This window comes from Clarias gariepinus, chromosome 2 (assembly GCF_024256425.1).
Source record: "Clarias gariepinus isolate MV-2021 ecotype Netherlands chromosome 2, CGAR_prim_01v2, whole genome shotgun sequence".
Classification (NCBI taxonomy): Eukaryota; Metazoa; Chordata; class Actinopteri; order Siluriformes; family Clariidae; genus Clarias; species Clarias gariepinus.
Window position 1 is genome coordinate 46,743,198 of NC_071101.1, and position 67,215 is coordinate 46,810,412.

The 67,215-nt window shown below is 39.2% G+C and overlaps 3 protein-coding genes, 2 long non-coding RNA genes and 1 pseudogene across 6 annotated transcripts; 4 read left to right on the top strand and 2 right to left on the bottom strand.

Moving 5' to 3' along the window:
- Positions 1-11,565: 11,565 nt before the first annotated feature.
- On the top strand, positions 11,566-17,622 carry LOC128507991 (tripartite motif-containing protein 16-like; annotated as a pseudogene).
- Positions 17,623-22,036: 4,414 nt separating this feature from the next.
- Positions 22,037-24,737, bottom strand: LOC128508029 (uncharacterized). The gene is made up of 3 exons (XR_008355854.1): positions 24,684-24,737; positions 24,332-24,412; positions 22,037-22,238 (listed from the first exon to the last, which is right to left on the bottom strand). It is a non-coding gene; the product is annotated as an uncharacterized LOC128508029 (long non-coding RNA).
- Positions 24,738-31,057: 6,320 nt separating this feature from the next.
- LOC128541193 (tripartite motif-containing protein 29-like) lies at positions 31,058-34,913 on the top strand. The gene is made up of 5 exons (XM_053511480.1): positions 31,058-31,583; positions 32,626-32,688; positions 32,838-32,994; positions 33,192-33,248; positions 34,828-34,913. Exons 1-5 carry the CDS (start codon positions 31,254-31,256, stop codon positions 34,911-34,913), a joined length of 693 nt encoding a protein of 230 aa, XP_053367455.1. The 5' UTR covers positions 31,058-31,253.
- A 381-nt stretch (positions 34,914-35,294) lies between these two features.
- On the bottom strand, positions 35,295-36,423 carry LOC128508014 (uncharacterized). The gene is made up of 3 exons (XR_008355850.1): positions 36,002-36,423; positions 35,527-35,619; positions 35,295-35,408 (listed from the first exon to the last, which is right to left on the bottom strand). It is a non-coding gene; the product is annotated as an uncharacterized LOC128508014 (long non-coding RNA).
- A 9,033-nt stretch (positions 36,424-45,456) lies between these two features.
- LOC128507918 (E3 ubiquitin/ISG15 ligase TRIM25-like) lies at positions 45,457-49,897 on the top strand. Of its 2 annotated transcripts, none has more exons than XM_053479078.1 (6): positions 45,457-46,113; positions 46,938-47,033; positions 47,180-47,413; positions 47,543-47,714; positions 47,935-47,994; positions 48,515-49,897. In XM_053479078.1, the coding sequence occupies exons 1-6, from the start codon at positions 45,523-45,525 to the stop codon at positions 49,051-49,053; spliced, it is 1,692 nt and encodes a 563-aa protein (XP_053335053.1). In that variant the 5' UTR covers positions 45,457-45,522; the 3' UTR covers positions 49,054-49,897. The 2 variants fall into 2 exon arrangements, with proteins under 2 accessions (XP_053335053.1, XP_053335045.1); XM_053479070.1 differs by having other exon boundaries at positions 45,491-46,113; positions 47,180-47,425.
- Positions 49,898-63,562: 13,665 nt separating this feature from the next.
- Positions 63,563-64,912, top strand: LOC128507872 (tripartite motif-containing protein 16-like protein). The gene has a single exon (XM_053479009.1). It carries the CDS (start codon positions 63,720-63,722, stop codon positions 64,308-64,310), a length of 591 nt encoding a protein of 196 aa, XP_053334984.1. The 5' UTR covers positions 63,563-63,719; the 3' UTR covers positions 64,311-64,912.
- The last annotated feature ends 2,303 nt before the right edge of the window (positions 64,913-67,215 follow it).

Consider the following 67,215-nt stretch of genomic DNA (forward strand, 5'->3'; position numbering starts at 1 on the left):
TATGCAGCGTCTGTTACAATCTTGACTTTTTAGGCATTTGCACTCAGTTTGTACATGCAAAATAAACATTTATCGATTGAAACTGGTCGATTCGTTTGTGCATGGTCTGTTCACCATTTGTGCATGCAAAATAAATGTGTTCATCTTTATTTCGCATGCACAAGCAATGCACAAACCAATTTCAGTGTTTTTTCTTCTGATCATATGCAGGGCAAATTCACCCTGGTCTAACACCACCGCGACCACGTTGTGTTAATAAATACAGGAAAGATATTACTACTGGAAGCATACACTGCGGAAACAAAAGCATTAAACGGTAGAAAACACTAAAATACACCGCTAATGTGTAACTGTAAAACTAAGTGGAGGCATGTCTGCTTAGAATACATTGACGTTAATACAGCATCAGCAACTTTACACTAACATTATATAATGCAAACCGATTAAATAAAGTCCATTTATCGCTGTAATGCTTTCTAACCAACAAACGTAACGTGCGGTCTTATTGTGCGTGTTATGTTGAAAGAATATCTCTGTCTATGGATGTATACACATATATCTACGAATAGCTTAAAAACTTGACAAAATCTGTCCGCATCAGCAAGGGGGGGGGGGGGTGTAAGGCGGGTGCATGGCGCGCATACTTGACGTTGGTTGGCTGTGAATTATGCAGATATTTTGGAAACGAGGGAAGCTGATTGGCTTTAAATTTTGGAAACGGAGGAAGCTGATTGGTTTAGAATTTTGGAAACGCAACGTGAATTTTGGAAACGCAAGGACGTGATTCGACAGAGAGACTCGACGCGGATTGGTCGAGCTGAATGTTGGAAGGAAGGAAAGGTGATTGGCTGTGAATTATGGAGAATTTTGGAAAAGGGCAAAGATGATTGGCTTTGAGTTTTGGAAGGCGAGAAATGTGATTCGCCGAAAGAAGCAGCCGCACGGTGTCCAGGTAGCAGTTAAGCAGTTCTGTCCGTTTAGACAGTTGGAGGTCAACACACAAAAAAGGGCAGATTTTTACTTTTTTACTAAAAAAGTTTTTTTTTCACCAGTACATATTTTTATATGTGATATTATATATAGTGTATTTAATATGAGGCGATGTATAGGGCTTAAATCAAACGTCACTCATGCACACACATATGAAACACTTGCAAACACACATATGAAACACTCACACATACATATTTACTACTAACTGATCAAACTGATGAAAAAGGTGCATAAGGAAAAGGGATAACCACATTCTTAAATGGATTGTGAAACTGAGCCTATTCAAGTACTTGGAGAAGATTCAACAGGAGTAAACAGCAGCTGGAGTCAGTGCTTTAAGAGCCACTATGCACGGACATATCCAGGACCTGGGCTACAACAATCGTATTCCTCGTGTCCAGCCACTTTAGAATCAGAGACAACATCAAAGGTGTCTTACCTGGGCTTAAGATGACAATGATTGTACTGTTGCTCAGTGGGCAGTGAGTCTGGAGGAAGAGAGTCTCAGAATCCAAGTTGCTTGAGGTCTAGTGTAAACTTTGCACAGTCAGTGGTGGTTTGGGGAGCCCTGTCATCTACCGGTGTTGGTTCACTGTGTTTTATCAGGTCCAAGGTCAGCGCAGCGTCGACCAGGACGTTTTAGAGCACTTATTGCTTCCCTCTGCTAACCAGCTTTATGGAGTTGCTGATTTAATTTTCCAACAGGACTTGTTGTCAGTAGTCCAACATTGCTGTGTTAAAAACCTCTTTTTATCCGTCTTAAGTAATTCAATTATACTGTATATATACAGAATTTTGGGTTTTCGTACTGTAAGCCATAATCACCAAAATCAAAGGAAATAAACACTTGAAATATATCCGTCTGTGTGTAGTGAATCTGTATAATATGAGTTTCACTTTTTGAATTGAATTACAGAAATAAATCAAGGTTTTGAGGATATTCTAATTTATTGAGTTGTACAGGATGAACCTCACCTGCTTTTGTATGCTGCTGGGATGTAGATGGTTCCACCCAAGTCTCTGAGCCAGTCTCTGAGAAACTATATAAAAAATGATAATAACAAAAAGAGAAGAATAAAACATGCATCACATGTACCCAGACCCTGGATTGGACTAAGCAGTACAGAGAATGGATGGATAAATGGAGAGATCTATGAAATCTGCTCTCAAAGATTACTCATTTTATACATCATTAAGACATCCATCCATTCTCCATACCACTTAGTCCAATCCAGGGTAAAGGTGGTAGCGGGAGAAGCAGAGATGCCCAGACATCCCTGTTTCCATCAACTTAGTGCAGGAAATGAATGTAATGTACAGTAGTATGGGCCTAGAATATTAATAACTATCTTGTTGCACTTACCTTGTAAGGTTTTGTTCGGTTTTGGGGATACAGGATCTTTGACTTTTAGAGAGATACAAATTACAAATAAGACAAAATCCTGAGAAAGATGACAACACATTTGTAACAAGTTTAGATTCTCTAACAAGATTTGACCATAGTAGGCTTTCCCAGTCTCCTACCCACAGCATGTGCTGACATTTAATATATATATATATATATATATATATATATATATATATATTTATATATATATATATATATATATATACAGTGGTGTGAAAAACTATTTGCCCCCTTCCTGATATCTTATTCTTTTGCATGTTTGTCACACTTAAATGTTTCTGCTCATCAAAAAAAAATCGTTAACTATTAGTCAAAGATAACATAATCGAACACAAAATGCAGTTTTTAAATTAAGGTTTACGTTATTAAGGGAGAAAAAAAACTCCGAATCTACATGGCCCTGTGTGAAAAAGTGATTGCCCCCCTTGTTAAAAAATAACTGGTTTATCACACCTGAGTTCAATTTCTGTAGTCACCCCCAGGCCTGATTACTGCCACACCTGTTTCAATCAAGAAACCACTTAAATAGGAGCTACCTGACACAGAGAAGTAGACCAAAAGCACCTCAAAAGCTAGACATCATGCCAAGATCCAAAGAAATTCAGGAACAAATGAGAACAAAAGTAATTGAGATCTATGAGTCTGGTAAAGGTTATAAAGCCATTTCTAAAGCTTTGGGACTCCAGCGAACCACAGTGAGAGCCATTATCCACAAATGGCAAAAACATGGAACAGTGGTGAACCTTCCCAGGAGTGGCCGGCCGACCAAAATTACCCCAAGAGCGCAGAGACAACTCATCCGAGAGGCCACAAAAGACCCCAGGACAACATCTAAAGAACTGCAGGCCTCACTTGCCTCAATTAAGGTCAGTGTTCACGACTCCACCATAAGAAAGAGACTGGGCAAAAACGGCCTGCATGGCAAATTTCCAAGGCGCAAACCACTTTTAAGCAAAAAGAACATTAAGGCTCGTCTCAATTTTGCTAAAAACATCTCAATGATTGCCAAGACTTTTGGAAAAATACCTTGTGGACCGACGAGACAAAAGTTGAACTTTTTGGAAGGTGCATGTCTCGTTACATTTGGCGTAAAAGTAACACAGCATTTCAGAAAAAGAACATCAGACCAACAGTAAAATATTGTGGTGGTAGTGTGATGGTCTGGGGTTGTTTTGCTGCTTCAGGACCTGGAAGGCTTGCTGTGATAGATGGAACCATGAATTCTACTGTCTACCAAAAAATCCTGAAGGAGAATGTCCAGCCATCTGTTCGTCAACTCAAGCTGAAGCGATCTTGGGTGCTGCAGCAGGACAATGACCCAAAACACACCAGCAAATCCACCTCTGAATGGCTGAAAAAAAACAAAATGAAGACTTTGGAGTGGCCTAGTCAAAGTCCTGACCTGAATCCTATTGAGATGACCTTAAAAAGGCGGTTCATGCTAGAAAACCCTCAAATAAAGCTGAATTACAACAATTCTGCAAAGATGAGTGGGCCAAAATTCCTCCAGAGCGCTGTAAAAGACTCGTTGCAAGTTATCGCAAACGCTTGATTGCAGTTATTGCTGCTAAGGGTGGCCCAACCAGTTATTAGGTTCAGGGGGCAATTACTTTTTCACACAGGGCCATGTAGGTTTGGATTTTTTTTCTCCCTAAATAATAAAAACCATCATTTAAAAACTGCATTTTGTGTTTACTTGTGTTATCTTTGACTAATAGTTAAATGTGTTTGATGATCAGAAACATTTTGTGTGACAAACATGCAAAAGAATAAGAAATCAGGAAGGGGGCAAATAGTTTTTCACGCCACTGTATATATATATATATCAGTTTAGTATGTCCTGCTTAGTTCCTGCTTTAAATTTCTATTTTGGAATAGTTTTCTGATATTTTTCCCCCCTGCGGTTTCAGCCAACCGCTACAAGCTATGCTGTTCCCAGCCGCACGACGTGGACTAATCAGACACTTACCATCAGCCCCTCCATCTCCTATTCACAGTTTAGATGGCGCTTTGTTCTCAAGAACACATTAACACACACATCAACGTATGACATGATACTAACAGTTCTGAAGTAAAGTTTGGAATCAGTGTGGGCCTGGCAGTGTTTTGACAAATTTAAAACAAATGTAAGAATACAAGGAGCAAGGGTCGTGACTAACAATATTATATATAATACAACTTGTACACTTCACACACTACAGGTCCTTCTCAAAAAAATAGCATATAGTGATAAAGTTCATTATTTTCTGTAATGTACTGATAAACATTAGACTTTCATATATTTTAGATTCATTACACACAACTGAAGTAGTTCAAGCCTTTTAAATATTTTAATATTGATGATTTTGGCATACAGCTCATGAAAACCCAAAATTCCTATCCCAAAAAATTAGCATATCATGAAAAGGTTCTCTAAACGAGCTATTAACCTAATGATCTGAATCAACTAATTAACTCTAAACACCTGCAAAAGAGTCCTGAGGCTTTTAAATACTCCGCAATTCGGCTCACACTTAATCATATTCATCTTCGCCATTCCCTTCTTTAAATGTATGCCTGAACTGTGGTATTGTATTAGTGCTGGGAGGATAAAGTGTGTGCTTGACGAGATCGGACTGTCTCATCGCGTTACAATCATTTGGATTATTGTTGGTATTTACGAGTTGGATTTGACTATGGATGGATTGCGCAATCAGGGAACTCGCTCAGTCTAAGGAAGGCAAGGAGTCTTCCTCGTTCAATTCAGCGAGGATTCTGTAGGCATTCATACACACATATTGACTGAACTGAGTCAAACACATTTGTTCAGCATTTATAACATATATTCAGCGTTCCTCTACAGTATATTTTATTTGACTGCTTGGACTATATATATTTTATTGTTATTTTCATCTTCAGTTGTAATTGTGAACTGACAACTTTTCATTTCAAGGGTTAAATTGTAATCATTTGAAAGGATTTTCTTTTGAATATCTGAAAAGGGTACTGCAATATAATTGTAGTTGAAAAAGAAAAAGAAAGAAAAACAAGACTGCTGAGGATAAATTATTCCTTAAAACCTGATTTCTGTGAATGTGTATTTATTCAAGCAGTTAGTGACTAAATTGAACAAGTGCAGACACGATTCATAAACATAGATTTATCTGTAATTCTGTGTTTGGTGTGAGACCCCGAACCCGAGCCTCTAAATACTATAAATTTATATGTGTGTTTGGTGAGCTCAGACCCTGTAGGTATTTTTCCTCCGTTTGATAGAAATGAATCCAAGGAACGGGTTACATTAATATTTCTAATGTGTATGTGTGTATAATAGGCCACAGATGCTGGAAAATAAGCATCACACTATGATGTTCCTCAATGCGATGTCACTGAACATGATGTCACTGAACGTGTCACTCAATATGAGGCCACACAGAAAGTTATTAATCACTTTTCGGCGTAAGTTTAAGGCATCGTCACGGCTGACCCGTTTGAGATATCAAAAATCCCTCTAGAATTTTACATCCTCAATGTCTTTAGATCACAGCGCTGCCAGTTTCTCTAAACAAACTGTGAATCTGTGAAGAAAACAACATTTAGAAGACAAAAGATGGTCACGGGTGTGAATTCTGCTTTTATTGGGAAAGTGGTGGTTTGTGTGTGTGTGTGTGTGTGTGAGAGAGAGAGAGATCATGTCTATGTCATGTCTATGACACGATTAGCCTACAATAAATGATGTGTGCGTTATGTGATATGAAAAAAAATAAACTGCCATTCTCAAGACACGACCCGGGGATCACCTGCCTTCAGTGTAGATGCTTTAACCATTTCACCACATGGAAAGATGAGGGAACTATTGGCTGAAACCTTCTTTTCACCCCATCAATGTACATGAAGAATACAACATTTACAAGACAAAAGACAGCCACAAGTGTGAATGTGCGTCTCTTTGTCCACAGGTGTGACTTTACATAGTGTTAATATACGTCTCTATACACAGTAACACACTATGTTAAAGAAAAAAAAAACACTCTTAATTACTCATGACTCATTAGCCATACTTAGCTGAATTATGTATTTATGTAAAACATGCTGGTGCAGCATTATTAACTACTACATAAAAATACATTTTCTGCTGACATTATTACATTTCTTATATTATTATTATTTTGAAAGTGTATGAGAGTGACAGAGCGAGATGACATCCTTGATGAAATGATGAAAAGTATGTAGACAATGCAGTAAATTCCAGTGGCCCGGTGTGGGTCTATTAAAGCATAGTTAGTGACGGTACTCAGACACTGACACTGTATATATCTCCAAGATGACAAGCTGGATTTAATCAGGAAAATATGTTGACAAGGCAAGAACTGCAGCTGACTAAAGCAGTCACTGCTCCACCTGCTGGGACTATACAGCATTGCAACCAGGTTATTAGAACAGCACAAAGGTGTGTTTATGGGGCGGGGCTTCGTTCACTACGTCATCGTGGGGATCAGGGTCCGGGCAGGTTCCTTTACTCTTTACCTATTAATTTCCTTTCCATAAAGTGTATTTAATTAAATGATGTTTAAGAATCAGAATGTCAGAGAGAATTGTTAGTCTAATACAGTTACACTGTAAAGTGAACTTCAGTTTCATTTGTTCAACTTAAATATTTATACATTTTGTCAGATCAGAAATGTAGTGTCAGTAACCTGGAGAAAGTCCTGTAACCTTGTGCAGTTTTGGAGAATATGTACCAGTTATTTAATAGTCCATCTTTTATTATAAACATCTTCTTCTTTGTCTTTCGGCTGTTCCCTTTCAGGGGTCGCCACAGCGAATCATCTGCCTCCATCTAACCCTATCCTCTGCATCCTCTTCTCTCACACCAACTAACTTCATGTCCTCTCTCACTGCATCCATAAATCTCCTCTTTGGTCTTCCTCTAGACCTCCTGCCTGGCAGGTCCAACCTCAGCAACCTTCTACCGATATATTCACAATCTCTCCTCTGAACATGTCCAAACCACCTCAATCTGGCCTCTCTGACTTTATCTCCAAAACATCTAACGTGGGTTGTTCCTCTGATAAACTCATTCTTAATCCTATCCATCCTTGTCACTCCCAAGGAGAACCTCAACATCTTCAGCTCTGCTACCTCCAACTCTGCCTCCTGTCTTTTCTTCAGCGCCACTGTCTCTAAGCCGTAGAGCATCGCTGGTCTCACCACTGTCCTGTACACCTTTCCTTTCATTCTCGCTGATACTCTTTTATCGCACAACACACCTGACACTTTTCTCCACCCATTCCAACCTGCCTGTACCCGCCTCTTCACCTCCTTTCCACACTCTCCGTTGCTCTGGACCGTTGACCCCAAGTACTTAAAATCCTGCACCTTCTTTACCTCTGCTCCCTGTAGCCTCACCAATCCTCCTGGGTCCCTCTCATTTACACACATGTATTCCGTCTTGCTGCGGCTAACCTTCATTCCTCTGCTTTCCAGAGCATACCTCCACCTCTCCAAATTTTCCTCCACCTGTTCCCTGCTCTCGCTACAAAGCACAATGTCATCTGCAAACATCATAGTCCATGGTGACTCCTGTCTTACCTCATCTGTCATCCTGTCCATCACCAGAGCAAACAAAAAGGGGCTTAGAGCCGATCCTTGATGCAGACCCACCTCCACCTTAAACTCTTCTGTCACACCTACAGCACATCTTACCACTGTCTTACAGCTCTCATACATGTCCTGCACCACTCTAACATACTTCTCTGCCACTCCAGACTTCCTTATACAATACCACAGCTCCTCTCTTGGCACCCTGTCATACGCTTTCTCTAAATCTAAAAAGACACAATGCAACTCCCTGTTACCTTCTCTGTACTTCTCCGCCAGCATCCTCAAAGCAAATACTGCATCTGATGTACTCTTTCTAGGCATAAAACCATATTGCTGCTCACAAATGCTCACCTCTGCCCTTAACCTAGCTTCCACTACTCTTTTCCACAGCTTCATTGTCTGGCTCATTAGCTTTATACCTCTATAATTGCCACAGCTTTGCACATCTCCCTTGTTCCTAAAAATTGGCACCAATACACTTCTCCTCCATTCCTCTGGAATCCTCTCACTCTCCAAGATCTTGTTAAACAAACTTGTCAAAAACTCTACTGCCATCTCTCCTAAGCACTTCCATACCTCCACAGGTATGTCATCAGGACCAACAGCCTTTCCACTCTTCATCCTCTTCAACGCCCTTCTCACCTCACTTCTACCAATATTTGCTACTTCCTGTTCCACAACAGTCACCTCTTCTACTCTTTGTTCTCTTTCGTTTTCCTCATTCATCAACTCCTTAAAGTACCCCTTCCATCTTCCCATCACCCTCCTGGCATCTGTCAGTACATTTCCATCTCTATCTTTAATCACTCTAACCTGCTGCACATCCTTCCCATCTCTATCTCTCTGCCTTGCCAACCTGTACAGATCCACCTCTCCCTCCTTACTGTCTAGCCTAGCATACAAGTCCTCATATGCTCTTTGTTTGGCCTTTGCCACCTCTACCTTCACCTTACTCTGCATCTCCCTGTACTCCTGTCTACTCTCTTCAGTCCTCTCAGTGTCCCACTTCTTCTTAGCTAGCCTCTTTCCCTGTATACACTCCTGGACTTCCTCATTCCACCACCAAGTCTCCTTGTCCACTTTCCCCTTACCTGATGATACACCAAGTACCCTCCTACCTGTCTCCCTGATCACATTGGCTGTAGTTGTCCAGTCAACCGAAAGCACCTCCTGACCACCCATAGCCTGTCTCAACTCCTCCCTAAAGACTTTACAACATTCTTCCTTTCTCAGCTTTCACCACTTTGTCCTCTGCTCTGCCTTTGTCCTCTTTGCCTTCCTCACCACCAGGGTTATTTTACACACCACCATTCTGTGTTGTCTGGCTACACTCTCCCCTACCAACACTTTGCAGTCACTGATCTCGGTCACTGATCACTGGTTACAACGTCGACACAAGATGTAGTCGACCTGAGTGCTTCTGCCTCCACTCTTATATGTCACCCCATGTTCCTGCCTCTTCTGGAAGAAAGTATTTACTACTGCCATTTCCATACTCTTTGCAAAGTCCACCACCATCTGTCCTTTTACATTCCTGTCCTGAAGACCAAACCTGCCCATCACATTTTCATCACCTCTGTTCCCTTCCCCAACATGTCCATTGAAGTCTGCACCAATCACCACTCTTTCACCTCTGGGGATGCTCTGCATCACTTCATCTACTCACTCCAGAATTTCTCCTTCTCTTTTAACTCACATCCTACCTGTGGGGCATAACCACTAACAACATTGAACATTATCCCTTCAATTTCCAGCTTCAGACTCATCACCCTATCTGATACTCTCTTCACCTCTAGAACATTCCTTACAAACTCCTATTTCAGAATAACTCCTACTCCATTTCTTTTCCTATTCACACCATGGTAAAACAATTTGAACCCTGATCCTAAGCTTCTAGCCTTGCTACCTTTTCACCTGGTCTCCTGTACACACAGTATATCCACCTTTCTTCTCTGCATCATATCAACTAGCTCTCTTCCCTTCCCTGTCATGGTCCCAACATTCAAAGTCCCTACTATCACTCCTAAACTCTTGCCTTTCCTCTTCTCTCTCTGCTTACGAACACGCCTTCCTCCTCTCCTTCTTCGACCAACAGTAGCCCAATTTCCACCAGCACCCTGTAGGTCAACAGCACCAGTGGCGGTCGTTGTTAACCCGGGCCACGACCAATCCGGTATGGGAATTATATTCTTGATTCACATCATTGATTTGGCAAATGTTTTACGTCGGATGCCCTTCCTGACACAACCCTCTGCATTTATCCAGACTTGGGACTGGCACAAGAAGACACTGGATTGCGCCCCCCCGTGGTTGCATTCTTTTATTATAAACATAAGGTATGTTTTATGAATAAAAAGTTACAGACATGTTTGTGTTTGCTGTTAATGCTGTGAGGGTAAAAGCCTTGTGAGGTTTAATGCTGATAAACACTACAGTCATACAGGACATTCAGGAAGAATTGTTTCACTCCGGGTTCACTCACCTCCACTGTATTGTGATAGGATAGTGTAACTGTAACTGTGCTGGACCACAGGAGATCCAGACAGACTGGACAGATGAACTGGTCCTGATCTACTGAAATACTCACCTCCACCATTTTCCTGAGAGAGAGAGAGAGAGAGAGAGAGATCAGTTTTCTTTACTCTGGATGAACTTTCAGTTTCTGTATTTATACGTAGTGTAACAGAGTGAGTGGGTGGAGCTTTAAATGAGGACGGTGAAGCTAAGCTCCATGTACCGTGACTGTAAGTATGTGCTGTAATGTGTATTAAAGTTATTAATTTAATGTGAAGATCCTAAATTCTTAAGTAAAGTGAAGTACAGTAAACTTTGGAGAACTCTGGAGTGATACGTCACATTAAACACAGTACTGATAAAGTACTGACTCAATCTGTCTCTGTCTATTTACCTACAATCATTAGAATAACTCTATTCAGACAGAATATGGAGCTCAAAGTGCTTCACTACAGTTAAACAGTGACAGACAATAAATATAGTCATAATACCAATACAGGTATTAACTACTATTTACATTCTTATCTGAATAAATAAAGTTTCAGCTGTTTTCACTAATGTTAATATTATGTGAATGTGAAATAAATATTTTAAAATGTTTTAAATTATTACTTATATGGGATTTTTTTTTTTATGAAATATATTTGACCAAAGCATGTTGTGTACTATACAGTCTTTTATGGGTTTCACTACACACACCATGGAAGCATCCACACTGAGTGAGGAAAAATAGTGAAAAATAGTGAACAATAAATAAAATAAAGTAAATAAATAAATATATAAAAATATCAATAAACTATGTAAAATGTATTTATTAACAAGACCAAAGTATCAATTCAGGTGTTTTGTAGACAGGAATAATTTACATCTCCACAGATTTATGGACTAAAGGGAGATGAAATGGTTAACAGAGGTGTATTCATGTCCTCCCTCATTTTAGCTCCTCCTCTCACACACTCTCTCTCTCACACACACACACACACAGGACCAGGAAGTTCTTGTCAAAGAAAACTAAAGGTAGACTGTCTTTTTCTCTCTCTCTCTATCTCTCTCTCTCTCTCTCTCTCTGTTAGTGCTAGAAAATGGCTGAGGCCAGTATTTCAGTAGATCAGTTTTCAGTGGATCAGTTCATCTGTCCAGTGTGTCTGGATCTCCTAAAGGATCCGGTGACTATCCCCTGTGGTCACAGTTTCTGTAAGGTGTGTATTAATGGTCACTGGGATCAGGAGGATCAGAAGGACGTCTACAGCTGTCCTCAGTGCAGAGACACTTTCACTCCAAGGCCTGTTCTACGCAGAAACAACATGCTGGCTGAAGTGGTGGAGAAACTGAAGAAGAAGACTGAAGTCCAAGCTGCTTCTCCTGCTCACTGTTACGCTGGACCTGGAGATGTGGAGTGTGATTTCTGCACTGGGGAAAAACACAAAGCCGTCAAGTCCTGTCTAACGTGTTTGGCTTCATTTTGTAAAACTCATCTGAAACCACACCTGGAAGTTCCTGCTTTGAAAAAACACACATTAACTGAAGCTTCAGCAAAACTTCAAGAGAAGATCTGTTCTGAACATAATGAAGTGATGAAGATCTACTGCCGTACTGATCAAACCTGTATCTGTTATTTGTGTACGATGGATAATCACAAAGGACACGACACCGTCACAGCCGCAGCAGAAAGAGCTGAGAAACAGGTGAGAATGAGAAAGATTTCCAGGATGAGGTTCTTAATTATAGTTTATATCTAGTAACATGTGCACAGTGTTGTGTTAGTTACACAAAAAAGTGATATTACTATTAATATATAAAATATGAAATATTAGTGTGTTGACTCTTTGGCTAGATAATGTTTGTGATATATATGAATATACAGACACAGTTGCATCTTAGTAAATTAGAATATTAGCAAAAATGTGATTTATTTCAGTTATTCAGTTTTAAAGGTGAAACTCATATCATATAGATTGATTATTCACAGACTGATATATTTTGTGTTTGTTTCTTTTAATTTTGATAATTATGGCTTACAGCTAATGAAAACCCAAAATCCAGTATCTCAGAAAATTAGAATATTTTCTGAAAATATTAGTTAAGATCAATAAAAAAAAGAGAAAATATTGTGGCGTGGGCGGGGCGGCGGCTGACGACCAGCATGCCTTGTGGGGATGTCGGTGTGTTCACCATGATAGGGAAAGGTGTTTGGGTTAGTGGCTTCGGCCCTGTTTGTGTGTGTGGGGGTGTGACGTGTGAAATGTGCTCCGGTTCAGGCTGAAGCTAAATTGGGTGTAGGTTCCTGAGTGAAGGTGCTGCTCATGCCATACCTGCTGTGTGCCTAATAAAGTACTCCCAGCCATTGCATTGGGCAGCAAATAAGCTCACTCGTCTCTCCAGCATTCTTTCCGGCGTAAAAACGCTACAATATCTTAAACACCGAAATGTTGGAGTACTGAAAAGTATGAACATGTACAGTACTCAGTACCTGGTCAGGGCTCCCTTTGCATGAATTACTGCAGCAATGCGGCGTGGCATGAAGGTGATCAGTCTGTGGCACTGCTGAGGTGTTACTGTATAGAAGCCCAGGTTCCTCTGAAAGCATTTTTTAGTTCTTCTGCGTTGTTGGGTTTGGTGTCTCACATTATCTTTTTTACAATAGTCCATTGATTCTATATGGGGTTTCGGTCGGGTGAGTTTGTGGGCCAATCAAACACTCATACACCATGGTCCTTAAACCAGGCAGTGTGCCAAGTCCTGCTGGAAAATGAAATCAGCATCTCCATAAAGCTGATCAGCAGAGGGAAGCATGAAGTGCTCTAAAACTTCCTGGTAGACGCTGTTCTGACCTTGGACCTGATAAATCACAGTGGACCAAAACCAACAGATGACATCACTCCCCAAACCACCACTGACTGTGCAAAGTTTATACTGGACCTCAAGCAACTTGGATTCTGTCCCTCCCTCGTCTTCCTCCAGATTCTGGGACCTCGATTTCCAAATGAAATTATCCCTGTTGCTTGTGCACCTTTTTCTATCACATTTTTTTGCTTCCATTCATTTTTCCATTAATGTACTTGGATACAGCACTCTGTGAACAGTCAGCCTACTGAACCAGACTGAGAAACCATTTAAAGGCTCAGGAAATCTTTGCGGGTGTTTTAAGTTAATTATCTCATAAGAGTGTGACACCATGAGTCTCCAATATTGAACTTTTTCACAATATTTTATTTTTCTGAGATACAGAATTTTTGGCTTTCATTTTCTGTGAGCCATAATCATAAAAATAAACACTTAAAATATATCAATCTGTGAATAATTAGTCTGTATAATATATAAACTTTTATTCATATTCACTTTGATTTACGAGTCGCTTCTGGAATTAATTACGCTTGAGAGAAACTTAAAATACTGTATTACAACAAAGCCAAAATAACAGCATAATGTTATCACTGGAAGTTCCCCTGATACAGCACTGGACCTCAATACAATCACAGAAAACCTTTATAATGACGCCTCAGTGAAAGTTAACTAAACGTTATGTTGTTATGGTTCTGCATCAGGCTACAGACATTATCGTGTGAAACTGTAAAATCATCTGTTCTGTGTTAACCAGTGTAATGTAAGCTAGCAACACAGCACGACATGTTAACCCACATAGGTGTTATACTCACCGTAACTCCTTTTACAGCGGCATGAAAAACTTTATTACATACAGACATTTATAAACTGGGCATCTGACATGGATTTTACATTTTATTATCTTTTATTTTTTTCTATCTGGCTAATCTCAGGACAAACCATTTCATCATAGGAGTGTGTAGACTGGTTTTATATTGTTTTTACTAATTTTACACAAACTATAAGAATCCACCATGTCTGTGATGTTCTATAGTGTATGTAGACAGTATTATGAATGAACTGTGGTTTACTCAGTGACTGAGTGATCCTGCACTTCCCTGTACTCAGACTTCCAGTGGTGAGACCTGAGGTAGTGTCCACCTCTCCTCCCCTCCCCGTCTCGTACACTCAGTGAGAGATCTTCTTGGGCAGTAACCTGCCTCACAAACTAGAATCAGGGCACCAACCATACGGTGGCATGAAAAATGTAACCTGCATTGAAGGAACAGTAAACTGATCACACAAATGTCACCACCATTACAATTTATTTATTATTGTTTCACGTCTGCATTGTGCTGCTTCACCAACATGCTGTTCTGTGTGGCTGCCCATGGCACCGATATCTAAATCTGACTGTCAGCTTCTTATGGTTCCACATTTTGACCGAACTAACCACAAGCTTCACCTGTCACTCACATTTGAATATGTCACATGATATAAACATTCCTCTACATTCTGATAGGCGTATGTGTCACGGTCACCATCACTGCATGTGCTCTAGTGAATTATATGATTTAAACATCAATTTCAAATTTAAAAACAGAGAGAGAGAGAGAGAGAGAGAGAGAGAATAAACATGAACATAAACAAAGCAGATATAATGTGCTCCACTCCACTCTTGTCATCATGCTGGATAAGGGTTTGTGTCTCTTAGATCCAGTGAAGGGAAACTAACACTACAGCACACACACACATGCAAAACATGTATGTAATGAATTATCTTACTATGTAAGTACTTTATAAAAAGCTGAATGTAACTGTTCTGTCCTCAGAGTGAGTTAAAGGAGAAGCAGATGAAATCCCAGCAGAGAATCCAGGAGAAGCAGAAGAAGGTGCAGGAGCTGAAACAGGCTGTGAACACTATAAAGGTGAGCAGTGAGCAGAGACAGAGCTGCTCCTAGAAACACACACAACATGGACAACATGGAGTCATTTAGAGTCGCAGTAAGAGAGGGAATGATAGATTAGCTTTAAATCCTGTGTGTGTGTGTTCTAACAGATGAGTGCACAGACAGCAGTGGACGACAGTGAGAGGATCTTTACTGAGCTGATCAGCTCCATGGAGAAAAAGCGCTCGGAGGTGACGGAGCTGATCAGAGCTCAGGAGAAGACTGAACTGAGTCGAGCTGAACGACTCCTGGAGCAACTGGAGCAGGAGATTGCTGATCTTCAGAGGAGACTCACTGAGCTGGAGCAGCTTTCACACACACACACGATCACATCCAGTTCCTCCAGGTAACACTCACTGTCTGATCTACACACACAGCTGTTCCTCACACACTCTCTAAAACACCTCCTGTTAATGGAACAGTGAATGTCCTCTGATGTCACAAGTGTGTTTTACATTTAATCTGCTTTCTGTAGGCTTTAGCTTCTGGACGTCAGTCTTCTCCAATTGAGAGACCAGACTTTCAGACATCCAGCATCATTACTCTCATTTAATGGAGTAAGGAATTCTCTCTTAGATCTGAAGAAGAGACTCGAGGAATTCTGTGAGGAGGAATTCAACAAAATCCCTCCACATGGTAAGAGGAGCTGTTCCTGCTGGAGAAACACAATGATGGACGTCTTTACTCGCTCTGTCAAGTCTTATTTCTTAGCAATGCTCCTGCTGACCTTCCTGCAGACAGTTTGAACTAAAATACTGATTTAAAATGAATAAACTGACTGTATCACTTTAAACTGTTTCCATCTTTTACAACCTGATGATGCTTTTTGTCTTCATTTCCATTTTTCTCTCCACAGCTGCAGCAGTTCAGATCTTTTTACTACCAGAGACACAGAACAGAGAAGAGTTTCTGAAATGTACACACACACACACACACACACAGGTTTATTAGGTCTATAGAGAACCATTTTCTTTAAAAGCAGCTTAGAAAATATTAAATACAGACAAGTGATGTGCAGGAATGTTGTGTGATTTAAAATGTTAATTTAATTATTTTTAGTTTATTTGTGTGTGTGTGTGTGTGTGTGTGTGTGTGTGTGTGTGTGTGTGTGTGTGTGAGAGAGAGAGAGAGAGAGTGTAAGAGAGAGAACAGAGAAGATTTCCTGAAATGTATATTACACACAGAAAAATTACAAATAAATGAATAATAATAATAATAATAATAATAATAATTAAGTTTATTTTAATAAGTATATCCTGCAAAATAAGTTTAGAAAACACTAAATACTGACAAATTGGAATAAATAACAGTTTTTTAATTTCTTTAAATTAAAATTGTAAGTGTTATTGAGACATTTCTCCCTCAGATATCAGCGCACACAGACAGCTGTCTCACTCTTCACATGAATATACAGTATTCTGTGAATTAAACCCAACATGTTCACATTGTTCAGTTTGTTTTTCTCTTTTATTTTACATTTCTGTTATCTGACTCTGGATCCCAACACGACACATCGTGAACTCATTCTGTCTGAGAAGAACAGAGCGGTGAGATACAGTGAGAGAGAACAGCAGTACTCTGATCATCCAGAGAGATTTGACTCCTGGCGTCAGGTGTTGTGTAAGGAGAGTGTGTGTGGACGCTGTTACTGGGAGATGGAGTGGAGTGGTCGTGGTGTGTCCATATCAGTCTCATATAAAGACATCAGCAGGAAAGGACAGGGTAATGAGTGTGGGTTTGGATACAACAATCAGTCCTGGAGTCTGTGGTGTCGTTCTTCATCTTCTCTCTATTTCTATCACAACAACATTAAGACTGATCTCAGAGCTCCATCATCCTCCAGAATAGGAGTGTATGTGGATCACAGTGCAGGAACTCTGTCCTTCTACAGCGTCTCTGACACGATAAAGCTCCTCCACAGAGTTCACACCACATTCACTCAGCCTCTGTACGCTGGGTTTGGGCCATACTGGTGGTCTGACTCTACTGTGAGATTGTGTGATCCAGAATAAAGTGTGTAATGTTTTGTGTAAAATGTAAGAAATAAGAATAAGAATGAGTTTATCAGAGGGACAACCCACGTTAGATGTTTTGGAGATAAAGTCAGAGAGGCCAGATTGAGGTGGTTTGGACATGTTCAGAGGAGAGATTGTGAATATATCGGTAGAAGGATGCTGAGGTTGGAACTGCCAGGCTTTCTGCCAGAGAAGAGGATGCAGAGGATAGGGTAAGATGGAGGCAGACGATTCGCTGTGGCGACCCCTGAAAGGGAACAGCCGAAAGACAAAGAAGAAGAAGTGTTTTGTGTAAAATTCCTGGTCACATTGTTGCTCAGTCATCTGTCTCACTAACACACAATCCAGCTGCACAAACTCAGTAATTTAACACAGTGACAATTAAAGAGTAAATATTAACACTGAATATAGTTTAATAAAAATAAACAGATGTATTATTAAATGTATTATTATAAAGTTGTATCTGTGTGAAGAGCCGTGGTGAGATTCGGCACATCAGACGTCACTTTAGAATAACTTTATATTTACATTATTGAAAGTAGATGTTTAAAACTGACCACACACACACACACACACACACAAATATATTTCAACAAAGACTTTATGTTTTAATCTGCTAAAAAAATAATAATATCAGAAGTAAATGTTTGTAATGCAGTGAATTTTTAAATCTTCTAAATAAATATCTTTATACTTGTGGCAACGCCGTGGTAGGGCAAATGAATGTAAAATTTGGTAGACCCGATTACGCCACCCCGAAGTTAACCGGGGAAATAACACCCATAAGGAGCAGAGGTTCGCTAGGCTAATAAACGAGAGACAAGGGTACAAATGTACAAACTTTATTATAATTTACTATTTAAAAACAGTTTAAAGAAAACCAGCACTTCATAGCATGCAATACCAAATATCCGGAGAATCGTCACATACCATAAAACACGAACACGGCACTTTGTGTACACACACACACACACACAATGAAAATGAAAGAAAACACAAACAAGAACAACAAATTCGGGCACAGGCTTCGGGGCGGCCAAAGCCGACTAAAGGAGGTATCAACCTTACAGGTGCACTTCATACATATCCACACCTTCACGCAAAGGAAAAACCGTGAACACCAGCTGCGCTGCACTTCAAACAGTTACACTACCCACCAGTATTTAGAAGCTAGCCTCCCAACCCAACCATACCCAAAATAAACAGACACAAAATAATATATATATAAACAAAAACAAATGCAACAGAAAGACTATTCTGGTTGCCTTAAACATAAAGACAAACAGACACAAAAAACAACAACAACTATTACAATTTAACCAATAAAGGAAATAAAGAAAAACAAAACAGATATAAATTAACACAGTTCGGACAGCTCACCAATATACCACACCAAGGTCAGAGTTCTCCCAACACTATATTATGGCATCTTCCACCATGATTTCAGACCACCAGAGGGCAGCCCTGAACCATTACTGCTGTCACGGCGAATAAAATAACAAAAAGACAGTTCACAAAAACCACCGAAGAAGAAACACCGAAGACAAAACAACAAAGAAGAGACGACGAAGAAGAACCAACAGAGAAGAGACAGCAGTGTCGTCCTCAATCAAGGCGGAAAGTTAATACCTCCGCTCTCACAAGGCGCATCAACACTCAAGTGTTCGTAGCTTACTAAAAGAAAAGAGACATAACCATCCCACATTTCTTATTATGAGCCAGAGGAAGCGAAACTCACTTACCCAGATGACCCGTTGTGCCGCGCGAGTTGTAACGCCGCCCACAGTTCGCAGTAAGCCATGCAGGGTAATGCCAGCACAAAAGAAACTCTGTGGCTAAATGGTAAACAAATACCGATTAGCACCACCCAACGGCCGAACATACAGCGCGTAAGGAGCATGTACCTACCTAGCAACAAGTGAACAGTCTGACTCTGCCGAGTGGCAATAATCCAATGGACACACTAATGGAGAAGCTCGACCAGATGACACTTATCCCACAGACGCACTAATGGAAGAATAAACCCTCACATTAAATGGTACAGGCCCATCTGTTCATTAGCCACCTAGCTACAAATGACACTCACCCACACCTTCGGTCCATACACACACCATGAGAGCGGTATCGTTTGTGACGTACGCCAGGTGGGACAAAAACCAGCCTTAAATACCATTGGGGACCATTCTAATTGGCTACCATTAATAACTAATCACCTACCTGTGAACCAAAGGGGAAGACCCCACTGTCCACATTGCCACAATCTATCCATAGCTCTTGAATCGTCGGCCCGACGATTGCCCAATGGACCTAAACCCAAGGCCTGAACAATGCAGACGCAGGGTTAACCGAGGCACCAACAGCCTCAACACTTACCACCCCCGCTACGGCCCGAGGAAGATGGTAGGGATTAGAATGATGTCCGGCTGTAGATCGCCCTGTGCGTCTCACGGTCCCACCACATGAGGGACCTGTAGAACCAGGATTGATCACAGGTAATTGACTTATGGCGCCCTGCCCTAATAGTTCGAAATTTACCGGGTCCTTAACGTCAGCACCTCCTCCCACTACCGATGAACTGGGGCCGGCCAGATCCCGGCCCTGACTCTGTAGCTCGATAGCAGCGGGCTGAGTCTCCGGTACCACTCGAACCAGGTCAACGTCCTCAAGGGAGGAAAGCTCCTCTGGCAACGGCTCGTCGATAACTAGTGACGTACCTTCCGGAGAAGACGCTAAAGCTTCTCCTCCTATTCTTGCCTTTAACAACGAGCGATGAACATGCTTTACCCGATTCACATCATTTACTGGTGCAATGGCGTAAACGGAACCTCCTGTCCCAGGGGCCTTTACCACCTGGTACACCACTGAACTCCAGCAGTCCTGAATCTTATGACGACCCTTGAAACCATAGTTACGGAGATAAACTAGCTGACCTACATCCAAGGGTACATCCCGGACGCGAGCGTCATGCCTTTCCTTACGGCGTTCAGCGGCTAATTGTAACTGTTCCCGGACCCCTTCAAAAGCCACCCACAACCTCGTCTGATGCTCTAGCACCCAGTTATTAACACTACCAGGACCCTCCTCCTGGCCACGACCCAACAGAAAATCGACAGGCAGTCGTGGTTCTTGCCCAAACATCAGAAAATACGGAGACTCCCCAGTTACTTGATGGGGAGTTGTATTATAACAATAAAGTAACTGGGGGAGTGCAGAAACCCAATCCTCCTTCCGCGAACTGGGCAGAGTGCGCAACAAATTATGCAGCGTCCGATTAAACCGCTCACACTGCCCATTACCCGCAGGGTGCCACGGGGTGGTGCGAGACTTTTCCACCTGGTACAAACTACACAGCTGCTGTATGAGGGACGACTCAAAACTGCGGCCCTGGTCTGAGTGGATGCGAGCAGGGACACCAAACTTGCAAAACCACTCGGACACCAACACCTGAGCCACAGTTTCGGCCCGCTGGTTCCGAGTAGGGATCGCCTGCGTGAATTTAGTAAACACATCAGTCATTACCAATATGTTCTCGACTCCCGAGCGCGAGGGCTCCAGCAACGTAAAGTCAATGGCCAAGATCTCATTTGGTCTTTCTGCCAACAAATGGCCCATAAAACTCTGAGGCGCCAGCTGTGTATCCTTGGCCGCCTGGCATCGCTCACACTTACGGCACCACTGAGCCACATCAGCTGTCAAGCCTGGCCAATAACAGCGTTGACAAACCAGTTCAGTGGTGCGGTCGATACCCTGGTGCCCATGCCCTTCATGAACCCTAGCCAAAACCTCCCCCTGCAAAGCAGACGGCAGGACCAACTGCAAACTTTCCTCACCTCCATCTGGTCGACAGACACGGCGATACAACACACCCTCCTTGTCCACCAATCGACCCCATTGGCGAAGCAACACCAGGGCAGCTTTAGACATCTGCCTACGCTCAACTGAAGACGGGAGAGCCCCTTGTCGCCAGAACTTTAACACCTGTCCAATAACCGGGTCGTCCTGCTGACACAAACCCAGGTCACCCCCAAAACCGGGCAGCACAGAGACCACCGCCTGAGTTGCCGATGGACGCAACCCTGCCGCAAACACCTGCTGAACACTAACCGGTACCTCAACTCCCGGCAGCAGTGCATGTACTTCGCCCTGACCGGAAGGGTCCTGCCTCGAAAGGGCATCTGCATTTTTATTACTCCTACCTGATCGGTACTTGATAGAAAAATCAAATGCTGCAAGCTGGGCCGCCCAACGTTGTTCGGTAGCAGCAAGTTTAGCTGTAATCAAATGGCTAAGAGGATTGTTGTTGGTATAAACAATACATTTATGCCCCAACATATACTCACGAAACTTTTCAGTCATGGCCCACTTGAGCGCCAAAAATTCCAACTTCATGGAGCTATAGTTAACCATATTGCGCTCAGTAGGCCTCAGACTCCGGCTAGCATACGCAATAGGCCGCACTTTCCCACCCTGCTCCTGGGAAAGGACTGCCCCCAAACCACCATGACTTGCATCCACCTCTAGAATGAATGGAAGGGAGAAATCAGCATAGGCCAGCACGGGGGCTGTGGTGAGCCTGACCTTTAACTCCTCGAAGCTCTGCTGACACTGCTCCGACCAAACGTCAGAAAAACTCCTGCCAAATCGTACTCTGGGTTTGACAGCAGCACACTCCGCCACCGCCCGATGCAAGGGAGCCGCTAACTTTGCGAAGCCTTGCACAAAACGCCGATAGTAGCTGGCGAACCCCAAAAACGAGCGTAGCTCAGACGCACTGGTGGGACACCGCCACTGTGAAACTGCCTCGATCTTACCTGGGTCAGTGGAAACACCCTGAGCAGAAATAACATGTCCTAGATACTTTACCTCTTTCCGGAAGAACGCGCACTTCGCCAATTTAGCCTTCAAGCCCTCATGCTCCAAGCGACCCAACACGACCTCCAGCCGCTCCAAATGCTGCGAAACGGAAGAGGAGAACACCACAATGTCATCTAAATACAACAATAGTAAACTACCCTGTTGATCCCCAAACAATCGCTCCATCAGGCGCTGAAACGTGCTTAGAGCATTACACAGCCCAAAAGGCATACGATTGAACTCAAAGAGGCCGAAGGGAGTACAAAATGCGGTCTTAGCTCTATCCTTTTCGAGGACAGGGACTTGGTTATAACCACTAGCCAAGTCCATAGTGGAAAACCACCTGGCCCCCATCAAGAAATCGAGCGACTCCTCAATGCGCGGAAGAGGAAAAGCATCCTTCCTCATCTTTGCATTTAATTGCCGGTAGTCGACACACATACGCAGGCTCCCATCCTTTTTCCGGACGAGCACTATAGGCGACGCATAGGGACTGCAACTCTCCCTAATAACATTAGCCTCCAGGAGCTGATTAATATGCGACTTAACAACCTCATATTCCGATGGCGGAATTCGCCTATAGCGCTGACGAACAGGCACTACATCCAACAACGGAATCTCATGCGAAATCACATCGGTGCAACCCAGATCACCCTCATGGGCTGAAAACACCGACTGATATCGCCTCAACAGGGATCTAACCTCACCTTGCTCCTCCTGCGACAAAACAGATAAGTCAACAGCTTCAATTTGGTCTTGTATTGGAGCAACTGTTTCCACAACCTGCGAATGCATCGACACCGTCACTGACTCATCCTCAGTTATTCCTGCTGGCAGACTTACCACCTGAACGCTATTAAGTGTTCCTAGCATCGTTCCGGCATACAGCATTACATCTACGGTCCCCACATTCACCATAGGCAAATAAACTGTACCACGGACGACTTTAACAAGTGCAGGTGACGCCAGCAAACGCGCCGGCAACTCAGATACCGGAGGCTCAAACAAAACAATCCCCTCGGCATACTGTTCAGAGCATGTGGCTGGTACAAGTTTTAACATCCCACCTGGAACACGACACGACTTACGACCCCGCAATCTGGCCTTCCCCGGGCGTAGTACTGAAGACTGATCCTCCGTTAAGTGACAATGTTGTAATGCCTGTAAAACAAACTTTGGGGCCTGCACTAAGGAAGGACACTCAAACAAGCCAGGACCATACTGACCGAAAAGTTCCTGGTAGCATCGGCTAAGGACATTCATCCCCAACACCCCAGGAACTCCAGTACTGATACCCCCAGGGGGATCCCGAACCACCAAAATCCCACACTTAGGAAGCAATCGATTACACATTTCAATATCCAACTCCATGTAGCCAATGTAAGGAATCGACAACCCATTGGCCGCACGAAGCTGGAGCCAATGGCATGACTTTAAACGATCTACACCCCAGGACTGAAAATGCGTTTGAAAGCAGCTTTCGGTAATGGTGGACACCATAGACCCAGTGTCAACCAAACAGGGCACTTGGACCTTACCAATGTGGACAAGACGATGAGGACAAGATGACATTAAATGAGAAAAAGCAGTACCTGAGCCATTCCCCTCCCCAACCGCGCTTTGACTCTGCAACGCGGTGGGGTCTAGTTTCCCGACGGCACGGATGAGTCAGACTGTGCACTATTAGTTCGCGTCGTAGTAATTGATGGAAACCGAGTAGGCACACGCTCCCCATCGCACTCTCGAGCGAAGTGACCCGATTTCTGACATCTTCGGCACACCATCTGGCTACGACGAGAGGACTGACTATTATACTGAGAAGTCTGCAAACGGGCGATACTTTGAGTTAACTTACTTATTTGTTCCTGCTGCAGCCGCAACATTTCCTTAACCTCACCCAACTCAGACTCTTGCAAAAACTGCACGGAGTTTCCACGAGGCTCCCCTCGTACCCCGTACTGGATACCATAAGCAGAAGGAAGTGAGTGACTGCGTCCCCTCGAACTCCCAGGCATACCCTCTCGTTCCCATCGGAGTGCTTCACCCCGTACCTCTAACATGGTCAGAGCGGGCCGACTTCGTACCAGCTGTTTAAGCTCTCGCCGAAGGGCATTATCAATAACGTGCTCAATAAACTGGTCACGCAACAACACTTGAAAATTTGGCATGGCGTAAGGTGACTTTTGCTTTACCTGCTCCAGGAGACCGATTAAAGCAAGGGAAAACTCCAACAAAGACTCTCCCTCCCGCTGTTTCCTGGAGAAGAAAGCCTCCTGCAGAGAAACATACGAATGTGAGCAACCATACAATTCTCTTAGCACAGAAATGATTTTTGCCGGATCATTACGTTCGTCTGCGGAACGGTAGTGAATCTCCTCCCTGGCCTCTCCCTCCAAATGATCAAAGAGGAAGAAAGCCTTATCAACGGCCGACATATGACGAGACTGCATACAAGCCTGGGCTTCCTCAATCCATTCCTCAATAGCTACGCCGGACCTGCCACTAAATTTTGCACACCTGCGATCTCGAGGTACCAAGACATACCTTTCTGGCAAAACAGCACGCTCCGCACCCGACTGCAACGTGGGGAGGGGAGGTTCATTGGCAACAGATGGCCCACTGGGACCTGGCTGGGCGGACGATTGCTCTTGCTGCAACCGCTCGTTATCTGCTCGTAACTGAGCTACCATCTCCCTCAACTCACCCAATTCCTCCTCCATCTCTAAAACTCGATGGAGGCACACCGGACGCCGCCGCTGTCTCTTCTCCGACTCAACGTCTCCCTAAAACAAAAACACAAAAAGAAAAACAAACCAACCAACCAAAACAAAGTACACAGATCAACCAAAAAGATGAATGTACATCTGTACCCAGGTCTCTCACAAAAAAAAAAAAAAAACAGCCTATCCTGCCGATTACGCCAAGAATGTGGCAACGCCGTGGTAGGGCAAATGAATGTAAAATTTGGTAGACCCGATTACGCCACCCCGAAGTTAACCGGGGAAATAACACCCATAAGGAGCAGAGGTTCGCTAGGCTAATAAACGAGAGACAAGGGTACAAATGTACAAACTTTATTATAATTTACTATTTAAAAACAGTTTAAAGAAAACCAGCACTCCATAGCATGCAATACCAAATATCCGGAGAATCGTCACATACCATAAAACACGAACACGGCACTCTGTGTACACACACACACACACAATGAAAATGAAAGAAAACACAAACAAGAACAATAAATTCGGGCACAGGCTTCGGGGTGGCCAAAGCCGACTAAAGGAGGTATCAACCTTACAGGTGCACTTCATACATATCCACACCTTCACGCAAAGGAAAAACCGTGAACACCAGCTGCGCTGCACTTCAAACAGTTACACTACCCACCAGTATTTAGAAGCTAGCCTCCTAACCCAACCGTACCCAAAATAAACAGACACAAAATAATATATATATAAACAAAAACAAATGCAACAGAAAGACTATTCTGGTTGCCTTAAACATAAAGACAAACAGACACAAAAAACAACAACAACTATTACAATTTAACCAATAAAGGAAATAAAGAAAAACAAAACAGATATAAATTAACACAGTTCGGACAGCTCACCAATATACCACACCAAGGTCAGAGTTCTCCCAACACTATATTATGGCATCTTCCACCGTGACTTCAGACCACCAGAGAGCAGCCCTGAACCATTACTGCTGTCATGGCGAATAAAATAACAAAAAGACAGTTCACAAAAACCACCGAAGAAGAAACACCGAAGACAAAACAACAAAGAAGAGACGACGAAGAAGAACCAACGGAGAAGAGACAGCAGCGCCGTCCTCAATCAAGGCGGAAAGTTAATACCTCCGCTCTCACAAGGCGCATCAACACTCAAGTGTTCGTAGCTTACTAAAAGAAAAGAGACATAACCATCCCACATTTCTTATTATGAGCCAGAGGAAGCGAAACTCACTTACCCAGATGACCCGTTGTGCCGCGCGAGTTGTAACGCCGCCCACAGTTCGCAGTAAGCCATGCAGGGTAACGCCAGCACAAAAGAAACTCTGTGGCTAAATGGTAAACAAATACCGATTAGCACCACCCAACGGCCGAACATACAGCGCGTAAGGAGCATGTACCTACCTAGCAACAAGTGAACAGTCTGACTCTGCCGAGTGGCAATAATCCAATGGACACGCTAATGGAGAAGCTCGACCAGATGACACTTATCCCACAGACGCACTAATGGAAGAATAAACCCTCACATTAAAAGGTACAGGCCCATCTGTTCATTAGCCACCTAGCTACAAATGACACTCACCCACACCTTCGGTCCATACACACACCATGAGAGCGGTATCGTTTGTGACGTACGCCAGGTGGGACAAAAACCAGCCTTAAATACCTTTGGGGACCATTCTGATTGGCTACCATTAATAACTAATCACCTACCTGTGAACCAAAGGGGAAGACCCCACTGTCCACATTGCCACATACTGTATGTATGTAACACCTGTGTAAACACAGACTTGTATTATTATGAGTAATATTTATGTGTCATGAATGTAACTAATAAATGTATAAAAAATAAAAGAATTCAGTAATAAATCAATATCTGTGGTTTATTACTCACAAAGCTACTAACCCAAGGCAACCTTCCTTCATTCATGTCATCCTGCAACACTTCTAGCGAGTCCTGTCCTAGAATTAGACCAAGAATTAGAATAACAGCTCAACACCATCACTGAGAAAAGTGGTGTAGCTTAAAACCATGAGCCCTTTCCACTCACTCACCCAGACTGAGGAATTCCCTGTATCACTGTGAGTATTAATTCATAAGTGCCGTTATCTAGTTATTATTAATTTTTTTGCCAATTTATGGAGTCCTTATCAGTTTTTATCACCTCCTTACCTGTTCAGCAGCATTTGGCAGCCAAAAATCATTGTACTAAATGTAGATGGAAGTATTGATAAAATTCACAAACTGATATTTTAAGGAAAACAGTCATGATTAAACACAATTAAAAGATATTTTACATGTTAAAGTTCGATGCACAATATCATACACAAAACAGTGCATCACTATTTATATTTACGGCAACATTCTAGGGATAACACACGTGATTAAGAGAGAATCCTACAAAACACACAATATTATGTGTAATGTATGACGGCTCCTGTATACACTCGTACTGCCGAAGCTCAGAATCAAGTCACAAAATAAAAACAGAAATAAATAGATAAAAAAAGAATACACACACATTTAACTGTACAATCAAACATAAAGTGATGGTAAGGATAAAAACAAATGAAGATGAAAAGAAAAAAGCAAAGGAAATAATAATAATAATAATAATAATAATAATAATAATAATAATAAATAAGATCAATAATAGTGCCCCAGTAAAACAAAACTCCCTAGCTGTGTTAGAGAGGCGTCTGTTTGGCCACTTTAGTTTCACTAAACTGAAATATATACTCACAAAATAAACGTTGGCTTTTGCACAGTGAAAGTGCCGTTGATGTGAGCAGCTTTATTTCAGTTATAATACACTCAGATTACACAAAAAAACAACAACAAATACAAAACATAAAGTGTAACATAATGACATCATTTTCATATTGTTAACACCTCCGTAATAGTTTGTTATAGTCAGTAGCGTTATTTTAATTTCTCTTTATGACGGTACTGTTGTTACTGGTTTCATTATCATCTATTTAGGGCTCAGTTAAATTCCTTAACGGCAGTAACTAAAACTTTATTATGTACATAACACATCCTTATTTCATGTACTGTATTGCTCATGTTTTCTCGTTTTCATGTCCTTGTGAGTTTATTTCTATTGTTAACGGCTCATGACTTGAAAAATTAACTGGACTAGTAGAGACGACAAAGACTTCATAATTTTAAATCGGGAGACATCTGGGGCCTCATGTATAAAACTTAGCAATAAATGCAGCTGTCCTTCGGATATACGTTTATTAAAATAGTCAATTTTCCTGTTTATTCATATGCAAAAAATGTAACTTAAAAAGACAAAAGCAAGTCATCAAGTGCACATTTTATTTCACACATTTACAGATATGCAATACAACCTTTAATTAAACGTTTTTTAATGATTAAAGGAAAAGTTAATCCTGGAATGCCTTCAAGCCCGGTGAGTGGTCCAAGTGGGGTAGACAAGGGATGTAGGCTTAGATCCTACGTGCCTCCACCAACATCCAGTGTGCCGCCATCATCAAATGCCCAAGCAACCCCATGCTGTGCGCAATCCAGTGCATCATCATCATCATCATCATCCTTTGTGCCACCACCGAGCGCTGGTAACTCAAGGCGTGTACTGACGGAAGAAGTCATGCAGACCCAACGTCACATGGTTCATGCTGTTAATGCGGTGTGTTCCGGACTGAAAGAAATAAAAACTATTTTGTCAGAAATAAGTGGTTTACTAAAAGAAAAAAAAAAAGTTTGAATTCACTTGCCTTTTTACATTCCATTTATTACATTTATACGCTGCTGTATTGCCATAGCATTATGCACTGCATTAGGAGGGCCAGGGTCGGGTTCATTATTCTCAGTATGGGTGTTTGATGGAACAGGTATACCATTCTTTTAAACAATGTTGTGCAACACTGCGCAAGCCACCACAACGCGGCAAACCTTTGTAGGGGTGTACAATACTGTGCCACCAGACGTATCCAAGCACCTCCAGCGTCTTTTTAGCAGACCAATAGTGCGTTTAACCACTGAACACGTCTTGTTCGGTTTGGGGTCTAGTTAGTGGAGTTAGCAGCCACGTTCTAAGGGGATAACCACTGTCTCCTGAACATTTCACTTAATTTTTGAATGCTATAAAACATGTTTTGTTTCCTGAAAATTTGCATTGATTGATGTGAAATTTTGCATTAAAAATATTAAAATAAGTGTGGGTTTGTTTATCATTGGAGATTATAATTATACCTAAAAGAAAAAACATTTTAAAAGGTATGCTTTAAACACATTTGCATTATTACTCAATTACAATTACATGCGCATTCCTGCCGACTTACCAAGAAGCCATCCATCACACACAGCTCCTGTTTGCAGTCTGTTCCCTACACTGCTGTTGGACAAAATGTAGGAATCATGAGTTGACCCAGGCCATCTCGCAACTACATTTGTCAGAGACATATGCGCATCACATATGATCTGCACGTTCAAAGAATGAAAATGTTTTCGGTTAACAAAAGCAAATTCATTCTCAGATGGTGCCTTTATTGCAACATGAGTGCAGTCAATAGCACCGATTACATTGGGAAAACCGGCGATTGCTGCAAATTGCATTTTGATGTTGGCTTGTTCAGCTTGCGTGTAAGGAAAACAGATGTATCGGTGTGCCATCTCCACTATGGCATCCCATACATATGGCATGACACAGCTCAGGGATGACTGCGACATACCCGATCGGTCTGCCAACTCTCGCTGGAAAGTACCAGTGGCCAAGTGGCCTAATATGGTCAATACTTGTACAGGAACACACAGCGCGTGGTTTTTCCGTGAGGGTCTTTCCAATACTGGCCGTAATTCAGAACACAATTCCAAGAGGATGGCTCTTGGGAATCGAAATCGGCTCAATAGCCAATCATCATCATGAGCAAGGAAATCTTCACGGTCTCTGAAAACACGCTCCCTCCGTAGAGCGTCATTAGCAAGGTCTTCTAACAGCGCTAGAGCATCCATTATGATGATATGTTATATACGCACATACCTTTTTATAGCCCATTTATTTAAAAAAAATAGTTAATTCAAAGTATTTGCACCTGGTTAAGAATGCTGATAATGATAATTCAGGTTGATGCAATTTGATTTATTGGGTGATGTAATAGGATAATTTAGAAGTTTTTCATTTTAAATAGTTTTTGCTATTTGGGCCAGTTGGTGTCGCCAAAACACATACTCTTCTAAAAGAGTGCGTACGCACGGTCAAGAGCATCCTTACGGTGCGCACTTATTTACGGCAAGTTTATTTTTTATAAATCCCGATATGTGCGTGGAAAATGCGTACGCATATTTCTATGCCCATTTTGGGCGTACGCAACGTTTATACATCAGTCCCCAGGTCTTTCCAGTTAAGGGCACATTGCAGTCCACAGTATAAGGACGTTTAAGTGCAGGTGGGTATTGTTGTGTTTGCATGATTTGGGAAGTCGCTTAGAGGTGGAGCTTACCAGCTGAGACTAGTGCTATACTCTGGTATCTGTCCATCCATCAACAGAGACCTGATCCCGTTTCCCTGAATTTTAGTCAGTTTCAACCACTTGACTGCTCTGTGTCCTGTCACCACACACACAAAGCAATGGTTACACTCCTGCAGGCTTTGTTCTGTACAGTTTCTTTTGATTTGATTTTACTTTTATTGCAGCAAGTTTGCCTGAAGGTGTTTGAGAGGGAGGAGATGACAGGGTTTGAGCTGATTGTGCAAGTGGACAACTGATTATTATTAATGTTATAATATAAAATGACTTATAAGTTATCCTCATTCATTTAAGGCACCCTTTTATTTTCGGAGCTAGTAAAATAAAAGTACTCCTTATACCTCACTACTATAAATCCAAAATAAACACAAAAATGATCACACAATGTATGTGCATGACAATTTATGTGCATCTAAATGCTCAATAAGACACTTAAGAGCTTTAAGACCTATTCTGTGTGTTCCATAAAATTGATCCTAATAAGTGTTATAGTTATGTGTTATATTGTAATTATGTACTGAAGGATGGTGAAACAGTTAACAGAGGATTATTCATCAATTCTCTGTCATGCTGCTCCTCCTCCTTCTCCTTCTCATCTCTCTCTTACACAGAGCGACCAGAAAGAAACTGAAACTGTTCTCTCTCTTTCTTCCTTTTACTGTGACTGCAGAAAAGTGGCTGAGGCCAGTATTTTAGCACCAGTGCAGCTGTAGATCAGCACCAGTTCATCTGTCCAGTGTGTCTGGATCTCCTGAAGGACAGTCACAGTCACAGTTAAGGTGTGTATTAATGGTCACTGGGATCAGGAGGATCAGAAGGGCGTCTACAGCTGTCCTCAGTGCAGAGACACTTTCACTCCAAGGCCTGTTCTACGCAGAAACAACATGCTGGCTGAAGTGGTGGAGAAACTGAAGAAGAAGACCGACATCCCAGATGCTTCTCCTGCTCAATGTGACACTGGACCTGGAGATGTGGAGTGTGATCCCTGCACTGAGAGAAAGCGCGAAGCCTGTATGTGCTGTATGATGTGTCTGTCTTGCTTTTGTTTAAAAAAAAATAGAACCAAATATACAATATTTGATGCAGAAAAGATCTGCTCTGAACACAACAAGATGATTGAGATTGACTGCTGCACTGATCAAAGCTATATTTGCTCCTTGTGCATGTTGAATAAACATCAAGGCCATGCTGTATCAAATGAAGCTGAGAAACAGGTGGGAACTCATCTTAATGATATTTTCTTAATGATTATCTTAATGCTTTTTTAATAAATGAGAATAATTACTATGCCAGTAATCTTGCGTTTTTTTGGACTATGAAAAGTGAGCCTTTAAAGGTGGACGGGCAGATCGATGTATGTTTATTCTTCCTGTTTAAAACCAGTTTAAAACCAGTTTGGCATTAACACCAAGCAGTGATGTGAAGTGCCACTATGAGATACAACACTTGATGGCGTGTACTATACTCCTGATAGACTGTACAACTGATAGTCCAGTATGAGTCAGCAACCAGAGTCCTTTCACATTTATTTACAGCTAGCAGTGTGCAATGTTCACTTAAAGTAGAATGGGTTTAGGGGCAACACAAACAAAGCATTTACAGATGGGGTATTTGTAAAGGAATAATTGAACATGGTGGCTGAAACTTTGGTTGAAGGTAAATAAAAGAAAGAACAGACTCAGGAAAAAATAGAAGACGTTTGTCCATACAGTATGTTGACTTCCTGCTGATTCATTCCATCCCTCATACGTTATATCAGAGAGCTTTCAATAGAAGTGAAGCAGATCTTTCAGTGGGCACATGACCATATTGATCCCTGTTCTAACCAAGATAGCACTACACGTCGGGTTCGGATCTACTTACAGCTGTGAGTCAGCTTTTCCCACCTCAAACAGTTTTAAAACTAAGTATTGATCCAACGAGCACTTATTTTTGTGGATGCCATTTCACTCATTAAACAGGGAAAGTACAGGTTTTAGTGGAATACAAATGGAAGGAAAATAGATAAAGATAATTATTGGTTTAAATAGTCTTTAAAGGGTAGAGGTGAAGTAGAAAAAGTGTGGTTGTGATTGGGCTACCTACGATTTTTATTATTTTAACATGTTTTTTTTAAAAATCATTGTTTGTATTCTATATAAATACAAAGAAATATACAATACCAACAACCTGAGTGTACTTTATCTGCAATTAATATTTATCCTTTCATAATTTATAATCACATTAATGTAATTAATACAATTATTTTGTTCTCAGAGTGAGTTAAAGGAGAAGCAGAAGAAGGTGCAGGAGCTGAAACAGGCTGTGAACACTATAAAGGTGAGCAGTGAGCAGAGACAGAGCTGCTCCTAGAAACACACACAACATGGACAACATGGAGTCATTTAGAGTCGCAGTAAGAGAGGGAATGATAGATGAGCTATAAATCCTGTGTGTGTGTGTGTGTGTGTGTGTGTCCATCCCAACAGACAGCAGTGAAGGAAATCGAAGCTTGGGAGGAGACTGAACTGAGTCGACCTCAACATCAGTCTCCCTCATTTGATGGAGTGAGGAATTCTCTCTCAGATCTGAAGAAGAGACTCGAGGAATTCTGTGAGGAGGAATTCAACCAAATCCCTCCACATGGTAAGAGGAGCTGTTCCTGATGTTCCTGGACTCTGCACTGTTTCGAGTTTTTAACACTCGCCGTGAATTTGTGTTAGAGCTGAGAAACTCTGCACTCTGGTGCTTCAGGACTGAAGTCATGTGACTTACACACATTTCTGATTTCTAAATTTACTTGGCGTTTTACCATCTGACCTTTTTTCTTTCTGTCTCCACAGTGGAGAACGCTCAGAGTTTACTCACAGAGCCTCAGAGCAGAGACGAGTTTCTGAAATGTATGTCACACATACAGTACATGCATACATACATACAGTAGGTGGACAGGCAGTATGCGACTTTTACCGTCGCTGTGCACGGCAACTGCATTTGGGTTTGTGCGTTTGCTGGCTTTTACCGCTGAGTGGCGCTATATAACTACAGACTGACTCCTCAGGCCTTAGTTCGTTCTCTCCAGGATTAATGAGTCGCAGCTCGGCTATAGTCGCATGTAGTTGCAGATAAAATCAAGTGAAACATTGTAATTAAACGAATTCATAATCACAGTATTAACATTACAGTAGAAATTTATAATTACAATTATTTTAAAAATATTTTTAGGATTGAATTTAAGCAACGTAAACGTTAACACACTGAGCCTTTAGATTTTATGTGTAATTAGAAAAGCTACACGTGTAGGGTCTTGCGTCATCTTTTATTTTGTGTTCTTTAAATTTGTAGTAGATTTATTAACTGAAATAAATTAAACTAAACGCCCATAAAATTAAAACACTGTCAGATTAATGTGCAAAAACTATATAGTAAAACTATATAAGCTACACAGCCTTTATAAGACTCTAATTTTATTTAGGTGCGCTCACAATAACGAAAAAACTTTATGATTTTGTTAAATAAAGAAAGTAAACAGGGTGCGCTATTCTGTATTGTTTTCAGTGAACTTGAGCGCGTCAGAAAATGAGCCGAGACTCCGTGTATACTCGCCTCACAGACGTGAAAAATATATACTTATAGAAACCGAAATGTCTGCTTTTATATAAACTAATGAAAAACAAATTATTAGATTATGTAATTCGTATGTAAAGTGAATTGTAGGCGCGTTCACTTGTGCACAGACGACGAGATGACATTATCACCATCAGCACAGCCGAAACCAAAGAAATCACTCATTTATTAATTAATTATTAAAATGGTCAGAGTGAGTTTTATTGCTGTTTTTCCCGAAGAATTCATAATCATTACTCTACTTCTGCCGGTGCACTCTGGAAAACTTTACGCGTGCTGATGCAGGATCACATACACATACATACACACACATACATACATACACACACATACATACACACACACATACAGGTACGTCTGTATGAATAAATTGTTTAAATGTATGTATCTCATCGCTGTGCTGTTTGGGGAGGGGCGTGCTAATGACGATTTCGTCTGCTGTGTGTGTGTGTGTGTGAGAGAGAGAGATAGAGAGTGAGTGTGTGTTTGTGTGTGTCAACTTATCAATGAATTATTAAAATGGCCAGTCAGTTTCCGACGCATTCATAATCATTAGTTAGCACTTCTGCCAGTGTGGTGTTTCTTATCCTCACCCCGTTAAAACGTCGTATTTAGACGCTAACCAGCGAGAGGTTGTGCGCGCGCGGTCCACTACAAAGCAAACATATGTTAATATATATTATAAAGCAGCTCACACCGGCGTGCGTTTTGTACAGCTCCGCAAAGACAGCGCTTATTTAACACGTATAGATGTGTGTTTGTGGTATTTCTGGGAAAGATAAATCTCTTATAAATCTCTCGATTCAACGTGAAAGAGCGCATACGCGCCATGTTCTCTTTGCTGTTTGAGTTCAGCTTCGTGTAAATTCATCCCAGTGGGCACAAACTCGTGGAAACCACGTGGAAAAGACGTGTTTTCACCACGTGGAAAAGACGGGTAATTTAGGCGTAAAAGGCAAGTCGAATTCATTCGTGGATTTGACACATGGAGTCCACGTGTTTTTTACCACTTGGAAAAGACATGGATGTTAGCCCATCGAAAATACGTGTTGTGTTCAACGTAAATTCTGCAAAGTTCAAAATGTCCACAACATCCTGTGTAAAGCAGATACAAATCACATAAAAGTTGTAATAACTAATAATTTATTCATATTTCAAAACAAACAATACAAAATGCACATAAAAACTGGGTGTAGTGCATAATACTGAAATAACATAAAAATATGAATACTAAAGGACTAATTAAACAAACAAAACATCTAAGAGAAGATTAACAGCAAACAGCAAAAGAAATAAAATTACAAAAACATTTACTTAACACTTAATAAATGACACTGCATCCAGCCTTTCTTTCCTCTTAGGTGCATTTCGTAACCGATTGGCAATGGTGCTGAGGGCAAAGGCTTCTGTAACATCATGCGCCTTTACTACACTGTCTGTCAAAGGACAAAAATGTTTAGTATAATTTAGATGCATGGACTGCAATTTATCAATACAATCATTGTGTTAATATAAAAAAAATACACGACCACAAGGGACTGTTCAATTACTTACCAGTTATTAATTTGCACAGCGCTGTCAAATGATGTTTTATCCCCTCGTGATCCCTTCATGTTTAGTTGAAACATAAGTGAATTTGTAAGGAATCTAAAAGAAAAAAAAACTTATCTATTTATCTTCAAAGAAATAAATGGGTAGAGTAACCACATAAGTTACACTGAAAAGTTCCTTCTCCTATTCTTAGAAATTTAATGGAACATATTCTGCAAGTAAATGTTAGTGTTCACTGTCAGAACTCCTCAGTGCATATAATATATTATACATGGTGATGGTGTTGCATTTATGACAAATTATACCTGTTCATCAAATACTAGCCTGTTTTTAGGATTTTTGACAAATTAACGTTTGCAATTGCCTGTTATGCTTCGAATCCTACGTTAGCTACATACATAGATTCACAATCAAGCTAACCGCGTCGGTAAGAACCTACACTAACTGCCACAGAACATACTAGAATATTACTGCTTACCTCAGTGCTCACCCTGTAACATCACACACAATTGTTCTCTGTATGGGACACAATTGCCACGGGTACTTTGTAACTTTAACAGACCGCAAATTTAAACAAATTTCGAAGTTTATAATTTCTTTTTATTAGCTATAAATGTTTCGCGCTTCCACTTAAAAAAACGGGATCCAGGAAAGGCTGATCACTGCGCATGCTCAGTACCACTCGCTAGACTGCAAAGTCACTCTGCGCAGCGACCCCTATGTGTCGCCTCTGATAGCACATCGGTGTTCTAAACTACTTTTTAGTTTGTAAATCCAGTGTACGTTGTAGTCAGATGTGGCATTTAGGCGATCAGTAACACATTTTGAAAATGCCATTTTAGAACACATTTTGGCTCATGTGTTCAACTTTAGAACACATTGGACGCGTCATATGCGTCATTTTATTTTTGAGTGTGTTTAATGTTAATTAATGATTGTCACATTTATGTAAAAGCGTACAAAATATGCATTCAAAATTAAATCCAGCAACCATCAATAGGTGGTACAAAATTATTTTTCACGTGATATCCACGTGGAAATGGGCGAAGAATAATGTAGATCTAAAACTCCATGTGAATTCCACATTAATTTAGAACAGGTTTTCCACGTGCCTAAAACCACGTGGAATCAACGTGGATATCAGGTGAAAATTGGTGGATCCACCACTTCACCAAATATCCACCAGAAATCCACGTGGATTACATGTGTTGTGCCCGCTGGGATTATACTGTATATATACATATGTGTGTGTGTGTGTGTGGGTGATGGTGAAATAATCTACACTGCGAGTCAGGTGGATGGTCACTCAAGGCTGCCTTTATCGGCCTGGGATAAACAGCACCATAAGTTGGTTATATTGCAGATCATTGATGATGTTTGAGTCTTAAATGAAGTAAACAGAGGTTCAGAGTTTACAAGCAGCCTAATACACATTCTTCTTAATATGTTTTCATAAATAAACACATACCAGAAGCTCACAAACCGAAGTAATAATGCGTGTATAGTATAAAATGTCGGTTTTATGCTTGAAAATCTTTCCAAACCGAGTTAATAAGACAGAGCAATCATCAATGCGTCTCACCAGCAGAAAGTCAGTATGAAAACTGCTGCCGTTTGTGTAGCTCCGCCCCCTATCTGTGATGGACGTGGATACAGCAGAGCGCAACCAACGGCGTGTTTTCACAATTTCTGCATCAATTTAATCAACTTAATTAAACTCCGTTACATATGTATATGACCATTATTAAGTTAAAACATGTTTGTCAGTCAAACAAGCAAAAATTTCACAAAAAAATGCCTTTTTCTCTTTTAATCAGAACTCCTGTTGAAACAATGAACGATTTGCAAATAAAAAACAAGAACCTTCTAACAAAAAGTCTCTTCTTTTGCAGACCGAAGCACCGTGTGCATTTATTTTCTTCTTCGCTTACCCCTGTCAGAAAATCAACATAGCGGCCTCCAGTGTGCAATCATGGTACTGCACCAACCCTTAAAGGCACAGTGTAAAACTTCACATTCCACATTTGATTTGTCACATACAGTCATACACAGTACGATATGCAGTGAAATGATTATACAACCCTCTGATACCTTAAAAATAAAAGCTTATAGATAAATAAATGTAAAAAAAAGAAATGCAATAGAAAATAAATTTAACTAGAGCCGTATAAGAACAGTGGCAGCTGGAACACCTAAAAATAGATGCAGGATTATTTTTAGCTATGGTCTAAATATTTTTACAATATTTCTTAATTTAATTTAAATGAGATGTTGAACATCGTGATGCTCCTCTTTAATTTCAACTGTACGTATAAAGTTTTTCAGAGTGCATCGACAGAAGTAGACTAATGTGTCGGGGAAAAACAGCAAGGAGACTGAGTCTGACCATCGTAATAATTCATTGATAAATTAGTGATGCCTTTGGTTTCGACTGTGATGAAGGTAATCATGTCATCTTATTATCTCCACAGAAGTGGACGCGCCTGTAATTCACGTTTCATTCGACTTACATAATCTGAAATTTCTTTTCCATTAGTTTATATAAAAGCAGGCATTTCACTTTCTGCAAGTATATATTTTTCATGTCTTTGATGCGAGTATACACAGAGTTTTGGGGTCCTTTTTCTGATGCGCTCAAGTTCACTGGAACCAGAATAGCGCACCCTGTTTACTTTCATTATTTTACAACATCATAAGGTTTTGTCGTCATTGTGAGTGCACTTAAATAAAAGTAGAGTCTTATAAAGGCTTTGTAGCTTATATAGTTTTATTATATAATTTTTGCACATTTATCTGCTAATAACACACCCACTTTTTCTGATGCACACCCAGTGTCTGATTTCTGGCTATGCGAGTGTTACACATGATAAAATCTAAAGGCTCACTGTGTTAACATTTACTTTGCTTAAATTTGAAAGTTGGCATATTCACGAATCAGGACATTCGCATAGTTAACACTCAGATAGACTACTATCAGGAAATTAAATTAATTTCAAGGCCATTTAAACAGAGACATTGCCAGGTCTTTCACTGTTTTGTCCCTGTTAAGACATTACAAAAACTATATAAGAAACGTATTAGGAATTTTAAAGTACGAATTTGGGCATCTCATTTCATCATTATGAAAATAATATAAAGCACATATACACACATTCATCATGAAATATTTGTTGTAAAACAAAATAAAATTAATGTGTGCTTCAACATTGGAAACAATATTGTTTTAGGCTAAGTAATTATACAGAGTTCTTCGTTGTACAGTACTTGGTCCGGCTTTTAGATAAAGTCCTGCCATGCGCCATCTTGTGGATATTAAGTGAAGCACAACACATTTATTTAAATTCCCAAATGTTGCTTAAGGCAAGTCGTGGCACGCCACGTGCTAAATTGCGGCATCTGACGGGAAAACACACGCAGTCTTAATGGCCACATCTGTAACTTGCTACAATCTGGACATTGAATGTTTAAGTTCTAACAGTAATTCAGGCTTTGTTTCAAAATTCTCACCAAGATTACTGAAGAAAATTCAGAGGTGGGGTGTTATAGATCTCACACTGATGGAATAGACTAGCAACAAAATGAGTTACTGTCTGCTAAAGAGTTAAGATTATTAGTGCAGCTATATATTGATTATTTGGAAATTGCCAAACCTTTAGGGACATCTTGCAAAATTCATGTCAAGTCAAGCCAAGTAGACTTTTATTGTTACTTCAATGATATACAGTTCAGTACACAGTGAAAGAAACAACGCTCCTCCAGGACCAAGGTGCTACAAACATCATAAATTAACAACATAAATTAACAAAAAACTAACTAGCTAACTTAGAGACATAATTAGCTAGCTAGCTGGGACAAGATAGATTGACATTGACATTTTAAGTAAACAAAGAACCATCTATGTTTTTCAGACAAAATAAAGTGCACATGCAAATGGGCAAATGCGACAAAATGATGACTTGGGCAATGTCTGGAGGAGCTGACACAGAAACCAAGTTAACATGCATCATGCACTACCCTTTTAAAGAAGCAATGCTTCCCCTCAAACCGCACTGTCCATAGGTTCACATGGGCCAAAATGACATTTTTTCGCATTGTGACTTTGTCACTCTTATACTGTTGATGGTACAGATTGCATGCTTAAATGGCATGTTTGTATAAGTGGGGAAAAGTTCCCCAAAACATTACTGACCTACTTACTGAATAATGAGGTTTCATTCCTCTCTACTGACTATGACTGGTGGTATGTGGAACAGCTTCTTTGCTATAAACTGTCCCCTACTGAATTAGGACATCATCTCTCTTTTCACCTGCACTCACAACTAAATGATACTGTGACCTTGTGTGTGCCTACAGAATTGATGGACGCTTATTGTTGAGTACAAGGATGTCCTTAACAGTTGCACATAATAAAGACAAGTAAACAGTGAGTTAAATATGTAGCCTGTCTATTCTAAATATACATAGAATGCGGCCCTGAGTCTTTTTACAAAAAAAATAAAAACAAAAACAGAATAGCCCAGCAATTATACCAGCACATGTTGTGTTTTGGTGCTGGTATGCTCGTGACCAGCATTATAGTGCCATGATGTTGGTGCTGGTATGTCAGTCACTTTACTGATACTGGTCCCCAGCATACCAGCACCAAAACACAACATATGCTGGTATCATTGCTGGTCTATGCTGTTTTTTCCCCCCACCAGCACTAGCATAAGCAGGGTGACCAGCATACCAGCACCAGCGACACAGCATTACGATGCTGGTCACCAGCATACCAGCATGGTACCATATTTATGGTAGGCTGTTCACCACCCCAAGAAATGTTGGTATGGTATAAAAGCTAGAATTCATGCAAATATTACAATGCTTCTTTTGCTTCAGGTATGTTAGTAAGTTCCTAGTAACAAGACAAAATTCAGGTTTTACAAGATGGTCATCCAATAACTCTGTAAAATATAGAATAGAATCAGTATAAAATCATCTTTATTGGCCAATACAAACAGTATTAATGATGTGTAACATGTAAGCAATATATATATAATATGCAAATTTGTAACAATATGATAATTTAACAATGAACAGCAAACAAGTTTTGATAAAAAAAAAAATAATAACAAAAACAAAACATGATAGCAACCTCTCAGGGACACAATTACACTGCTGTGGTGTGAAAGTAACAGTATAAATGAGTGAGTTTGGCCTTTACTCATTATTTAGGGGTCTGCAGGTTTATGGGCCCTGAAGTAGTTCTGACACGTCCTGACATTTGTGTACTTATAAACATATAAATGTCACCTCTTTCACCTAGTGCAAAGTAAATGTCCAGGATTGAGGAAAGAGGGAGGCAGATGATCTTATACACAGAAGGCACATTTATGGCCTATACTGTAAATATGGCCGTGCAAACAAACATTCAGAGTGACACAGTGCGAACAGGAACAGTGCACTATGAAGAAGGGGTGTTAGGTTTGTAAAAGCCCATTTTTACACCCTATACACAGTCATACATCTTTGTGCCTCTCTTAAAAAGCAGTTCCTGTTTAACTAAAGACACAAGTGAACACGGGCATTTCCATAGTGTTTTTTGCTGCTTACCATAAACTGAATTGCAATGCACACAGACCCCGTGACCAGCAGTGGTAACATTCCTGGCATCTGAGGTCAGTCCATGTGCTGGTTGTGCGCAGTCACAGGTGAAGCCTTATCGTGTGGCCAACCGCTTAAAACAATACAAGAGATCCATCCCGAATCCAGACCCCTGTTGTGGTCCAGGTTCCCATGCGGGCAGGAATCACAGAATTGGTGTTTTCCATGACATAGTGATGGTCCGTCTGTATCTTGCCTGCTTGTTTGTATTTGGTCTCTATAAAACAGGTGGCTGGTCATTTTTATGGTCACAACTGTTAAGCATGATAACCATAAAATTACTGTATATTATCATACATAATTATTGGCCATCGATAAAGACAACACAAGCTTTGTAATGTTATACAACGATTAATACTTTTTGCATTACGATTAACATTTACACCTTAATATCACAAACATCTGTAAGCTACATAAGGCTGTATTTTAGGCACCGGGGGCTAAAGTGTTTGTGCTAAATAACATTATAGATAGCAGTGTCATAAGCTACCAAACTGAACCAAATAGCTACCATAATATAAAGCGATCCAAACCGAGGTGAAATATATTATAAACATTTACACCACAGCTGATACTGACAACCATCTGTAATCTACATACTGTAAGGCATTAGCTTAGCCACTGTGAGCTAACCTGTTTGTGCTAAGCTACATAAGGCAGTATGTTAGCATGATTTAGCAGTGTTATCTACATGCTAACCAAACCATGTAAGTGACATTAAATGACAATGTTTCACATAAACTGGGAAAGGGCAGTATAAAATAATAGTGTATATTATCAGAATAAAGATTATATAAGATTTAATAACTTAGCTATGCTAACAGTTTGCTGGATTCTCCTCCTTTGTTCTCTGTTGGAGTCTCAGTGTTGTTCTGAGGTAAATCTAAACTCCTCCCACATTCCGGAACATTCTGTAGAGCTTCAGAAACCTGTACAGCCTGTGACATCTTCCACACGCGCAGGAAACTTATCGGATCTACTGTGTGTGTGTGTGTGTTTGGGGGCGTGGCCTTGTATGTACAGTAGATTACCCAGTGACTGTTTCCATGTGAATAGTGTGTGGACGTGTCCTGTCTCAGGTTATTATCAGATAATGAAGTGTGGCAGAAAGACTGTATCTCTCCTTAGATTCATATGGATTACATAAACTGAGAATATTTATTTTTTATTAAAATCACTTAATTTAAAAGGAAACACTTTAAGACACTTTAAGCTTTTTATAGATGTATATGTATAGATATATGGATATGTGTGTGTGTGTGTGTGAAATATTCACTAAGTTTTAGTCCATTTTAGTGACGCATTTCAAAAAGGTTTTCGGGAGACTGAGACAGCTGAAAGTTAAACCCTGTTTATTTTCTTTATTTTACAAAAGCACAATGGTTTATTGATATGTGAGTGTACATTAACAATTAAAGACCCCCCCCCCCCAAAAAAAAAAAGGAAAAAAAAAAAAAACCTTTCTCAGATGTGTTGGACTAATGGCACTTAGTTATTAACCTAGTTAACCCAGTGTAAGTATGTATCCAATGTTGTAAACATTAAAGCACTTTTTGTAAGTCGCTCTGGATAAGAGCGTCTGCCAAATGCCTAAATGTAAATGTAAATGTATGAGTTTTAGCTTGTTGTGTCCGCTGCACCATGATACACTTACTGGTCCGGGCCTGATTGACCGGGAGAAACAAACACACACACACACACACACACACACACACACACAGGCATGATGTCTGAAGATCTCTGTTTATTCTCAGCACTTTTAAACTGTGCTATGTCTCAAATACAAAAGAACCAGTCATTACCATGTCAGTCATAGAGAGACCTGGAGACAAACAGGAGAGAAGAAAATACCTTTACATTCTCCTGATTAAACACAAGGGTCATAGCAGATAAGAGCCATTTGTCTACGTCAAGAAGAGCAATACCCCCCCAAAAAACTAAATCATGCACATCGTAAGTGTATAACTGCACACTGCTCCCTGTTCCAAAGAACACTTTAAGGCAGATGTTTCTCAACTGGTGGGTCGCGACTCAAAAGTGGGTCGCGGGAACATTTTCAGTGGGTGACAGAGTGTGTGGTCAAAAAACAACAAAAGTTTAATTTTTAACTAATTTTGCTTATACCGGACTTTTATTTTGAAATGCGCACACGACAACCGCACCATTTGACTGAACCTTTCCTTACTCTAACCACTGTTTACAGTATTTGTCATTTTTACGTTGTAATATTTCTATAATTTGATACATTTTGTTAAATGACAGCAATAAAATATTGTTTATTTGTAAGTCTTGGTGATTTTCCTATGATTTATTTGTCACTACTTGTGTATGTTAACAAATAAATACAAATTAATTATAATTCCTAAAAATTTGGGTCATGGCTTGATGACCATGTAAAAATGTGGGTCCCATGGCCAAACCAGTTAAGAACCACTGCTCTAAGGAATATGGCTATTATAATCAATCAATTTTTTTTTTAACCACGCGCCTCTCTGCCAGAGCCAGCTTATACTGTACGCTAAATGGACACTACAAATACCTCACTAAATTACAGAAATGCTTCCTTAAATTACAAATTACACTGAATGATGCATAACTGTAAATGCATTGACTACATCCCCCCATTTAAATTACAGAAGGGAAGTATTTTTTTTTTATTTTCCTACACAAAGGAACAAAAACTATTTAACACAACTCAAGTAAAAAACTTTGTAATCATGTATATGTTTATTTTAGCATTTTAATGGTATAAGGAGAATTTCTTAAACTTTAAAACAAAATGAAATGTTATGTTGCTAGACTTTAGCTTTGTCCAGTGTTGCTCAATTTAGCTGGTGGTTCCAACCCAGAGCTGTTCACTAACTGTTAACATTTACACCCAAAATGTTAAAAAATAATCATCTTTCTGCCTGTCAGCTCCATCTCTAACATTGACTTCCTGATATAGTCCTCATCCCCTCTATTTATCTGTCCACAGCATATCCATCTGGCCTCTCTACCCTAGTTTCCAAACTGCCCTACTTGCATTGTTCCTCCAATATACACATTCCAAATCCTCTACTTTCTTGTCACTCTCCAAGCAAATTGCACCATCTTTAGCTCCGCCCCTTCAGCTCTGTTTCCTATCTTTTCATCAGTAGCAAAGTCTCCAAACCATCCAACACTGCTGGTCTCATAACCATTCTATAAACCTTTATTTTCATACTTGCTTATTCGTTTCTGGAACAGATAATTCCTGCTACTCCCCTCTGCTTGGACTCTCATATTCACACAACACTGCTCTCAATATTTGTTAAATTCAGGCACTCCAGATTTTCAGTTTGTAACACTCCAAACAAGTGACAACATTGCGCAACATTAGCTAGGCCAAGTTAGAACCAGGAACAAAGCACAACAGTGGAATACTGCCACGTACTGGACACGAGTATCAATGAGCGAAGTGTAACAGAGTGAGTGGGTGGAGCTTTAAATGAGGACAGTGAAGCTAAGCTCCATGTACCGTGACTGTAAGTGTAAGTATGTGCTGTAAAGTGTATTAAAGTTATTAATGTTATTAAATTCAATGTGAAGATCCTAAATTCTTAAGTAAAGTACAGTAAACTTTGGAGAACTCTGGAGTGATACGTCACATTAAACACAGTACTGATAAACTACTGACTCAATCTGTCTCTGTCTATTTACCTACAATCATTAGAATAACTCTATTCAGACAGAATATGGAGCTCAAAGTGCTTCACTACAGTTAAACAGTGACAGACAATAAATATAGTCATAATACCAATACAGTTATTAATTACTATTTACATTCTTAACTTAATGAATAATATTTTAGCTGCTTTTAATAATGTTAATATTGTGTGAATGTGAATCAAGCATTTGAAAATGTTTCAAAAACTATACTGTAAGTATTTGTTTCTCCCTTTAAAAAAAAAATAAATACAGTTGACCAAAGTATTTTGTGCACTATACATTATTTTATGGGTTTCACATACACACCACATTGACGCATTTACTCTGAGCGAGGAAAAGTAGTAGAAATTCGAAAACTATAAAAATAAACATAAATAAATAAATGAATGAATAAATAAATAAACTGTTTAAAATGTATTCATTAACAAGGTCAAATAATTACTTCATCTGTTTGTAGATAGGAAAAAAATTACATCTCCACAGATTCATGGACTAAAGTGTGATGAAACGGTTAACAGATGTGTATTCATGCCCTCCCTCATTTTTAGCTCCTCCTCTCACACACTCTCTCTCTTACACACAAACACACAGAACCAGGAAGTTCTTGTCAAAGAAAACGAAACTCAGACGGTTTCTCTCTCTCTCTCTCTGTGTAATTTCAGGAAAATGGCTGAGGCCAGTATTTCAGTAGATCAGGATCAGTTCATCTGTCCAGTGTGTCTGGATCTCCTGAAGGATCCGGTGACTATCCCCTGTGGTCACAGTTTCTGTAAGGTGTGTATTAATGGCTGCTGGGATCAGGAGGATCAGAAGGGCGTCTACAGCTGTCCTCAGTGCAGAGACACTTTCACTCCAAGGCCTGTTCTACGCAGAAACAACATGCTGGCTGAAGTGGTGGAGAAACTGAAAAAGACTGAAGTCCAAGCTGCTTCTCCTGCTCACTGTTACACTGGACCTGGAGATGTGGAGTGTGATTTCTGCACTGGGAGAAAACACAAAGCTGTCAAGTCCTGTCTGATGTGTTTAGCTTCATTTTGTGAAACTCATTTGAAACCTCACCTGGAAGTTCCTGCTTTGAAAAAACACACATTAACTGAAGCTTCAGCAAAACTTCAAGAGAAGATCTGCTCTGAACATAACAAGCTGATTGAGATCTACTGCCGTACTGATCAAACCTGCATCTGTTATTTGTGTACGATGGATAATCACAAAGGACACGACACCGTCACAGCCGCAGCAGAAAGAGCTGAGAAACAGGTGAGAATGAGAAAGATTTCCAGGATGAGGTTCTTAATTATAGTTTATATCTAGTAACATGTGCTCAGTGTTGTGTTGGTTACACCTAAAAGTGATATTACTATTAATAATTAATGTATAAAATATGAAATATTAGAGTGTGTGACTGTTTGGCTAGATTATGTTTGTGATATATATGAATACACACACATATACAGTTGCATCTCAATGAATTAGAATATCAGCAAAAAGGTGATTAATTTCAATAATTAAATTTTAAAAGTGAAACTCGTATATTATATAGATTGATTACACACTGACTGATATATTTCAAATGTTTGTTTCTTTTAATTTTGATGATTATGGCTTGCAGCTAATGAAAACCCAAAATCCAGTATCTCAGAAAATTAGAATATTACTTAAGATCAATAAAAAAGGAGAAAAGATTTTGAACATGTTCTAATGACTAATGAAAAGTATAAACATGTACAGTACTCAGTACCTGGTCAGGACTCCCTTCTGATAGGCGTATGTGTCACGGTCACCATCACTGCATGAGCTCCAGTGAATTATATGATTTAAACATCAATTTCAAATTCAAACAGAGAGAGAGAGAGAGAGAGAGAGAGAGAGAGAATAAACATAAACAAAGCAGATATAATGTGCTCCACTCCACTCTTGTCATCATGCTGGAAAAGGGTTTGCGTCTCTTAGATCCAGTGGAAGGGAAACTAACACTACAGCGCACACACACACACACACACACAAAAACAACATGTATGTAATGAATTATCTTACTATGTAAGTACTTTATAAAAAGCTGAATGTAACTGTTCTGTCCTCAGAGTGAGTTAAAGGAGAAGCAGATGAAATCCCAGCAGAGAATCCAGGAGAAGCAGAAGAAGGTGCAGGAGCTGAAACAGGCTGTGAACACTATAAAGGTGAGCAGTGAGCAGAGACAGAGCTGCTCCTAGAAACACACACAACATGGACAACATGGAGTCATTTAGAGTCGCAGTAAAAGAGGGAATGATAGATGAGCTTTAAATCCTGTGTGTGTGTGTGTGTGTGTGTGTGTGTGTAACAGCTGAGTGCACAGACAGCAGTGGAGGACAGTGAGATGATCTTTACTGAGCTGATCAGCTCCATGGAGAAAAAGCGCTCGGAGGTGACGGAGCTGATCAGAGCTCAGGAGAAGACTGAACTGAGTCGAGCTGAACGACTCCTGGAGCAACTGGAGCAGGAGATTGCTGATCTTCAGAGGAGACTCACTGAGCTGGAGCAGCTTTCACACACACACGATCACATCCAGTTCCTCCAGGTAACACTCACTGTCTGATCTACACACACAGCTGTTCCTCACACACTCTCTAAAACACCTCCTGTTAATGGAACAGTGAATGTCCTCTGATGTCACAAGTGTGTTTTACATTTAATCTGCTTTCTGTAGGCTTTAGCTTCTGGACGTCGGTCTCCTCCAGTAGACAGACCAGACTTTCAGACATCCAGCATCAGTGTCCATCAACATCTCTCATTTGATGGAGTGAGGAATTCTCTCTCAGATCTGAAGAAGAGACTCGAGGAATTCTGTGAGGAGGAATTCAACAAAATCCCTCCACATGGTAAGAGGAGCTGTTCCTGCTGGAGAAACACAATGGAGGACGTCTTTACTCGCTCTGTCAAGTCTTATTACTTAGCAATGCTCCTGCTGACCTTCCTGCAGACAGTTTGAACTAAAATACTGATTTAAAATGAATAAACTGACTGTATCACTTTAAACTGTTTCCATCTTTTACAACCTGATGATGCTTTTTGTCTTTATTTCCATTTTTCTCTCCACAGCTGCAGCAGTTCAGATCTTTTTACCACCAGAGCCACAGAGCAGAGAAGAGTTTCTGAAATGTACACACACACACACACACACACACACACACACACACACAGGTTTATTAGGTCTATAGAGTACCGTTTTCTTTGAAAGCAGCTTAAAAAATATTAAATACAGACAAGTGATGTGCAGGAATGTTGTGTGATTTAAAATGTTAATTTAATTATTTTTAGTTTATTTGTGTGTGTGTGTGTGTGTGTGAGAGAGAGAGATAACAGAGAAGTTTCCTGAAATATATATTACACACAAAAAATAATTTAAAATAATAATAATAATAATAATAATAATAATTTAGTTCATTTCAATAAGTATATCCTGCAAAATAAGTTTAGAAAACACTAAATACTGACAAATTGGAATAAATAACAGTTTTTTATTTCTTTAGATTAAAATCTGAATGAACATTGAGACATTTCTCCCTCAGATATCAGCGCACACAGACAGCTGTCTCACTCTTCACATGAATATACAGTATTCTGTGAATTAAACCCAACATGTTCACATTGTTCAGTTTGTTTTTCTCTTTTATTTTAGATTTCTGTTATCTGACTCTGGATCCCAACACGACACATCGTAACCTCATTCTGTCTGAGAAGAACAGAGCGGTGAGATACAGTGAGAGAGAGCAGCAGTACTCTGATCATTCAGAGAGATTTGACTCCTGGCGTCAGGTGTTGTGTAAGGAGAGTGTGTGTGGACGCTGTTACTGGGAGGTGGAGTGGAGCGGTGAGAGTGTGTCCATATCAGTCTTATATAAAGACATCAGCAGGAAAGGACAGGGTTATGAGTGTCTGTTTGGACACAACAATCAGTCCTGGAGTCTGTGGTGTCGTTCTTCTTCTTCTCTTTCTTTCTATCACAACAACATTAAGACTGATCTCAGAGCTCCATCATCCTCCAGAATAGGAGTGTATGTGGATCACAGTGCAGGAACTCTGTCCTTCTACAGCGTCTCTGACACGATGAAGCTCCTCCACAGAGTCCACACCACATTCACTCAGCCTCTGTACGCTGGGTTTAGGCTCGACTGGTGGTTGTCTGACTCTACTGTGAGATTGTGTGATCCAGAATAAAGTGTGTAGTGTTTTGTGTAAAATTCCTGCACATTGTCACATTGTTGCTCAGTCATCTGTCTCACTAACACACAATCCAGCTGCACAAACAGCTCAGTAATTTAACACAGCGACAATTAAAGAGTAAATATTAACACTGAATATAGTTTAATAAAAATAAACAGATGTATTATTAAATGTATTAAATGTATTATTATAAAGTTGTATCTGTGTGAAGAGCCGTGGTGAGATTCGGCACATCAGACGTCACTTTAGAATAACTTTATATTTACATTATTGAAAGTAGATGTTTAAAACTGACCACACACACACACACACACACACACACACACACACACACACACACACACACAAATATATTTCAGCAAAGACTTTTTGTTTTAATCTGCTAAAAAATTATATCTGAAGAAAATTTTTGTAATGCAGTGAATTTTTAAATCTTCTAAATAAATATCTTTATACTGTATGTATGTAACACCGTGTAAACACAGACTTGTATTATTATGAGTAATATTTATGTCATGAATGTAACTAATAAATGTATAAAAAATTAAAGAATTCAGTAATAAATCAATATCTGTGGTTTATTACTCACAAAGCTACTAACCCAAGGCAACCTTCCTTCATTCATGTCATCCTGCAACACTTCTAGCGAGTCCTGTCCTAGAATTAGACCAAGAATTAGAATAACAGCTCAACACCATCACTGAGAAAAGTGGTGTAGCTTAAAACCATGAGCCCTTTCCACTCACTCACCCAGACTGAGGAGTTCCCTGTATCACTGTGAGTATCAATTCATAAGTGCCGTTATCTAGTTATTATTCATTTTTTGGGCAATTTATGGAGTCCTTATCAGTTTTTATCACCTCCTTACCTGTTCAGCAGCATTTGCCAGCCAAAAATCATTGGACTAAATGTAGATGGAAATATTGATAAAATTTACAAAGTGATATTTTAGGGAAAACAGTCATGATTAAACACAATTGAAAGATATTTTACATGTTAAAGTTCGATGCACAATAGAAATGTTTTAATGTAAAATGTCTGTGTTTTAATCATTCCTTTTAATTTCATTATAAAGTCTGTTGACAAATTTACCACATCATTTTTATTCCTAAAATACTTAATTTTATTCCTAAAATGCATTTCTGTCAACTTTTCAGAAAAGCTTGGAGTGAGATTTTAAAAATAAGGGCATTGGTTTTGCGCGCACATGCAACGTGATGCCCCCAGTGTGCACACCCGTACACTTTACACTGCATGGCTCAGGTTCTGTGTAGGAGGACAGAGAAAATTACTGCATTGAGTTTAATCATACACAAGACAGTGCATCACTATTTATATTCACGGCAACATTCTAGGGATAACACACTTGATTAAGAGAGAATCCTACAAAACACACAATATTATGTGTAATGTATGACGGCTCCTGTATACACTCGTACTGCCGAAGCTCAGAATCAAGTCACAAAATAAAAACAGAAATAAATAGATAAAAAAAGAATACACACACATTTAACTGTACAATCAAACATAAAGTGACGGTAAGGATAAAAACAAATGAAGATGAAAAGAAAAAAGCAAAGGAAATAATAAAAATAATAATAATAATAAATAAGATCAATAATAGTGCCCCAGTAAAACAAAACTCCCTAGCTGTGTTAGAGAGGCGTCTGTTTGGCCACTTTAGTTTCACTAAACTGAAATATATACTCACTAAATAAACGCTGGCTTTTGCACAGTGAAAGTGCCGTTGATGTGAGCAGCTTTATTTCAGTCATAATACACTCAGATTACACAAAAAAACAAACAAATACAAAACAGAAAGTGTAACATAATGGCATCATTTTCATATTGTTAACACCTCCGTAATAGTTTGTTATAGTCAGTAGCGTTATTTTAATTTCTCTTTATGATGGTACTGTTGTTACTGGTTTCATTATCATCTATTTAAGGCTCAGTTATATTCCTTAATGGCAGCTTTTAAAACCTTATTATGTACGTAACACGTCCTTATTTCATGTACTGTATTGCTCATGTAGTCTCGTTTTCATGTCCTTATGAGTTTGTTTCTATTGTTAACGCCTCATCACATGAAAAATTAACCGAACCAGTAGAGACCACAAAGACTTCATAATTTTAAATCAGGAGACATCAGGAGAGGTCGGTAGCTAATTCAGCTCAGTGGAACAGGCTTACTTTTAAGTGGAACAGGCTTACTTTTCTCATTAAACTCTGACCATTGGCTGGATCTCTGTAAGACCCATCACACTCTGCTACCTGTTATAAGCCCTACAGTCTAGGGTTAGGAAGGACCAGCAGCATTTTTAGAGTCATGCCGTAGAAGTAAGAGATCCCAACCAATCATCTCCTAAAGGCTTGTCAGATACTTAAAATTAATCTAGTAATGTTTACTTTACTAAAATGTGATTTTATGTACAATTAGGAATCGTGGTATAATACAAAGACAGATCGGGAAAATCTGACAGAAAGGCTGGACAATGGATGGTGCTGAAGGAAAGAAGAAATAAAAACTAAAGCTCAGCTCCACCTTCTCTCACATAAGTGTTTGTAAGCTGGTAATGTAATGAAATGCATTAACCATATGGTAACACTGAGTTGGTAATCGTAGTTGATCTTTGGGATGTAAAAACTGTATACACAAACTATACCAGCAGTTCCCAGCCATAGACTGTATAAGAACTGGACAAACACTCCATGGTGTCACCCACAGGTTTTAATGAAGAACGGTTTTAACGCTCAACAGTGGGAGCTCTGTAATCAGCTCGTTAATATATAAACTAATTACTCCAAACTGTGTAACATGTATTTTAACACAATCGTAATGGAACAAGTTTAATTAGAACAGATTTTATGTTTAGTGTTTAATTTGATAAAAGTTTTATTTGTTTATTAAGTACAATTAATTAATGGCAGTAATTTTCCTATTGACTTTATTAATAATTTACAGCCCCATCTAGTGGCAGGTTTAGTGTTAGTTTAAACCACAATTCCAGGTGTTGACGTGATTCAGAAAAAATAGAAAGTGCTTTATGCGAGCAGTGATAACTATGGCTCTCTTAATCTCTGTGAATCTCTGTAATCTTTAACACTGCAACAGCATCGCTTGTAAGTATTTCTGGAATTACAATAATGTTTGTTATATTTGTGTATAAATGTGACCTGTTGTGGTTGAAGTTAATTGATTGTCTATTTTAATTAAGCTGTAGTATTGGCCACGTTGTGTGTTGGCGTCATGTAGCTGTGCTGTATATTTGCATATAGAAAGAATGTTTGTTTCCAAGTATGATAGAATGTTATGACTGTAATTTTGTTCATGGACATTATTATTTAATGTGTTGTTTATTTGTAGTTTCACTTCATACCCAAGACCATTAAACCTGTGGACACTCAATGCAAACTTCTTGTCTTCAGTTTAGTGTGAGTGAGTTTATCTGACTGTCAATACCAACAGCACAGCTTTGTTGAGGACAGTACAACAATAATTTCATGTTTTGAAGATGAACGTGATTACTTAGAGTGTATTCGCATGAAATTCAACACACTCATGTTTATGAGATCCAATTATGTTGAGAAACTGAAACCAGAAACCAGAAAATCAAAGCAAGCATCGCGAGAAGAGAACACAAGACAAATGTTTGGTGGACATGTGGAAAAGGTAAGCAGGAATTTATTATTATCTTTCTATAAATACAAACAAAACTGAGCATAAATGTCAGCACTGTTAGTCCGTCACGTTTATCAGTGTTTAGTCATGGTAGTTTGTTAATATTTTGTGTTAGGCTATTTTGTGTATTCTTAAACACTTAAAATGCTGATGGACACCATATGCATGAAGCTTAACCTGCAGCTCAGTTCTAGTTTTGGTCCGTTTTTATGAGTTTTAAAGCAAAAATGACAAATTATAATGACAAAACCTCAATATTCTAATGGTATAAACTATTTTAAGATACTAATACCACAGCAATATAATTTCACCTAAACAATAAGGCTACATATACAGATTAATATGAATTTCATACATTTATTCTCATTGTTTTCTTTAATTTTCTGTCAGCTTTGGAGGGACAGGCTTGGTTTATCCCTTCTGTATTGTAACCATATGTAGCCTGGGATATGATTTTAGGAGCAACACCAGACACAGGATGAAGAATTTAGATGGGATCTTTTATTCCAGACTGCACTTTAAATAAAGCAGCGTTTATTGTGCTAATTTAAGGGAATCAGAGAGAGACTTAAATCTTGTGCAGGATTGTTAAAATCAGTAAATTTCGTCTCCCAAATCAAAATGATAAACAATCACTCAATAAAAAATGGCTAATATAGACAACAGTAGCAGCCTCTTATTCTGTAAACAAACACAAACATAAATGTAACATTGTCAGCACAAAAGACTGAATAAGGCTGTTTAAACTACATGAAACATCAATGGAAATTCTTCATGACGTATAACATCACTAGACATACTGTACTCTCTCACAACTGCAGAAAGAAATAAGTGATTTAAACTCACTGCTCATCCCCACTCTTGTGCATCACACATTAACACTCATATGAGGAGCTTGAGTTTATTCTCTGTATATAATAGAAGAACATTTAAACATTCACATTAACGTTAGGAACACAAAATTAAACCACCTTTATTTTTCTGTCCTTTTTAGTAAAACACACGTGATTCACGATTAATAACTCATTTTTGGATCAGTAAAACTAAATACTTCACACTCACACTGGAAACACACAGATGGCCTATGGAGCGGTTTTCTTCCTTCATGAATAAACAAAATAACGATGTTTCAATTAACCTGTTTCACATGGAGATGCACACAAAAACAGACTCAATACTCTGATAAAGTGGATTAAGTCCCAGCAGTTACGCTTTAATCCACAGTGTTGATTTGGTTCACCCACACCAGCGTGTCCAGTTTAAATCACCAGAAATCACACGTTACACAACCACACTAACAAGCAAAACACTGAGGAGCTTTAATTTACCTTTGTGATACATGCACATTTAATGATAGTTTGCTATTTACTAAACTTTGATGTAAATTTTGCTCCACTGCACGAGCACACACTCCGTGGTATGAGATCGCACTGCTTTCAGGTAAACTGCTGTGACACTTTTAGGTAATTACGTGAAGATAAAAGTGAAGATAGAAGACGAGGTGCGGGAGAAATTAAGGTCGGGAATTTACATTATTAAAAGAAAAAAACGTCAGGCTGCTAAACCTAATGTTTGGGACCGGTTCTTAGAAATAGTTGCAGCAGGAGACAACAGCAGTATCGGCTACGTGAAGTGCAGTTCGTGTGAAAAGAATATGCAAACAGGAGAGAAATAAAGGCTGTTTTCATTTGAATTACAATCTCTAGTATGTCTATTTAATGGTCGCGGGTGCTGGGCGAGTTGTAAAAATAGATACAGTGTTGTGGGGTGGGCTGGGGCGGGCCACATCATATTATAAAAGTGGGACCCGCGGGTTGGAAAAATACCCGACCTGCGTATCACTAGTACCAGAACTATTGACATTTACGTTAAAATGAAAATTGGTTAAATGTCGTTAAGACAAAAGATCCAGGTCACTAACTGACAATTTCATTTGTACTATACAAAAAAATGGACTGCAATATAGCCTGTCTGTTATAATATAGCCTGTCTGTTATAATATAGCCTGTCTGTTATAATATAGCCTGTCTGTTTGTATCTGTTTATTGTTAAAAAAAATTAAAGACATCAAACTTTAAATATAGAAATAACTGTAAAAATAGACTTTCAGAATAGAACATTAGAATAACTCAAAAACACACTATGTTTCTGTTGGGTTGCTTATGTTGGTTCAAATGAGATGTAGTGAGTCATTTATATACAAACACCTTGTTGGGTTATTTTGACCCAACAACTGATTTATTCTTTATTCTCTGGTTTCTCCAAACGGCAGCCTGTAAAACATTCGAAATATTACTGTTATTGTGTCACATAGTGTAGTTTTAGGCGAGAATGCATGTGTGTACAGCTCGAAACCTCCATCGGTTATTAAAGATTTCGGATATTTGAGCTTCAGGAAATCGGCCGACGCAGCCTCGCCTCAGAAAGAACTTCTGAAATCTACCGCTGGCTGTGATGCCTCTGTAGAAGTTAAAACAGCGAGGGTATTTTATTTTGGGTATTTCTAACTGGTATTCTTTAGTATAATACGGTTATAGTATAATATATCGCGGCTGTGTGACGCATCCTGTACTCTGTGTTCCAGACTCTTTGGTGGAGGCTGTTGATGGTTGTTTTAAAGGTTTTCTTGTCTTTGAACTACACAAAGCAGCATCTTCCCACCTGGGAGTTTCTCTAGCATAATGTACCTCAGATTGATGGACACATTTAATTAATAATATTTAAAAAAATTGTTTTTGTTAAAATAATATAATAAATAGTTTAATGGTTTAAATAGTTAAAATAAAAAGTTAAAATATTAAGAAGGGAAATGTTTGATGCCATGTGGACATTATAAGATTTGTACTAAAAACTTCTATATAAAAAGTGGCAGCTGGCACGCCTAAAAATAGATGTTCGATTTTTAATAATCTAAATAAAAATGATTTATTAGTGATGCGCTATTGTTGTTTACTTACAGTATTTGTTTATTTTATTTAAATAAGGTTTAGGGATTTTGAGCCATGATCGTGATTTTCCTCTTTAATTTCCTACATAGTCTAATTGCATGATTCTGTTGTAGATTCAAAGGACGCAAACGCAGGTATTTTGTGAAGATAGTTTTTTCAGCTTTATTTTAGTATTTCTTTAATTAAAGTCTCTTAAACAAAAGAAAACACACAAAACGAAACTGAAAGAATCAAAACAAACTCGCTCCTAGCTTAGCCTCCTCAGGCTGGGTCTGCAGGCGGACACACGCACAGGAGATTAGTTCCAAAACAACAGAAGTCACAAGAGCTTTATGCCGAACTTGTCTGGTGTCTCAGTCTTGACCTTGACAAAAATGTCTGTCTTTACAGGCCTTACCCCGACCCTGCAGACTCTGCTCAGTCCTGAGGAGGAGACACGCACACACAGCGGGTTAGGAGACATCAACAAACAAACATGGTGATAACAGTGAACGGACACAACTCTACGGGTTCGGATGGCTTAAACAGACACACACAGGGGAGAGACACAGGTGGACATAATTAGTGATGGGGAGACATACCAACGTTCACAGGAGGGGACAAAGCTGCGGCTCAGTAGTCTGGAGACCCAGATCTTATTTGCCCGGACCGTGGTGGTACAGATGTGACACTCAGTGTTCATCCGCACGCATAAAGTTTTCTAGATCACAGAAGAATTTTGTTGTACTAAATAATATTTATGCAGTATAATCAGGGCCTCTTCTTCATGTTTATTATAATTTATTGTTGTTTTAGTCTTACTGTGTGTGCTTTACAATGTCAGACAACATTCAAATGCAAATAAATATAATATAAAGGATAACACCGTAACCGATATCGATATGGGCTAGGTCCGACTCTCTGGAGGATGATTAAATAATCATTTTGTCCAGTTTATGTAAAACTATTAACAGCCTGGTTTTATTACACAAACAGTAAATTAGCAACATGAATGTTATAGACAATTCAATTTAAATTCAGAAAGAAAAAAATATTAAAAATAAAAGTGTTCAAAAATTCTCCTGGTCCCTTTTGGTAAATCTGGATTAACATGAAGGTTTATCTTCTTAAACACAAAATACAGAATTATATATTTATATCATATATAAATATACATGTACATTTAGCTTCTGAGCACATTATGAAATAAATATGACAAAAAACAGAAGAATAAATTTATTCTCAACAACCATCAGATTTTAACTCTGACTGTTTTTTCCCCGGAGTAATGGGCGTGCCGAAAGGTTGTGGCGTGCCGAAAGCTCTTCATGATTGGTTGCACAAGTTGCCTGATTAAAGGCTAATATTAAACGCTATTGTTCTTTTTGCGTTTAAGTAATGCAGCCAACATAATCCTTTATATTAAAATTCCATTATTTTCCTGTAAAATATCAATATTACAAATATTGCGAAATATATTACAAAAAAAACAATATTACAAAAAACCCATAATCAAAATCAAATTACAATAATTTAAAAGAATTTAGTACTACAAGCTGTTCATAATTTTTTTTATGTAATTTTAATATTTTTGGAATAATATTAACTGTGTATTGGTTAAATAAGACCAAAAAAGTTACAGAATTAGTCATTCAGAATGTTTTGAACTGACAGTTGTTTTTCTGTAGTTTTACTAAAACTGCATAAAAACTAAAAACATTCTTGTTAATACTGTTTTATATTGCTCTTTAAAATGTCACTTTAATCAACTAAAATAAGCACACTTGCACTATTCTTATTGCACTGTTCCATTTTTCACCACATCAGCCTTCTGTGTTGTAAACTGTCCCTTTTTGCAGAACAGTAACTCAATTATCTTACCTCTGTTGTTCTCCAAGTTCTCCAGTGTTATTTAAGGTATTTTTTTAGAGGTTTATTTACAGTAAGTTTTTTCAGTGTTATTTGTAACAAGGGTTGAGAGAAATGTAATTTAAATCCTCAATATGTATGCACGGTACGTTGACTTAGACACTGCCTGATATGGACAAATATGGTTCATAAAACACCACAATAAAGAGGAGGATGGGTACAGTTTGGTAACCTTTGAAGTGGCACTTATTCAGCAAACAGACACAATTTTAGCCAATAAAACATTTTATTTAGAGGCAGAGCTGCTCCGTTTAAGAGTGTACTCCACCCAACCTGTACACTCAATCTGCTCATTTATTTATTTATTTACGCTGTAGTAGCGGTCCATGGAACAGAATCCTTCAAACTCTCGGTCAGAATAAAATGATGAGGCCTAAAACATTAACGAGGCCTAAAAACATCTGTAGCGCAAAACCCTTACTTCGAGGGAAAACCTGTCTGTGTTTCGTCTCACAGTAATATATGTCTGTTGACAACAATTAAACAAACAATTAAATGACGAAAATAAAGGAAAAATGATTTATATTGACTAACCACACCAAGCCTTACCGCCGCCATGTTCTTCCACGCTGAAATAAAGGTACTTACATATAAATAGGATTACCGCTGATTGGCCAATGCAGAAGCTCCTTTCACCCACCAGTTTCTTTTGACATGCGCTCTACCCTTCGGCACGCCCCGACCTTTCGGCACGCCTTATTGCTCCAGCCTGCAGTTATCCCTACTTGTGTTACACGCGCGCAACCTCTCAAGGGTGAGGCTTTCTCTAAAAAAAACTTTTATTTGGGGTAAAATGGCAACTTTCAGCAGAGCTTCTGTTTCACTGAATGATCCTCAGCTTTTCATGAATATTTAAACCTATTGACACTTCTCAAGTGACACCACACACACACACATACACACACACACACACACCAAAACACACAGAAAGCAGACTAAACATCCTCAGCACTATGGAACTCCAAAGTGTTCAAAATTGAATAAATAAATATGACATGATGAAATAAATAACTCTTTGAATAAATAAGACACATACATGTAATATGGGAATGATATTGTGAAATAATGGAACATATTTTGAAAAAAAAAAAGCTTATTATTGTGAAATATATTGCACTCTGCAAAAGATTTTTCCCAATAACAGAGATTACTGCAGAGGCATTTTATTTAACTCATGCTGTTTTTATTTCAATATGTCATTTTTTCAAAGTCAGTTTTTATTTCAAAATCCCGTTTCTCATGATTTTACGGACGCTGCCAATAAAGTGCGTGTGTTTTGTAACAGCCACCACTATGTTATATATCACATCATGTATGTACGGTATGTTGCCCTTTATGAGTTGCTGAGGAGGTGTGTGTGTGCGCGTGAGGAGGTGTGTGTGTGTCCGCGTGAGGAGGTGTGTGTGCGCGTGAGGAGGTGTGTGTGTGCGCGTGAGGAGGTGTGTGTGCGCGTGAGGATGAGAGAACAGAGCAAGACCTCAGCTGTGCTGCTCCCCACCAAAACGCTCTATTGTTTTACCCTTTTCTTTACTTTTACTGTATGTTTTGTATTATAACTTTGTGACGCTGAATAAGGCTGATAAAGGTTTTGTGCTGAACGCTGTTGTTGGCTCTAAGCCCTTTGTCCCCGGCTATCCGGCCTAAAGCGGCACAGTTTGTGTGCATGTGAATGTATTGTAATCCTACTCCATACGTGTTCTGAAACCACGCCCCCTTTCACTTTTAATTTACAGAGGGAGAGACATGGGCGTCGCTAGGCCATTTTTAAGGGGGCTTTAGCCCCCCCTAACATTTGTACTCAGCCCCCCCTAAAAATCTCCATAAACCTGACACAAATCGCTGGTCGCCCATCGTCCCCTTTAAATCTTATATGAAAGCGGTGACAGACTTCGGCTCCTTCGGCTCCTCCCCGTCTTTCAGCGGGTCTTCAGTTCACCATCACAGAGGCAGGATTAAGCCAAGGTGTGTGTTTTTTGATAAATTGTTATGCAGTGCAGTCCTTTCTCATAAATACAGTTTACAAAATGTCAATGAGTTAAATCTCCGCTGTGTTCACCCTCATCACACCAGCTGTTTCCTCTAGTGAACATGAAGCCCTTAATACACACTTTATGAACCTAGTTTACTTTATAAAACAATCATGAGGTCGCTGTTTTTCTTGGAACACCTGACTGTCTATATAAAACATTACACAGTGCTTATGGCATTAACTAACATAGAGTTATACACATAAATGATTAAAAATAGTGACAAACAGCATTCAGTGCCCTCGGTTTAACTGTATAGCAGTGTGATTTACAGAGAGAGAAAAATAATGTTTTTTGTAATAAATATTGTATTAAATAATGTCCCAAATCGTAAAATACATTTATTAGTCTTAGAGTAGGGTTTTTGTCACTTTGATTTAGAATAGAAACAAAAAAAGAATGATATCAAAAAGATGCTTTGTTTAATTACATTAAAACAATGTTTGTCTATATTAATGAATTTGAATAAATAGCCTAGTAGCTATGATATTTTAAGGGGTTGAATAGAGAACCTACTGTCTTATTTATGTAGCTAAAACACAAAATAAAACTAGATAACATGATGATCAAAGTTTTAATATTTATATTTAACTGGAGGTTTTTCAAGTCACATAAAAAAATATTGTAGCATTTTTACCGCTAAGCAGAACTTGGAGAGACAAGTGAGCTTCCTGGCTGCCCAATGCAAATGGCTGGGAGTATTTTAATAAGCAACAGCACATTCCACAATCACTAAACAGACATCTATCCACACACACACACAACCTGGCCGAAGCCACTACCCCAAACACCTTTCCCCAACACGGTGAACACATCATAACCCCTCCCGCAAAGCATGATGGTCGTCTGTCAAACCCCACCCACGCCACAATATGTTTTATTCTTACCTGCTGCTCATTTGGAGACCTACTCATTCCTATGTGACTTGAAAAACCTTCCATCTCCAGTTCTCTGTTCAGTTCTACAGTTCAGTTCTCTGAAAGCGCAGCCTCTCAGGCACATTAACACTGGGTTCGTAACATTGATTGAAGTCATTGCATCAGAAACTATTTTTCACATATCTTATGTCTGCTAGTTTCCAAAAAAAGCAGCAGTATTGTCAAAGAATTGAGAGATAAATGTTTGACATTTTTGGCCCCCACACAGTTTATTCCATTGTCCAGCCCCATAGGTGTGTTGTTTATATTGCTAATCAATGTAAGTTTAAAGTTACAGTATATGCTGTTTTCTGGTTACATTTTTCTGAATGTACCTGTAAATAGAAAAAAGGTTTATACGGTAAACAGTGTGTGAGATCAAAAACATCAAACATGAACAAGCCAAACATGTTATAAACATCATGGGGGCTGAGTTTCTAGGATTAGGAAAATCCTAGAAACACCTCTGGGGAGGAATATGGATCATTTCTTGATACAGCAAAGAATAAATAATTGCCATGGATGAAAATTGAAAAAAAAAAGGTGGCGCTGAAAATTTATGTGACGAAGAAAAAGCTTTAAAAGCAGATGCTGTGAAATTCTTCAAATTAGCAGATTATGCCTTTGGCGTGAGGGGAAATTACAGTTCCACAGGGTCTGACAGGTCAGGGACAGCGAGTCTGGATCCAGCAGCCCCAGGGTCAGTGATGATGATGATGACCAACACCTCTCCCCTTCTGTACCAGCATTAGCTCGGGCTAGTAAACTTACTCATTTTAATTAATGTTGTAGACAATATTAATTCAAAATAAGGCTGAAAAAAAGATTATTTTGGAATAATATTGACTACAATAATATTTACTAGCATGAGCTGATGCTGCTACTGATTTTGTTCCAGTTGTGTAATTCTAGTGCTGTGCATTTTAAAATTGTTTAAGTTGCTCTGCCTCATGTTCACATTTGTGTGCTGTTTAGCCCAGAGTCTTTAAAGCTAACTTCTACCTTAGGAAGCAGCAAGTTATAAGTTTGCACCCTTGGTGAGCGGAGCGAGGTGTGTGTTTTTGATTCCATGTTTAAGTCAGGGAAAATCCTTAATCGTTTAGTTGTTTCTCTCTTACCAGAAAGTTTGTGTGTTTATATTGTTTAAATGCTGTAGTTTTAAGGTTCATGTAATGTGCGTAGATGTGAGAGTTTTACTTGTAAATTTGTGTTATGCCAAAGGCTTATTTAACCAGCTATTTGTGTGTTTATTTTTAGTTTTCACGGTGCTTACGCTGTTTGCAGAATAAAATCAATTGCACCGTTAGAGACTCTCTGCCTTGTATTCAGAAGCCAAGGGCTGCGACATTCTTTCCTTTGTTTTACAAATATGACCCAATATACACTACCGTTCAAAAGTTTGAGGTTACTTGCAAATTTCTTTGTTTTTGTTTAGTGATTTATTTTCTACATTCTACAACAATACTGGGGATTTAAAAACTATAAAATAACACATATGGCATTAGGTAATTACGTAACAACAACAAAAACAACAGTTAGTTGTTATTTTAAGACACAGGGGTCGGCTTTTATGTAATAGTTCTTGCAAGAACAGTATTGTCAAGTGCATTTGCAAAATCCGTCAAGCACCATAATGAAACTGGCTCTCATGAAGGCCGTCCCAGGAGGGCGAGACCAAAACCTACCTCTGCTACAGACGAGAAGTTCATTTAGAGTTATGAGCCTGAAAAATGACCAATTAACAGCACCTCAGATTAGATGCGTTATGAAGTCTTTACAGAGCAGAAGTAGCAGAAACATCTCACCATTAACTGTTCAAAGGAGATTAATGCATTTTTGGACGCCTTCAGCATTCCTTTACAATGTAGAAAGAAATAAAAATCAGGAACCATCATGGAGTTAAAAAGTGACCCCAACCTTTTGAACAGTAGTGTATGTTCAGTGATACTTCAAATAATATATTTATATATATATAGCATTTATTTCTGTATTGCGTTATATTTTTATACTAGTAAGTTGTTTGTTAAGTCAAAAGTCACGGAAGATGGCGAACTGGTGTGAACTTCAGCCAGTTCTGCTCAAAACAAAATAAAAACAGCATGAATTAAATAAAATGCCTCTGCAATAATCTCTGTTATTGGGAAAAATAATGACCATGAAATATTATTTCATAATAATAAGTACATTTATATAGCAGAGTGCAACATATTTTACAATAATAAGCTTTTTTTTTAAAATATGTTTTATTATTTCGCAATATCATTCTCATATTACATATATGTGTCTTATTTATTTGTAGAGTTATTTATTTCATCATGTCCTATTTATTAATTAATTTTAAACACTTTGGAATTCCATAGTGTGGTGGCTCAACTCATTGCCCAGCATGGGAAGGCTTTATCAGATGGTGAATTCATAAAACAGTGCCTCACTAAAGTCGCAGGAATAATGTGCCCAAAAAAAGTGAAGAAACACAGTTGTGCGGCGAATCAAAGACTTGTCAGTCAACATAAAACATTAACTGTCAGACAAAACATGTGCTTTTGATTTCTACTCCACTGCATGTGATGAGAGCACAGACGCCACAGATAACACACAGTTATTAATTTTTATGTGGGAGTTGACAATAACTTTTGCATTACGGAGGAGCTGCTTGATCTCAGTTGTGTCAAATGCAATTGACAAGATGGAACATAAATGGGACAAGTTGTGTGGAGTTACAACGGATGGAGCTCCAGCTACGACAGGCGAGAGCTAAGGAAGTCACGGCCTCGTGATTCGGCGGTTTTATTCTATGAAATCAGAGATCGACCTCTTCACGAGCCGAGTGACGCTCTGTGGTTGGCAGACCTGCCATTTTTAGTTGATCTTACTGAACACCTCAACACGCTCAACAAAAACCTACAAGGCAACTCGAACCGCAGCTTCGCACACACATGAAAGCATTCTGTGTGAATCTCCGACTGTTTGAGACACAGTTGCTAAATCTTTCATAAATCTTTCATAAACAGAATAGAAAACACTAAATACTGACAAATTGGAATAAATAACAGTTTTTTATTTCTTTAGATTAAAATCTGAATGAACATTGAGACATTTCTCCCTCAGATATCAGCGCACACAGACAGCTGTCTCACTCTTCACATGAATATACAGTATTCTGTGAATTAAACCCAACATGTTCACATTGTTCAGTTTGTTTTTCTCTTTTATTTTAGATTTCTGTTATCTGACTCTGGATCCCAACACGACACATCGTAACCTCATTCTGTCTGAGAAGAACAGAGCCGTGAGATACAGTGAGAGAGAGCAGCAGTACTCTGATCATCCAGAGAGATTTACTTATTGGGAACAGGTGATGTGTAAGGAGAGTGTGTGTGGACGCTGTTACTGGGAGGTGGAGTGGTGCGGGGGTGTTGTGTTCATATCAGTCTCATATAAAGAGATCAGCAAGAAAGGACGGGGTAATGAATGTCTGTTTGGACGCAACAATCAGTCCTGGAGTCTGGAGTGTTCTTCTTCTCCTCTCTGTTTCTCTCACAACAACATTAAGACTGATCTCAGAGCTCCATCATCCTCCAGAATAGGAGTGTATGTGGATCACAGTGCAGGAACTCTGTCCTTCTACAGCGTCTCTGACACGATGAAGCTCCTCCACAGAGTCCACACCACATTCACTCAGCCTCTGTACGCTGGGTTTGGGTTCTACAGGTTGCTTAGGCTTTACTACTTGTCTGACTCTACTGTGAGATTGTGTGATCCAGAATAAAGTGTGTAGTGTTTTGTGTAAAATTCCTGCACATTGTCACATTGTTGCTCAGTCATCTGTCTCACTAACACACAATCCAGCTGCACAAACAGCTCAGTAATTTAACACAGCGACAATTAAAGAGTAAATATTAACACTGAATATAGTTTAATAAAAATAAACAGATGTATTATTAAATGTATTAAATGTATTATTATAAAGTTGTATCTGTGTGAAGAGCCGTGGTGAGATTCGGCACATCAGACGTCACTTTAGAATAACTTTATATTTACATTATTGAGAGTAGATGTTTAAAACTGACCACACACACACACACACACACACACACACACACACACACACACACACACCAGGCCCGTAGCCAGCCTAGTGCAAGGGGGGGTTCTTTTTTTTTAAAAGTGGACCTTTTTTCTCAGTATTTTGTATTTGAGTATTTAATCATTTTGTATTTCATTTTGAGGATTAAATACTGCATTTTAGTGACATGTGCTGGATTAGCTTGTCTGCTGGTATCATAATGTGCATGCTTTTGATGCACCAAAAATATTTACCACAATGTTGTCAAATTGCTTATCAAGATCACGTGCGACTTTTTTCACTTCAAAAACACACACACACACACAGAGTTCAAAAGTTTAAAAACCACACTAACAACAGAATACATTTAAGGAATTTTTACTGGAATATTATTAAACTACAAATACAACTTCTCTCATCAACATGCTCTCTCATTTCTTTGTCTTTGCCTCTTCACTTTATTGAACTTATATAAAATATTTTAATATTCAACAAATTGTTATTTATATAGTCTATTAATTAGGCGAAATATAATAATAAAATATGTTAAATTCAACCTTTAAAATCCCAGTCATATAGCATAATTTAATCTTTATTGGCATGTCGAGCATTTACAGTGGGCTATCATTTACATTCAGAACATAAAGTAAAGAGATCGAAATGAGGGGAAAAATCGAATATAAACAAATATAAAAATATTACCAATAATTATCTAATAATAATAATATACAAATATTACGGGGAAAAGACGATCAGTTAATGTACTTACAAGACTGTGGGATAAAAATTATTTTTTGTGGGCTTATTTTATTTTATGTTTTATAAAACAATTATTAATAGTAAACTTCATTCGAATGCTGTCTACACCGCGTATAGACACTAGAGAGCATCGCCGATGGTTAATAGAATAATTTAATAAATTTACTAATTTAATAGAATAATTTATTAATTCAAATAAAAATAAATCCTAATACTATGCATGGTCAAGCAGGTTTGTTTACGCATTGAACTCTTTTCTTTTCTTTTCTTTTTTTTTTGATAGATTAACATTATTTAACATAATAAATTCACAGATCCATCAGATAGGCTACTGTCTGTTAAAGTTTATTTAAGATGTTACAGACTTGTCATAGCCATTCAGACTGCTCAAGAAAAGGCACAAGAGAACTATTCTGTGTGTGATGTGGGGTTGACGATTAGCTACCACTTAACTAGCGTTAGCAATTTGATCTTGAGGTAGTAACAGACTTACGCTGTTTGGCAGTCTTTTTAAACATATGTTCAATATTCTCCGATAATGACGCTGCTGTCTGTTTTCTCTTCCGTCTCTCCTGCTCTTTCTGACCCATATATTATACACCGTTGGATGCCGCCGCACAGATTTAAAAAACGTCCGTTGCTGCGCAGGTTTGTCACGTCGCGGGTTTTTTTTTTTTTTTTTGTAAATTGTTTTGTAATAAAGTGTTATTTTAAATAATGCCCAACAATTTTAATCTGTCTCAAAAATAAAAAAAAAATGAAATAATAATAATAATAATAACAAAAAATTCTGGACCTTTGGCAGTGGGGGGTGGGTCGTTCGAACCACCCGAACCCCCCCCCTGGCTACGGGCCTGCACACACACACATATTTCAGCAAAGACTTTTTGTTTTTATCTGCAAAAAAAAAAAAAAAATATCTGAAGTAAATGTTTGTAATGCAGTGAATTTTTAAATCTTCTAAATAAATATCTTTATACTGTACGTATGTATGTAACACCTGTGTAAACACAGACGTGTATATTATGAGTAATATTTATGTGTCATGAATGTAACTAAAAAATTAATAAAAAATAAAAGAATTCAGTAATAAATCAATATCTGTGGTTTATTACTCACAAAGATGAGTTTTCTCTTTGCCTATTAATACATTTTGTGATATAAACTGTAAGAACTATGATGGAGGCGGGGACACGGGGACACAGAGACCAGTGGAACAGAGAAACATGAGCTCTTTTATTATCCAAAGCTAGGAATGTGGAGAATCCAGTGCAGGCGTCTTTGCAGTGCAGGGAGACAGTTGAGAAGCAGTGACTCAGGTGGCAGTGTAGAGTTACCTGTGTCAGTACACCAGTAAAGGCGGGGTGGCAGCCAAGTCGAGGCAGTGAGGCAGCCGGTTCTCTGTGGTCCGGTGTAGTGAAAGAATCCTCCAGTGTAACTGCAGAAAGAACACAACATGAGTGAAGCTCCAAGGACATCACTCAACATTAAGACATCTCATCCCTATCTGTGCTGTTACTACGTCTGACTGAGCGATGTCTGCTTCCATCGGTTCCTCCAGCTGTCGCTGTGCCACAGTCTTGGTGAGATCAAATTCTCATTAAAGCTGTGGTAGTCTTGTTTGAACTTGAAATGGTGCAGTTCTGCTAGATAACTGAGTCCTTGTCCACACACCTCATTGGGTGAGTATAACAAGTATAATCATTCCTTTGAATTACATAATAAAGTCTTTTGACAAATTTACCACATCATTTTTATTCCTAAAATACTTAATTTTATTCCTAAAATGCATTTCTGTCAACTTTTCAGAAAAGCTTGGAGTGAGATTTTAAAAATAAGGGCCTTGGTT

Coding starts and splice junctions, on each gene's coding strand:
- LOC128507918 (XM_053479070.1), top strand. CDS start 45,523: ATGGCTGAGGCCAGTATTTCAGTAGATCAGGATCAGTTCATCTGTCCA. Junction 47,034..47,179: donor AGGCTGTGAACACTATAAAG/GTGAGCAGTGAG, acceptor TGTGTGTAACAG/CTGAGTGCACAGACAGCAGT. Junction 47,995..48,514: donor CAGAGAAGAGTTTCTGAAAT/GTACACACACAC, acceptor CTTTTATTTTAG/ATTTCTGTTATCTGACTCTG.
- LOC128507872 (XM_053479009.1), top strand. CDS start 63,720: ATGTTCACATTGTTCAGTTTGTTTTTCTCTTTTATTTTAGATTTCTGT.
- LOC128541193 (XM_053511480.1), top strand. CDS start 31,254: ATGCTGGCTGAAGTGGTGGAGAAACTGAAGAAGAAGACCGACATCCCA. Junction 31,584..32,625: donor CAAATGAAGCTGAGAAACAG/GTGGGAACTCAT, acceptor TTTTGTTCTCAG/AGTGAGTTAAAGGAGAAGCA. Junction 32,995..33,191: donor CAACCAAATCCCTCCACATG/GTAAGAGGAGCT, acceptor CTGTCTCCACAG/TGGAGAACGCTCAGAGTTTA.